The sequence below is a fragment of the Mus caroli genome, unplaced genomic scaffold, assembly GCF_978045245.1.
Source record: "Mus caroli unplaced genomic scaffold, Mus_caroli_1 scaffold_15, whole genome shotgun sequence".
NCBI lineage: Eukaryota > Metazoa > Chordata > Mammalia > Rodentia > Muridae > Mus > Mus caroli.
In genome coordinates this window covers 68,319,553-68,391,326 of record NW_028227270.1, presented here as the reverse complement: position 1 = coordinate 68,391,326, position 71,774 = coordinate 68,319,553, and the positions used below count along the sequence as shown (strand labels likewise).

The window sequence follows — 71,774 nt, the reverse complement described above, 5'->3', positions numbered from 1 at the left end:
CTTCCCAGGGAATCCTGGGACTAAGTATACTACTGACCTACTTTGCTCTGATCTCTACTTCCCACGTGTGCATTCCTACCCAGTAGCTGTGGTTATATGTTCTTCTCATTTGCCTATGATGGTTTCTAAACCACCACGATCCCATGACAAATGCATAGATAGGTGTATACTGACAGATCTATGCAAGTATGCACCCCTGTCATGACATATGTTGACCAACTCCCTCTCGATCACACCTGCACATCCACACACACGAAGTCATACACCTGCACAGCCCAGACACACTAACAGCCACAAGCCTTCCCATTTGCATATGCACGTACAACCCACAACACTCTTGTATATACTTATCCAATCACATACCCAATATATTCATACATTCTCACTTAATAATATACACTGGTTAGCGCGTACTTCTAAACAGCCACACATCTATGTGCCCACCCTCATCAGCATGTTTCCATATATGACTACATACACTTCTATAGACATGAAGAGACACCTATTCAGCCAAGTACTTATATAAGTATGCTCCCTTATTGAGTGACACAGATTCTCAAGCACTCATTCACACATCTGTGCTCACACATGTGCTATACACACGCACACACACACACTCCTACTCCCAGCTTGACCCTTCTGCAACCCTCATTTTGCCCAACCCCAGCCAAATGCACCCTCCTCAGCACACAGTTCCGAACAAGAAACCATCAGCTCCAATGACACAGTGGCCTCCGGAATGAGTCATAATCCAAGAGATGTTCTGATTGCTTCCAGGGATCAAGAAAGAGACTTCATATCAGAGGCAGATTCCTTTCACCTCCTTGGTCTCCAGCAGACAAGAGGAGTCCTATGAGTGACTTATGTGAGCCTTCCTTGGAGGACAAAGAACAGCACAGCAGTCTACACCCAATGACCTGGTCTATCAAGTCAACCAAAGTGACATATGCTTTTTTCCCAAAGGGCACTACTTTCTTGGATACTCTTCCCATGTGGGGAGGGGGAAGGAAATCACATCTCACTAAAGCAGTGAACAGATTCTACTAAACAGTCATGATGCCTTGCTCTGCTCCCTTCCCAGAGACTTTCTGCTTCACAACATTCCATGACCCACGTGGCTAGTTAACCTTGTGGTGGCGTGACCATTCTTTCTTGCCTCCATTTGGGTCAGTGGCCTCACACTGTCAGCAATTGAAATCAGCAATCCTGGGCACGTGCAGTGATGAAGTCAACAACTGTGGCCATTGGCTCTTCAGCGAGCTGCCAAGCTCGGTTGTCACAGCCGGAGAACATGCAACTGAGCAGATCACACGTTCAGGTCTCTCAGGCAGAGCCTGTACAGTATAAGCCTTAATCAGTCGCTGTCAGGGTTTGAGAAAGAATGGCTTCCCATCTGCACATAGGTTTAAATATTTGGTCCCCAAACTGGTGGAAATGTTTGAGAAGGATTAGGAGGTGTGGCCTTGTTGGAGTGGCAGGCTTGGAGGTTTCAAAAGACTTGTGGGGCAATCTGAGTTAGTTTCTCTCTGCCTCCTGATTAGAGATTAAGATGTGAGCTCTCAGCTGCTGCTCTAGGCACCTACCACCATCCATTCACTGTGCCATCATGGACTATCTAATCATCTGGAACCATAAACCCCAAAATGAATTTTATGAATTGCTTCTGCACTCAAATCTGTTATGGACGGGGCTTGACCTACCCCTAACTTTCAGACTGTGAATTAGGGACCCATTGGGCAAAAGGACTTCTGTTGGTCCCAGCCCTTCTCCTCACATATTCCCTTAATCCTCTCTGCACTCTTTATACAATCTGACAAGGTAACTATGCACTGTCTGAGGACTCACACTCAAGGTGACTAATGTCCCCTCCCCTTTCCTCCATGGCCCATTAACACTTGCTACCTTTACAATATTCTCACCAAGGAAATCTGTGTCTCTGTCCAAGAGGAGTCCAGCATAAGATGCAGAAAGAATGGGGCAACCTGGGCTTGGAATTATCACAGTATTGCCATATCACAAAGAATGCCCCAGAAGATACTCTTCCTTGATGCTGGATTATTATGTAGCTCATGTACCTCAAACTCTGATGAGTGTAGTCCTAACCTTCCAGCCTTTACCTTCCAGTGCTAGGATTTCAGGCATGCCCCATCATGCTTAGTATATGTGGTGCTAGGGAGCAAACCCAGGGCTTCGTGCATGCTGAGCGAGCACCCTACCAATCAAGCCACACTCTCAGCCCTAATGGTATTCTTTTAGGTCAAGGTGAGAGGCAGTTGTGCAGACTCCTGAGGGTGACGCTCGGGCAAACCACCATAGTCAGAGACTTGTAGAAAGGAACACATAGTAATGTTGTTGGTGCTGGTATTCTGTCTGGACTCCACCCCCACAGTTACCTGGCCACAGCCAGGTAGGCCTGGCCCACTATAAAAGGAACTACTTGGCCCCTCCTTTCTCTTTTGCCTCTCTTACTCTCATAGTCTCTTGCCCCTTGCTCCCCCTCTCTCCCCATTCCCCCCCCACACACACATCCACGTGTTCATGGCTGGCCTCTACTTCTCTACTCTCTCCTTCTCTCTGCCTTTCTCTGCCTCTACTACCCTCTTAACTCCCCTCCCCACATCCTAAATAAACTCTATTCCATGCTATACAGTCATGTGGCTGGTCTCTCAAGGGAAAGGGATACCTTGGCATGGGCCTGCTAAGGCATCCCTTCTCCCACACTCCCATACAATATATTCTTATATTTCTCTTATCTTTTTATGATCACAACAGTTGGGAAGGGAAAACAGCCCTCATGACAGTTCCAGGAACTTCATCAGTAGCTGATCCTGCCTCTGTCACCTGTGAGTGGTCAGGGGTCAAGCATACTTCACCTTCAGGGACCAGGGCTTCTCCCTCAGCACTGCCCTCTCACTGGGAGTACACATTTGAGCTGTTGTAGGGTTCCATCCATTACACTTTATTTAGTAAAGACACTTAGTAGTTCAGGATGGGATGTGAGAGGATGACATGGCTGCCTGGGGACCTCCTGAGGCTTTCTCACTGAGTAGCCACACATGGTGGTGGCACTTTGAGAACATAAGGCCTTAGGGCATTTTCCTGGAACAAGTAAATGATGTTTTGTGTGCTAGCCTTGGTCCCTGCTCACCAGGTGGGAGAGGGAGCAGATGAACGAGTTCTGCACATGGGAACGCCCGAAGTCGGCTCCAAGTTCAACAACAGCTGCAGCCTGGAGACCATCATTAAAACCTGCGATCCCAAAGAGACCTGAACTCCACAACCTGCTCCTAGAACAGGCGAGGTGCAGAGGGTGAGCCTGTCAGGACGTGATCTCTCGGAGTTCATACACACCAAGAGCCCCCAGGCTCAGTCTTTTATTATCTCCACGGCAACAACAAAGGCAGCTTTGTGGGCTCCTCTTCTCCAAGCACCTTGCACATTAAGTGGTTCGTGGTAACACGACAAACCTCTTACCACTCACGTTAACACAGACGACCTTACACGTTGCAGACGGGAAAACAGAGGTGGAGTTCCTGACTAGAAAACTGCTACTCTCATTACAACGGCTCGAAATTTGGTCAGGCTGGGTGGCATATACTTACGATCCCAGCACTCCTAAGTCTAAGGCAGGAAGATTGTGAGTTTTGGGTCAGCCTGGGCTCAATTGTGAATTAATAATTAATAATTGTGGATCTAGTTGATCTTAACCTGTGGGTTGTGATTCCTTGCAAGGCTCATTAATGCTAACACGACTAGTCTCTCGACACCCATGCTAACGCAGATGGCCTTACATGTTGCAGATGGGGATTAATTAATTTATTAATAATTAATTCTAGTTAGTTCTGGCCCTGTCTCAGAAACAAAACAATAAAGTCTTTAAGGAGTGGAATATCTTTCTCGGTCGGAACTTAAAAGCTAGTATCTGCAAGAACTGAGATGAAGAGATGGCTAGAGGAGCCAAGTGCTTGCTATGCAAACATGAGAGAAGCTGGGCGTGGAGCCCCTCACCTGTGACCGCTGCCCTGGGGAGGCAGAGACAGTCACATTCACCGGCCAGCCAGCCTAGCAAATGTGTGAGCTCCAGGTTGAATGATAGACCATGTCTTAGAAACAAAGGTAGAGAGTGACTGAGGAAGACCTGACATCCATCTCTGGCCTCTCTATGCACCTATAAATGTGTGCTTACACACATACATACATGCATACACACAGGGACATTGGGAGCACTGATGCACAGTCAACACCCTCCAGATCTGGACATCAGACTGTAAGAACTCAGACTTCTGTTTTGGCGACACACATTAGTTACTGCTCTTTTTTTTTTTTTTTTAATCTAACAGGGACACAGTGGCTTCTACGCTGACTTTAACTGTCTGATGTGGAAGGCAAGCCATTCCTGAGCTTTCTTTCAGACCAATACCACAGATGCTGGAAAGCCTGTCTTAAATCCCCCTTGATGTTCTTCTTCCTCCTTTCCTCTGTCTGGCTTAGCTCTCAGTTCTCCAAGCTGCTAACTTCTGTAGGAGCAGGGCAGGTCTCGTTGGACATTGGAGTGTCAGTCAGTGATATTCTCAAAGAGAGTTGATGATAAGGAGAAGATATATTAACAAGGTTTTAATTTTAAAAACAAATAGGATAACTTATTAACAAGCACTTGCTTCGGAAAGCCTAGGTTTAACCTCTCAGAATCTCAACTGGAGGGATGATTCATGCGAACACCGGGTGCCTCGTGTACATTCTTGCCTTCCTATCCATGCAGGCCAGAGATTCTCAGCCTTCCCAGTGCTGCCATCCTTTCACACAGTTCTTCATGGTGTGGTGACCCCCAGCCATAAAATTATTCCACTGCTACTTCATAACTGCAATTTTGCTACTGTTATTAATTGTAAATAATTATAAAATTGCAAATAACTAATATGTGGGGTATCTGATATGGGAGCCTTATAGGGGGGGATCACAACCAACAGGTTGAGAACTTCTAGGCCTTTGTAGACCTGTGGACATGTGGAGCCATCCCATGCATGCACATGGTGGAAGGGCAGAGCCAGGTACTCTGACCAAGGATGAAGGTCCTCTCTTCTGTGCCCATCTGCCCTTAGACCATAGGTTGACAGGGTGGGCAGAAGTACAGGGTGTAGAGCAGAAGGATGTCTGGGGCCTTGGCAAGGGGAAGCACTCCTACATCAGGAGAGGTAGAGAAAGGGGCTGGATCCCAAAGAACCCTGAGTGGGTAGAGTAATGTGTGGACAAAGATCTCTGTGCCCATGTGAAGCCTGGGCACTCCGTTTGGCTCCGTTCCTCTGAGTAGGTATCTTTCCTACCATCATCGGCCCAAAGAAAGAAGTTTGGACCATAGAGTTCCCCCTAGGGTCCATGTGACAAAAGAGAGCAGAAGTCACCGTGGACAGGACACCCAGCAATTCCTCTGAAGGGAAACATTCCAAAAAGGAGCGTGGAGGGTCATGAGACCCAATGAGTAAATAAACTCCACATGTCTGGGAAAGCAGAAAGGTGTAAGATTCTCACGCCCCCCCTCCCCAGCTTTATAGTAACAGTAAGCAGCTGCTGGGGGGCGGGGAGCCTGGCCAGCTGAGCTGCAAAGAGCTTCTCAAACACATGGAGCTGCCTGCAAACTGTGCAGAGGCATCCAGGGATGTAAGGTGTGTAAGATGCCATGAATGTAAGTTGTCATTATGCCAGACTGGGAATTCCAGTGACCCAGATGCCTTCGAGTCTCCCATGCTTCTTTAAGTGACCCCTTACTTAGACTTCTGTGTTACAGCTCCCCAGGAAAAGTCTCACCCAACAGGGCTTTTAGGAGGTGGAACTTTCCAAGAGATCTTGAGTCACTGAGAGCTTGGCCCTGCGTAGACTGGGGAACCCCCACCCTTCCAGTCTTTCTCTTCTTGCTCTTGGCTTCAGGGCTCTGCCTTGTGCTGTGGACTGGGCCCTCCCAAAATGTGAGCTCAGCCTAACCTTTTCTCCTTACAGCAATGGAGAGGCACTGTGTGTCTCCACACAGCACAAGATCCAGAATCCATCCTCACTCAGCAGCTCCACACATAGATGCGATTGGCTTTCTTCCTATTTTGATGAGACTTAAAACGTATCGTTGGTTGGTACAGCGCCAAGAGTGTGGCATTTCTTGTATCTGAGCACAGTGGCAGGAATCAGTTATGATAACATTCACCCACTTAAAACAGAAGTGTGGAGGTGGCAGGTTAAAGAAGGTAGGGAATATTTTTTATCTCACATAAACAAGTCCTAAGAAAGCAGTCCTGGCTTGCTCCTGATGCTCCGTTCCAGCATCCTTTGTGAACAGGTTCCAATAAGGCAATCTTATGGTTCAGGATGACTGTTGGTGCCCAGAGATCACAGAAAATGAGTGATGTGTCTCTCACCCAAGGTGCATTTGAAACTGTTATTTCTGCTGCTTACATGTCTATGGCCAGCTCTAAGCTCTAACCAGAACTAGTTGCAACAGAGGCCAAGAAATGTGGACTCAGTGGTAGAGTGCCCACCTAGCATGCTTAATGCTTGGAGACCTGAGTTCAGTCGAGAGAGAGAGAGAGAGAGAGAGAGAGAGAGAGAGAGAGAGAGAGAATTGATTTTATGTGCCTGAGGTTTTTTGTTGTTGTTGTTGTTGTTATTATTATTATTATTATAATTATTATTATATTTGCAATAATATAAGACTTTTGTGTCTCAGGAAGGAGGGAAGACATCAGATATTGGCTGGGCAAATACAATCTCTGCCTTATAGCATGGAATCAAATGTTGGCAATGGAGTCCACTTGCAGATGTCTGCACACAGTTTCAGAAACTCCAGTCTGTTTAGACTAGAAGAAAAAATCTTGGCCTCACAATAGACAGCCCTTCACTGTCTACTTCAAAACTTTATTTCAAAACTGCTTGTCTTAGTTAGGATTTTACTGCTGTGAGCAGACATCATGACCAAGGCAACTCTTATAAGGTCAACGTTTAATTGGGACTGGCTTACAGGTTCAGAGATTCAGTCCATTATCATCAAGACTGGAACATGGTGGCATCCAGGCAGACATGGTTCAGGAGGAGCTGAGAGTTCTACATCTTCATCTGAAGGCTGTTAGCAGAATACTAGCTTCCAGGCAGCTAGGATGAGGGTCTTATAGCCCATACTCACAGTAACCTACTCCAACAGGGCCACTCCTAATAGTGCACTCCTTGGTCAAGCATACACAAACCATCACATTCCACTTCCTGGTCCACATAGGCCTGTTGAAACATAAGTCTGTGGGGGCCATACCTAAACATAGCATAATGCAAAATACATTTAGTCCAACTTCTAAAGTCCTCATAGTCTAAAGCAGTCTCAATAATGTTAAAAGTCTAAAGTTCAAAGTCTCTTCTGAGATTCATCCAATCACTTAACTGTAATCCCCAAAGCAAGACAGGAAACCAGCTGGGCAAACTCCAAATGCTGCATCACCATGGCTGACTTCAAAGTGGTCTTCAGATCTCCAACTCCTTTTTCATCTTTGTTGACTGCAACAAAGTTCTTTCTTCTAGGCTGGTTCCACTCCCTGTTAGCAGCTTTCCTCAGCAGATAGCCCACAGCTCTGGAATCTTGAACATCTTGGAGTCTCCAAGACAACGTCAGTGTTACAGCTTCTTGTTTCAACATCCATACATGATCTCCTGGGCTATTCCAAAGGACTGGCATCACTTCTCCAGCTCTGCCCTTTGTAGCACTCTAAGCTCAGGTTGATCCACTCCACTGCTGCTGCTGTTCTTGGTGATCATCCCATGATACTGGCACCTCCAATATACTGGAGTCTTCTGGTGCAACTAGGCTTCATCAATAGCCTTTCATGGGCTTTCTTCATGGTGCTAAGCCTCAACTCCTTTGCATGTCCCTTTCAGTCCTGGGACATCAACTGCAACTGAGGCAGCACTTTCACCAATGGCCTTCCATGGCCTCTCACAGTGTCAAGCCTCAACTGCTCTTCATGATGTCTTCATGCCTTCAAAACCAGTACCACCTGGGTGGCTCTTTCATATTACCAAGTACAGCTGCAGCACAAGATACAGCCTTAGCTATCTCTGGAGCACAGCTTCTTTATGCTCTCAGAAAACTCTTCCCAGAAGATTTCACCTCAGTGATGCTGGTTTCTTCTTAATCACCACTAATTTCTTAATCACCACTAATTTCTCCAGCTAGCCAGCATCAACTGTCCCAGTAATCCCTTCTATTCTGGACTCTAAAGCCAGAGACACACTGTCAAAGCTGCCAAGTTCTGCTGCTTGCTGGGGCTGTAACATGGCTCCCTTGTCCTATTACATAATCACCAGCTTTCTGTTTTTCAACTCCTTCACTGCCTAAGACTGGCTGACCTGGAACTTGCTCTGTAGACTGACTTTGAACGCAGAGATCAGCATGCCTGTTTCCTAAGGACTGGGATTAAAGGTGTGGTCTACCATGCCTGGATTTAAATTATTCACTTAGAACTTGCTCCAGGCTGGCCTTGAACTCAGAGATCTGCTTGTCTTTGCCTCCTAGGTTTAAAGGCTTATACTAAAGCCGGGCGTGGTAGCGCACGCCTTTAATCCCAGCACTCAGGAGGCAGAGGCAGGCGGATTTCTGAGTTCGAGGCCAGCCTGGTCTACAAAGTGAGTTCCAGGACAGCCAAGGCTACACAGAGAAACCCTGCCTCGAAAAACCAAAAAAAAAAAAAAAAGGCTTATACTACCATGCCTGTACCTATACTTGGCTGGGTAGGATCTAGCCCCAAAGTCACTACTCCCTTAATTCAATTTAATATCCTCTTTTGTTGTTGTTGTTATTATTGTTTTTGGTTTTTCGAGACAGGGTTTTTCTGTGTAGCCCTGGCTGTCCTGGAACTCACTCTGTAGACCAGGCTGACCTCAAACTTAGAAATCCGCCTGCCTCTGCCTCCCAAGTGCTGGGATTAAAGACGTGTGCCACCACTGCCCGGCAATTTAATATCCTTGAACACAGGATTCAGCTCCATTTCATTTCCTGGTACCCCTTTAATACTCAAACAAGATATAAAATATTTTCCATTCTTAGCTTGCTACGCTTGTTTAAAATGCTCTTCATGAGAGTTAACCAGAGAACAAAGTCTATGATGGGTGTTTCTCAGACTTCCTTTGTCAGCGCAATTAATCTGAGTCTCTTCACCTTAGCCTCAGGCAGTCTCTTCAGACAAGGGCAAAAAGTAGCCACATTCTTCACCAAAGTATCACAAAATTATTTTCTAGGCCTCATACTGAAATTCTTTACTGACACCTCTTGGGTCAGGTCAGCACAATTCAAATCACTCTCAGTAACAAAGTCTTCCATATTCCCACTAGGATGGCCCATTAAGCCCCATTTAAAGCATTCCACTGCTTTCTAGATCCAAAGTCCCAAAATCCACATTCCTCCAAACAAAAGCATGGTCAGGCCTCTCACAGCGATATGTCCCTGTCCCTGGTACCAACTTCTGTGTTAGTTAGGGTTTTACTGCTGTGAAGAGACACCATGACCAAGGCAACTCTTAAAAGGACAACATTTAATTGGGGCTGGCTTACAGGTTAAGAGGTTCAGTCCAGTGTCATCAAGGCAGGAGCATGGCAGCATCCAGGCAGCCATGGAGTGGGAGGAGCTGAAAGTTCTACATCTCCATCTGAAGGCTGCTAGTGGAAGTCTGACTTCCAGGGAGCTAGGGTGAAGGTTTTATAGCCCACAACCACAGTGACACACCTACTCCAACAGGGCCACACCCTCTAGTAGTGCCACTTTCTGGGCTGAGCATATACAAATCATCACACTGCTTAAGTAAAGGTGTGCTTATTTAAAATGACAACCACGTGCTCTGAACTGCTGCCTGGTGGAAATGGTTTCACTAACTCCTTAGGATCTCCAAGACTCTATGGTCCTCAAGTGGATGGAGTTACCATGGACCCAGCTCAGAGCCAGGGAAGCAAGGGCCAGGCACACTGAACAGCCACTACTTAAGAGGAGACAGTCTTCTTCAATGGCCACAGCAGTGGTTTGATCCACAGAGTACTGGGGTGGTGTTTTAAAGTGGAAAACGACAGAAGAAAAGTACAGAGATTGATATTTATGCTGAATAAAGTTAACTGAGCCATGAATGACATGTCCCAAATCACTTCAGGACGCTGGCACAGGCAAAGCTTTTCTTAGAGAACTCCAGGGGGCTGGAGAGATGCTCTGTGATGGAGAACACTTGCTGTTCCCTCAGAGGACCCAGCTTCAGTTCCCAGCACCATGCTAGACAGCTCACAACCGCCTGTAATTCCAGCTATGGGAGACCTGGTGCCTTCTTCTGGTCTCTATAGGTGCCTGCACTCATGTACACATTACATAAACACACACACACACACACACAGCAAATAACATAAATCTTTAAATAATAAAAGGACTCTAATAGCTCCAGAAATAATCCTAAGAACTGACAAATAAAATTGTATGAAAATAAAAACCTCTACACACAAAAGAATTAATCATCAGAGTGAAGGAGCAGCTACAGAATGGTGGAGGATACATGTCAACTACACATCAGTAGAGGAGTGTGTATGTCTGTGTGTGTGTGTGTGTGTGTGTGTGTGTTATGTGTCTGTCTGTCTCTCTGTATGTTTGTGTGTGTATGTGTGAATATGTGTGAGCATGTGTGAGTGTGTGTGTATGTATCTATGTGTCTGTGTGTGCCACTCTGTATATGCCTTTGTGTATGTGTGAGTGTGTATGTGTATTTCTCTGTCTGTCTGTCTGTCTGAGTGCATGTGTGTGTGTCTGGGTGTCTCTGTGTCTGTCTGTCTGTGTCTGTGTATGTATGTATGAGTATGTGTGTTATGTGTCTGTCTGTCTCTGTGTATGTTTGTATGTGTAAATATGTGGGTATCTGTATGTATCTTTGTGTGTGTGTAAGTGGGAGTATGTTTGTATTTATTTGTCTGTATGTGTGTCTGAGTGTCTGTGTGTGTGTGTCTGTGTGTGTATGAATACATATGTGTATGCATCTTTCTGTTTATATCTGTGTGTATGTGTGTATATAAGAGGGATCTAGATTATATACAGAATTTCTTTTAAAAATTGAACACTCTCCACTTTACAGTCATTGCCAATATGAAAAATAAAATTACATTGAGACTGCACGTCACCCACTTAGAGTGGGTGTCACCAAGAACAAATGACACCCGATGCTGGTGAGGCTATTGAGAGAGAGGAACCCTTATCCACAGCTAGGAGAATATAGACTAATTCCATCATGATGGACATTCATGTGGAGGCACCTCAGAAAGTTAACAGTATCCTCTGACATCACCAGGCTGGACCACTCCTGGGAATAGACTCACAGGACTGCATCTCCTGCTACAGGCATGCCTCCACGCTCAGCTTGATTGCTGATCAATTCACAATAGCCAGGAAATGGAGCCAGCCTAGATGCCCGTCAACTGATTACGGATTGATGACTAATAAGCAAAGAGGATGTTCTCACAGTCCTCAAGGTTGATTGTCTCATCCAAAATTGTCCTTGACCTTCCCTGTCACACAGGTGCTCGAAGTAATGATGTCATTTATGTAAATCAACATCTAGACTCGTGCTGGTAAGTTCAGAGTGCGTCTTTTCACTTGTGTGTATTCTTACTGCTTTTGTTCTCTCTCTCTCTCTCTCTCTCTCTCTCTCTCTCTCTCTCTCTCTCTCTCTGTGTGTGTGTGTGTGTGTGTGTGTGTGTATGTGTGTGTCCGTCTCTCTATCTCTGTCTCTCCGCCTTTCGCACACACACACATATACGCATACACACGCACAGCTTTTGTATATTGTGCATATGTGTTTGTGTGTGTGCCTGTGCATGCAGAGGCCAGAAGACCACCTCAGGTGTCAGTCCTCAGTACTTGGCCATTTTATCTCTTGAGACAGTGTCTCTCACTGGGAACTGAGGACCCCCTTTTGGCCTAGGCCATTGTCCAGGGAGCTGCTGGAATCTACACATCTGTACCTCCCCAGCAGAAATGTACCTACACAGCCTTTAGGTGTGTGCTGGGGATCCAGTCCAGGTCTTCACAGCTGCATGGAAGGCAGCTTGCCTGCTCTGCTCGACTAGGCTGTCTCCCCAGCCTCGGTTCTCATATTTAACATATCTACCTAGCTCTTCACCTTACTCACGGCTCATTTGGTTTTTAAACTTAAAAATAAATGTAGGGCTGAAAAGATCAGTGTTTAAAAGTGCTTGCTTCTCTCATCGAAACGGAACTCAAAAACTCAACTCTGGGACTTCAAAGCATGATCAAGCTTTTTTTTTAAAAAAAAAAAAGTCATATCTTAACTAGTCTCTTCAGGTGCTCACTACACGCACAAGAGGAACTCTGAGTTCTTAATCTTTCTCAAAACCCTGAGCATCTGTCTCCAGGGTGTGTCGAGCCCGAGGCATCAGAAGATGGAAGATGAGTGAGTTTTGGTTTCAAGGCAGAAAACAGATGCAGACAGATGCCTGCTGGGAATGCTCCCAAGGATTAGGGGCATCTGAGCTTGTATTGTCAGGAAATCCTAGGCATTGAGGGAGGGTGATTCAGAAGCAGAGAAAGCCACTGTGGGGAGGGTGTGCCTTTGATTTCTGGGAGATATTCTGGAAAGTGTCAGCTGTCTCTGCTTTGGGGAGTGGCAGACTACCTCAAAAAGATCAGCTGCTGCGGTGGATGTGTGTCAGGAAAGAACATGATTGGTTGATGGAAGGGGGTACTCTTCAGAAGTACAGCTGTAAAATGACAGGAAAATGAAGTCACTAAGAGAGCCCGTGCTGAGCACAAGCTGGTTTCAGTGGCTGATGGTAGAGGATTTGTTTTACAGCTTCAAATGTAACAGGGAAACTTACCTCTCATTAAGGTATTTTCTTTCTCTCTTCTGAGACAGGGTCTCTTGCTATGTAGCCTTGGATAATCTTGAACCTGTAACCCTGCCTCAGGCCTCCCATTGCTGGGATGACTGGTGTGCACCAGGGTGCTATAAGCTATTCAGATATCTTCACCTCCCTCACTATAAAGATCGTGGTCTTGGGGCCAGTGCCTTCTCTCGTGTTTACTTCACTCATTAGATTTGTCTTATGAAAATGCTGGGGCAGAATGTCATCTCTGTAACCTTGTACTCTTCCTGGGACCTGCCTGAGCACCCATCCAAGTCTGGTTTGATGACTCAGTAAGTTTAATTGGGATTGCTTACAAGAACACGGGGGAGGGGTTACTTCCAGAACCTTGATAGCTTACAAGTGGCTGCACCACTGAAGAAAAGATTTCTCGCAGTAGCGATTATATTTTCTGATATTCACAGAGAGGAGTGGGGCCTCGTGAACCCCTCTGCGCTGGTGAAACACTGATGGGCCCAGCTCACTTCAAAGGCAGACCATGTCTTGCTCAGAGGACAGCATTCCACAGCATTCTTGTTCACATGGAGTAACTTTTATTGCTCTGGGCACCAGACCAGAAAGGTCTGAGCCTTTCAGAGTACTGCCTACTGGAGAAGTGTGGCCCATCAAACAAAACCACTTAATCGTGTGGAGTGATGCTTTGTAGTGAAAGGCTACCCGAGGGCCCAAGCTGAGTGAGATCTTACAGAAGGCCATAATGAGGGAGGACCAGGACTTGACAGTGGTGGAAGTCCTGAGAGGGGGTGAAGGGAACACTGGCTGTGTCACCAGGCTCAGGGAGCACAGATGTGCCCCAATAAGCCATATTTGGCCCATCTCCCTTAATAAGCCAATTAAAGGAGCCAAATTAATATAGCAAAGTAGATAGAGGAGATGTATTCAGTATGGCAACACCAGGAAGAGGGGCAAAGAGATTCAAGCCCCACAAGTCAGTCTTTGATGTCCTGAAACTGGAGAAAGGTAGAAACAGGCAGAAAAAGATGTGGATCAGTGAACAGACCCAGGAAGGTGATCTGCTGCCCACTGCTGTCTGAGTTCTAAGTCTCTCCAGCAAGTCATCCCGTATGGTGGAAACAAGGTCCTGAGCTCAGGACTTCAGCCATTTCTTTTTCCAGCAGGGGGCTCCTGGAGAAATACCAACCTGGGGGTGAGGGGTGGGGCATCCATCTTTTCAGTAGTCTGATAGCCAAAGAGGGAGCCCAGGTGTCTGGTTATATTTCTGCAGTTTCCATCTCTTCCTCCTTCTCTGTTTTCATCAACAGTGGATGAAGTAATGGTGCAAACCATGGAAGCGGTAGAAGACCATCTAATACAGAGTCCCCATGCCGAGCAGATTCTGAGGGTCCGGTGGAGCTGGCCACTGCTTACACCTGCAGGCGTAAGGAACCACATGTAGTATGAGATGAACTAAGCTCCATGGACCATGTACACGTTTGTGTAAGCTAGACCCTCCAAACGCAAGGCTGCTGAGAACATCACACACTAATGAGAACAAAAGGGGAAGCATCGTCTTCAGCTCTTATTTCCCTTCTGCCTCCATGTAACTCATCTCCCACCCACTGGTTTACTCCCAACATCTGCGTCAAGTGCAACCCTGTTTGCCGGATCTAGCTGCACTGCCAGATTCAGCGCCCTTTATTTCATGCTGGGACCTCTTCAGGAATCACCTTCACAGCCTTCCTGCTTCTCTCCTGTCCTTCCTAGTGCCTCCTCCAAAATACTTTTAGACATAATGACTGTCTTGCCACACCCTGACTTAAAGCCTCCCAAAATTGCCTTCTCAACTCCCAAGTCACTCCCCCCTCCTTCCAGCTCCTGATGCTCAGGCCACATTGGCTTCCTCTTCTATTCCAGGGGACTATCTCTAATGAGAAGCCCCTCCCCATTCTAAACACATTCACAGATCTGCCTCCCGCCTTAGCAGACCCTGACATTCACTCAATGTCACTGTCTGTGACCCCCTCCCTATACACCTGTCACTGGTCTGGCCTTTCCTCTAGTTGCCTGTCTGAACCTCACACTCCTTTGTTACTTGGCTGAACCATTCAAGGACATACCACAAATGAAAGGCTCACATCGTGTCACCTCCTCCAACCTTCAGGCATTTCCAGGCACACAGTAGAGGGATGCACACAGGATAGGCCACCCACTTCCATGTCACCCTCTCTGGCTGCAGTAATGTTGCACATGTAGGCCTGAGTGGATACACAACATGAAGGCACTTTATGTCTAAGAGATGAGTGGACTTAGCCAAAGTTGTGTCCAAAAACCCATTTAAACATCCCAAGTGAAGAACCCAAAGGTGGAACCAGCTCCCTCACCCTGTGTTCAGACAGAAAAATAGTCCCTCAGGACCACAAAACACTGCTCTTTAAAAAGCAAAAAGATGCTGGCACACAATCCCATTGGATCTCAGGCCAATTCTGAAACAAGCTGGCAACAAACCCACCAGTCCTAAAGGGTCCAACTTATATAAGGGTCCTGGTGTACAAAGAGGCAGCCAGGGGCACCAGAGAGAAAAGGCATGCTAAATGAGCTCAGTTTCTGTTTGTTGCATCTTAAGAAAGTTCTAGAGGGTCTGGAGAGATGGCTTACACAGTTAAAAGCACTGACTACTCTTCCAAAAATCCTGAGTTCAATTCCCAGCAACCACATGGTGGCTCACAACATCTATAATGGGATCCAATGTCCTCTTTTGGTGTGCCTGAAGACAGCGACAGTATATTCGTATCAATAAATTGAATAAATCTTTTTTTTAAAAAAGAGAAAGTTCTAGAGGTGGATGCATGGAATGAGACTGTCCTCGACACTACCAGGTCACACAAGATAGTAAATGTCAAGTCAGATGGAATTTATCACAGTGAAAACTAAGAGGTCACTTCCTGAGCGACACAGGAAGATGCTCTGCGTATATCATGAAGGTCTGTCCCATGAGCTGCAGAAGGAAGATCAGAGGCGGGTCTTGACTTTTGTCTCAATTTCTGTTTGTTTTTGTTTTTTTTGTTTTTGTTTTTGTTTTTTGCTTTTGTTTTTGAGACAGGGTTTCTCTGTATAGCCCTGGCTGTCCTGGAACTCACTCTTTAGACCAGGCTGGCCTCGAACTCAGAAATCTGCCTGCCTCTGCCTCCTGATGTTGGTTAGCTGACTACAAATTTCAATGGTTTTCTTTTATGGAAGGGTCACTCATAGAGCCACAGACCTTACAGGTCAATCCTGGAGATGAAGGGAGTCAGGATGGCAGAGTACAAACTCTTTTCCTTCCCCTGCCTCAGAACAGAAGTTGGTCCAACAGAGCATCCACAGCATGGCTAAGGTTTCCGAGCCTCAAGATGCCTCTGTGGTCACATATACTATGTTGTCTTTGAGCAACAACTTAGGGTCTATTGCCCTTGTAGAGAGAAACTAGTGCTCAGAGCTTGTTAGGTCTAGAACTGAAGGAAGAAGACAAGGAAAAGAAGCTCGTGCAAGGTATGATGGGTGAATGTGAGGGTGCCGGAAACTACCAGAAAAGGGAGAGGCCACAAGCAAAGGGTGGACTCGAGCCTGTCCTTCTCCAGTAGGAGTGTTGGGGAAACTTTATGATGTCAAATAAGGATTCCTAAGCATCAGATGAGCAGGAAACATGATGTGGGACCTGGTCTTACAGTGTTAGTGGAGTGGGATTGGTAACACCTTTTCCATCCTGAAAAACCAAAAGAGAATGATATGCATGGTTTAAGAAGCAAAGCAGGGCACTTGGACCCTCCATCATCTTTAGAGAGCGTCCATGTGATGGTTTGTGTATGCTTGACCCAGGGAGTGGCACTGTTAGATGTGGCCTTGTTGGAGTAGGTGTGTCACTGTGGGTGTGGGCTTCAAGACCCTCATCCTAGCTGCCTGGAAGTGAGTATCCTGCTAGCAGCCTTCAGATGCAGATGTAGAACTCTCAGCTCCTCTTGCACTATGCCTGCCTGGATGCTGCCATGTTCCTGCCTTGATGATAACAGACTGAACCTCTGAACCTGTAAGCCAGCCCCAATTAAATGTCCTTTATAAGAGTTGCCTTGGTCTTAGGAAGGAAACGTGAAAAGACAGCTTGGGCTGTAGTTAGAAACTGAGCAACTGATTTCTTGAGATATCGATAAGGCTGCCAACATTCAAGTATGATTAAATTAAAGCTCCTGAGTGAGAGTAGATAACTTTAGATAATTTGGATAGGTCTCAAATACAATACAGGTGTTTATAATAAAAGGGAGGTGGAGACCAAAAAGGAAAGCCATCAGGATGTGAAACTTCAGCAACAAGCTGTGAAAATGCCACATTGTGGATTTTGAAGACAGAGGAAGCAGCCATGAGCCAAAGAATGAAGATGTTTGCTGGGAGCCAAATAAGTCTGGGAATGAAGTTCAGCAGTCTATAAAAGGCAGAGAAGTGGGTTGTGCCCTAAAGCCGTCCTCAGGCTACAGCCTTGTCCTGCTGATGACTTGGCATCAGCACAGTGAGAAGGCTTTAGAATGCCAGCCTTAAGAACTGTATGAGATTAAATCTGTGCTAGGTTAAGGCATCCATGTATGACTTATTACAATGGCATCAGGAAACCAATTCAGAAGAGAGGACTAAAGCTCTTTTTATATTTATATATAAATGCCTATAAGCGAATAAGGCATGACGACTGTATAATATGATCTTGGGGATTTTCAGCAAAGATAAGTAAGAGCTGATTGCTTGAAGGAAATCAGGTTTAAAAATAAATTTGTGAGTGTGTAAAAAAACAAAAAAGAGTTGCCTTGGTCATGGTGTCTGTTCACAGCAGTAAAGCCCTAAGTCCATCAACTGTGACTGGAGCTACGGGGTCTGTCATGCATCATTCTTCAGGCAGCACTAAGAATTTATAGAATGCTTGTCTTAGAGGGTGGCTGTATCCAAGGCCTCTGCCCAAGTTTATATGTCTGTCACTTGTAATATCTGGGCTCATTCTAGAGTAGTGCCTCTGGCCAGAGGGCAAGGGCTCAGCCCTTTCCTTCCTAGGCTCCAGTTCCCTCCCTCACCAGCTTAACCATTTGGTCCTATCCCTGAGGTGACACAGGGCCAGGCTTTCCAGAATCAGCTAGAGTTCTGGGAAGCTAGGACACCACTGAGGTAACATGTCACTCACATCCATGTGAGTCTCCAACCAGAGAAAGATGACACCCACAGAGCTCTTCCTGCCCTGTCTGGACACCAGCTTCTGGATACCAGAGTGGCTCCCTGGCATCCCTGCTTGAGACTTCAACAGAGCTTCTTCACATCGGGGGTAACTCTTACTTGGTCTCTTTTGAAAGACAACAAGAGAAGGAGAAGTTGAGAACCAGAAGGAAAGGGGCAGAGAGGCAGTTGTGTGAGAGTAATGGAGGAAGGGATTGTTGAAAGCTGAAGCCAAATCTCAGATGAGTGTAGGGAAAAGCATTGTAATAGAACGGGGACAGAGAACTTAATTTTCCCTCCCTCCCTCCCTCCCTCTCTAAATAGGTTTATAGTTGACACAGCATGAAACTCATCCTTTTAAAGATCACGGTCCAGTGGTTTTTAGTGTGTTTACAAAGCTGTGTGACTCTGGCTTCACTCTAATTATAGAACCTTTCCACCACCCTCCTGCCCTACTCCACAAGGAAATTTGCCCCTGAATGGTCCCATCTGCCCACCCCCAAGGTCAAGCAATTGTCAGTCATCATCTCTGAATTTACCTACTCAGGATGTTCCTGGAAAAGGATCCTGCGTCTGTGGCCCTGTGATACACCAGAGTCGTTCCCATTGGCCATGATGAATAATGCTTTATTGATCTTCCCTCACAGGCCCTTGTGTGCACAGCTGTTTGGTTCCCCACATGAAGCACTTCTGGTAGGGTTGCTGAGTTGGAGGCTGACTCTGTTTGAGGTTCTGAGGAAGTCCCATCTGTTCTCCAAAGTGATCCTTGTGGAAAGAAGTGTCTGAGGCAGGTCTGGGATCCTGGTGAGATGCGACTGGTACTCTCCATCTTAGAAAGCACTGAGGTGAGCAGAGTCATCATATTCAGAGGCTAGGACACATCCTGTAGGTCCCTTGAGAAATAGAAATAACTTCCACAAGGAAATTTGCACACATAAGTTCCCAGTAGCTTTGATCATGATAAACGAAAAGAAGAAGCAACCTAAATGTCTATGAGCCAAACAACAGATAAGTGCCCAGTGATGATATGTCTGCCCAGTGATATGTCTGCCCAGTGATGATATGTCTGCCCAGTGATATGTCTGCCCAGTGATGATATGTCTGCCCAGTGATATGTCTGCCCAGTGATATGTCTGCCCAGTGATATGTCTGCATGAAGAATAGTTGTCTAGCCATTGAAAGAAGTGAAGCACCATTACTTAATGTAATGCAAATAATTGAAAAATGGCATAAAGCAAAGAGGACCGTCACCAAAACCCACAAGCTATCCAACTCTACCATGAGATGGTTCTGGAACAGCAAATGTGTGGAAAAAGAGGTGGAGCCATGATCACTCAAGACTGAGGGATGGAGATGATGTAACATGGAAAATAATGGTGACTTAACAGTTATACTCACCAGCAGAGGGGGTGGGGGACAGAAAGGGTACAGCATTTGCCCCCTGTGGTAGTTTGAATACGATAGCTCCCATAGGCTCATTTGTTTGAATACATGATCTTCAGTTAGCAGAAGTGTTTGGGAAGGATTAGGAGGTGTGGCCTTCTTGGAGGAGGTGTGTCTCAGTTACATGTTCTATTGCTGTAAAGAAACCCTATGATCAGTGCAACTTATAAGAGAAATCATTTAACTAGAGGCTTGCTTATAGTTCCAGAGGTTTAATCCACTGTCATCATAGCCAGAGGTCCAGATGCACAGCGGCATGCAGGTCGTCACTGGAGCAGTAGTTGAGAGCTACATCCTGATCCATGAGCAGAGAAAGAGACTCTGGGATTGGCATGGGCTTTTGAAACCTCAAAACTCACCCTCCACTGATATACTTCCTAATCCTTTTAATACTTTCAAATCAAGCACTGCTCCCTGGTGACTAAGCTTTCAAATTTCAGTTGATCATGGCCATTCTTATTTAAACCAGGACAAGGTAAATCACTGGGGCCTGGCTTTGAGGTTTCAAAAGCCTGTGCCAGGCAGGGTCTCTCTCTCTCTCTCTCTCTCTCTCTCTCTCTCTCTCTCTCTCTCTCTCTCTCTCTCTTTCTCTGTCTGTCTGTCTGTCTCTCTCTCTGTCTCTGTCTCTCTCTGTCTCTCTCTCTATCTCTCTCTGAAACATTCAGATCAGATGTCAACTCTCAGCTACATCATGCTTGCCTGTGTGCTACCATGCTCCCTGTGTGATGTTCATGCACTACCCCTATGAAACTGCAAACAAGGCCTCAATTAAATGCTTCCTTTTAAGCTGCCTTCGTCATAGTGTTACATTACAGCAAAAGAACAGAATCTGAGACAGAGGTTAGAACCAGGAGTTGAGTGTTGTTGCTATGATAGAAGTCTGACTATGCTGTTGTAAAAATAAGGGAACACTTTGGGACTTTGAACTAGAAAAAAAAGACTGAATGCCTTAATCTGGACTTAATAAGACATCCAAGCAGGAGCTTATAAAACAATAGTGCTAAGTGCAAGGTGGTCTTTGGAGGCCCAGTTTTAAAAGTTCCAGAACAGATAAATATTGGCAACTGGCCTAGAAAGCATTCTTGTAATATTTTGGCAAAGAATGTGTCTGCTTCCTGCCCTTGTACAAATAATCTACCGGAGACTAAATTGAAAAGTGTTGGATTAATGTCATTGGCAGAGGAGATTTCAAGAAAGCCTGGCATTGACTGGTCACATGGTTACTGGTGCTCACTCTTATGGACATGTGCAATGAATAGGAGCAAGCAGGGCAAAGAGAAACATAAAATGTACAGTCTGAGGGAGAGGAGAGCACAGGGATGCAATGTTGAAACCAGAAATTCTCAAGGAATTGAGAAGTTTAAGGGAACTCCTGAAGGGAATAAAAGGTGCAATGACAAGGTGTAGAAACAGCCCAAGGGAGAGAACTGTGCCATAGTCCCCAAAGCAAGAGGAGTGGGAGATATTAGCCCCATATGCTCACATGCTTGAATGCTTGTCCCAGTTAGTGGAGCTGTTTGGGGAGGATTAGGAGGTGTGGCCTTGTTGGAAGAGGTGTGTTATTGGGGACTGGGCATAATTGCTTCACTACAGCAATAGAACAGGACCAAGATAGACTCTTAGCTATTTCTAAATGTGCAGTTTGGTAGCACTGGTTATATTCAGTTGAGAAACTATCTATACTGTCTGCTTACAAAATGTTTTCATCATCCAAGATGGAAGCTCTGCTCCATGTGGGCTGCTGTGAATGGTACTGATGTAAATTCCATTATACAGAACCTGTCCAACCCCCACTTTCAAGTTCTTTGGGGAACATTTCTGGAAGAATTGCTGAGGGGCTGGGGAAAAGGTTCACTTGGTGTTTAAGAATGTCTTCTGCTCTTACATAGAACCTGAGTTCTGTTCCCAACAACCACATATGTTAGGTGGCTCACAGTGACCTAACCACAGCTCTGTAGGACCAGCCAATGCTTTCTTCTGGATCCTGAGAGTACCTGAACGCATATATACATAAATAAAAATAAAACAAATCTTTTTTAAAAAGAAATTTCTCAATCTTACAGACTTAACTTACTAGGTATATTTCACAGACCATTCCACATTCCTAACCTTCATCGACTCATTTTATTTTACCTTAGTCACAGTTGGTTTGAGTGAGCTGGAGTAACTTCCAGTCACAGCTTTGGTGTGCAATTTTGTAATGGCTAACATAGTGTTGAACATGTTCAACACTGGCTGCTTCATCTTTTTTGGAAAGTGTCTATTCTAATCTGTGATCACTTTTAAATGTCCTCTCTGCCTGGTTATTACTACGTGGTAGTGTTTTAGCATACTCTGGATAGTAGCCTTTATTAGGCATATGACAGCAGCTTCTAAATATTTTTTCTCTCATTCTCTGGGATGCTCTTCACTGTCTTGATGATATACTTTGCTACACAGAAGTTTTCTGTTACTTGTGCATTTGTACGTGTGTACATTAGTGAGTATATGTGTGTGCATGTGCTGCATATATATGTGGAGGCCATAGATCGCCTCAGATATCATTTCTCAGGCACCTTGCACCCTGTTTTATTTTTGAGACAAGGTCTCTCACTGGCTTGGAACTTGCCAAGAAGGCTATTGTGGCTGGCCTGTCTCTGCCACAGTGCGTGGATTACAATTGTGCAGCACCACAGCAGGCTTTCTGATGTGGATTCTGAGGCTAGAATTCAGTTCTTTGTGTTTTACTGACCCTGAGTCTCTTCAGCCCCATCACTGCACTTTTAATGTCACATCCCCAAGTCCCACGCTCCATCTAAGGTCATACAGACCTACCCTTACCTTGTGTTGTTTTTGTAAAGTATGGTTGTAAGGTCCCCTCCAATATTTATGGTTTCACTAGCCCTCCAGAGTTGGATAGGTTCCCAGTGCTGCTGATTCAGAGAGCTGCCCCTGATCTGGAAGATTACTTGCTATGAGTGGCATAGCTGGCTAAATCCTTCACCAGGCATCACAGGGCAGATGAGGCATGCAGAAGACCACTGTTCATGGAGGGACTTGCTTTGGTTTGGGCTTACTCTTTGGTTGTTGTTCTGGGGATTGAACTATAAAGTCTTGCTCAGGCCTAGCAAGCTTTTTATCTGTGAGTTACATCCCTCATTCCCAAGGTTCCGCATTGAGTCAAGAATGCCTGAGCATTCCTCTGGAGACTTTCTTGTGGGTTTCAAAGCATGTTTAGCAGTGGCCTCAGCCTTCAAAGGGGTGAGGAGAAAGACTGAGATCTCCGCCCACTTTCCCACATGAAGCTTTCTGATTCCAAGGCTGAGGAGGGCTAGCTACATTCACACTGTCTGGGACCCACCAGCCCACCTCCTGCTCTGCATCAATCCAGCAAGTAGCAGAGCTTGGAGGAGCCCCTTGGCATCATGCAATTTAGAGCTCCCCTCTGTGACCTCGATTTACACTTAGCTCAGACTTTAGGCCCTTGGCCTTGCCAAAGTCCTAACTTTTTTCCTGCCTCTGGACCCCTGGCTGCTTCCCTCACTTGGTCAGCAACTAGTGCAGGTCCTTGGTTTTCACTGTCTCTCCACTTTAAAGGAGAGCAATCCTCCTCAGCGGGAGCCTTTCCTGTGCTGCTTTAGCTTTCTGGCTTCAGTCCTTTCTGTGTGTGCAGCCTGCTTTCTCCAGAGCAGAATGTCCTCTTGTTCTGTCTCCTTTGCTTTCCAAAGTCACAGCCTCTGAGCTGTCCAGAACCTGAGCTTTCTGAGAAGGCTTGGATTACCAAGGGCTCAGGCAACCATAACAGTATTTCTAGTGTGTCTGGTCTCTTTTGCACCTTCTGTGTCTATTGCCACATTCACCTCCCAAACAGCCTGCAATAAATACAGCAGCTTGCAGGTGTTTATGAAGAGATCGTGGTTTCCAGCCATGCTGAGAATGTGATCAGAGGCTGCTGAACCATGGGGAGCACAGGCTGTCAATGCAAACTGCTGAAGTTGTGCGCAGTTCGTTTCCCAGTAAGTGGATTCACGAAGCTTTTCTTTTCATCTGGGGATGCCTGTTCTGAAACCTCCAGCTGTTCACCTAGTGTTGCAGGTCAAAGCTCCCATTTGCCAGCCCCTTATCATGTCTTGAATTCAGCCCTGCAGAGGGACTGCTCAGAGTGTCTACACCAGGGTTCGCTTTCCAGCATTGAGGAGCCCCGCAAGCCTCCATATGTCCTCAAGCCTCAAGCCCTAGTAACAAGGTCTCTCCCTCCCAGTCTGGTCTTTTTGTCTTTGACCTAAGTATATCATAGATTAAGCTACCCTTCCTTGAGAGGCAACTTTGTTTGAGCAGCTTAGAAGAGTTAGCTTCATCTTTCCTTTCTGCAGTGTATTTTTGTTTGTTTGTTTGTTTGTTTGTTTCTGTTCCTTGGATGAAGCCATGAAGCTGCACATAGAAACCTTGCCTTTCGATCTTTCTCTCTAGCCTCCTGGGCTTTCTTATAGCCGAGACACCAAAGCTCCCAGGTTTTATTTACTGAGAACCATGTTTAGCTTAGCTTTGCTTATGATTTGTAAATGAGGAACTTGGAGGTACTGGGGGGCAAAGGGAGGGAGTCTAGTTTAGGCCTTTGCATGGAGCCATGACCAGATGTTACCCACCACACCACCCCTGCCATGTGTGTGTGTGTGTGTGTGTGTGTGTGTGTCTGTGTGTCTGTGTGTGTGTCTGTGTGTGTGTCTGTGTGTGTGTGTTTGTGTGTGTGTGTGTGTCTGTGTGTGTGTGTCTCTGTGTGTGTGTGTCTGTGTGTGTGTCTCTGTGTGTGTGTGACTGTGTGTGTGTCTGTGTGTGTGTCTGTGTGTGTGTCTGTGTGTGTGTGTCTGTGTGTGTGTGTGTCTCTGTGTGTGTGTGTGTGTGTGAGTTGAAATCTGGTTGAGGGTTATCCTAAGGCCACCGTGGAAATAAGGATAACAGGGCGCGCAGGAGAAGACTGTGCTCGAGCCTTCCTAAGATAACAAACCTCCAGCACCAGGTCCTTGGTCATCACTCTACAAGTAATACTGAATGGTCATCAGTAGCACATCTCCAGCCCTCGATCCTCTGAGAAAAATGGATGCTAATCAAGCCCAATAGCTCGAGTTGAAGCTGTGAGAGGCTCTCTCTTTTTGGCTCCGGATCCATAATCAGAAACCTATGGTGGTGGTTAACAGCGAAAGATTTTTCTGCTCATTTCAGGCTTATCAATTAGAATCTCCTACTATTTTTAAATAGGCCCCAGGCTGGGACAGTTTTGGTATACAGGCCTGGACAGCACTCCGTGACGGGTTGGACTCATGGTCAAACTTCTGGAACTTAAGTCATAGGAAAAGGCAAGCATTTTGTATCTCAGGGTTTCTGTGGACAAGGAGCAGGCTGGCTATGGCTATTGGCCTCTGACTTGGGGGTTTTCCCCCAGGCGTCATGGCCAGTGTGTCAGTTCTTTCAAGACTTGCCTTGGGGATGATTTACTGCGTTGATCACTGTGGCTTCTGCAAGTTCTCCAGTCTCCATCTCAGGACCAAAGACACAAGAACTCAATTCGATACAGGCAGCTTGGGATGAGGGGACGGGCCTACTCTGAGCACTGGAAAGGAAGAAAACCACCCAGAGATGGGGACCGCACAGCAGAGCTGACGGACCAATACAGCATGGTGTGAGGAAGCTCCACACCGAGCCATGGACCTGGGCCCTTGCTCCTCCATCTACACACGCGGAGCAGGGAGGAAACAGTGAGGAGTTATGGGCAAAGACACTGATGTCATAGCATGGACACTGACCACATGGCAGATAACTGAACTCTCAGCTGGGACACTGTGTGTTCCGTGGCAAGGCCAATGACCACACTGCAAAGATACTAACCACACCAATCCCACTCGTTTGCAAGAATGATACACCTTAGTTCTGGGGGGATGGCTCAGTCAGTAAAGTCCTTGTTTTATAAACAGGGGGATCTGATTTAGATTCCCAGCACCAAGGGAAAATCCAGGCAGATCATCAGGTGCCTGTAATTCCAACTGTCAGGGAAGCAGAAACGAGAGAATGTCTTAGGCTTCTAGGCTAGCTACTCTTGCTAAATCACTGTGCCCAGGTTCCGTGAGATAGACCCTGAGTCAGAGAGAGCCTGAGGAGCCATCCAGCACTGACTCCTGGACTCCTCATGTTCTATGCTTGCACATACAACATGCATACCCATACGTCACAGATAACCCAACCAAAAAGAACTCAGGGAAGAGAGGATTGACTTGGCTTACAATTCCAGGTTATAGTTTACTAATGTGAGGAAATCAGGACAGGAACTCAAACCAAGAGTAAAGAGCAGAGAGAAAGTAAAACCAGGGCTCCTTGCTTGCTTGCTTTCAGCTAGTTTACTCCTCTCTTATATTGTTCAAGACCCCATTCCTAGGGAATGGTGCTGCCCATAACAGGCTAGGTCTTCCTTCATTCACTAGCAAGACAACCCCTAAAAGACATACTCAGAAGCCAGCTTAATTTAGATGATTCTTCATTAAGACTCGTTCAAGATTATTTTAGGTTGTATCTACTTGATAGTTAAAACTAACCAGTACACACACACACACACACACACACACACACACCTACTACTCCACCTATGTCAGACCAAAATAGTAAGTACCCCTATATTTAACTTGGTAAGCCAATGAGATTTTATTGGGGTTACTAACAGAAGTATGGGTGAGAGGTTTCTGACACGGAGCAGGGAACAACTTGGAAAACAAACAAAAATCCTGATCTTCATTACTGGAAAGCCTACCTCAGCCTGGGTGATGGCCCAGGACAGCAGCAGCCCTGGAGCTCTGTGCATGGCTTGCAGGGAGCTCCACAGTTGGAATATCTATTTTTTTCTCACAGTATGATAGAGGCCCTTCTCCCATCAATTGCTTAGTTCTTCTTGTATTTCTGTTGGAGGCCTTCAAGAAGAGTTCAAGTTTCTATTTTCTCTGTCACCTGATCATTTATTTACCTCCTGAGGCTCTGGGCCTTCCCTGCCTACCCCATGGGCATGTTTCAATTTAGAGAGGATGTTGTATTTAGGAAGAAAGCGCTACCACCTGTCCATCCCCTCCTCTGCACTTCAGTTTTTCCCAAGCCCCTCTTTCACAAAGCTCCCTGAGTCTGGTCCCTAAGTCAAGTGTTATAGATGCTCATATATGGCTAAAAACTGGGACCCTAAGCCACAACAAGTACCTTGTTCGCTACAGCTTCACCAGAGGTTATGAGTGTTCTATTCCATCCTTGGGGGGGGGGGCAGGGTAGGTGGGTACTGGTTTTGTGACAATTTGAAGCTGACAGCAAGTGACATGTTTGCTGTTCTTACTCCCACAATCTATGTGCCAGGCATCTACAGGGATGGGTGGTGTCCCTTCTAACCTTTAATATGGCTTAACTGTTGGTTCAATTATTGGAAGAGGCTCAGTGGCTTGAAAGTCCTCAGTACAGCCTACATGGCAATGGCAGCAGGGCTCACACACCCTACAGCACGTTGCCATAAATCTGTGTACAACCTTTGTAAGATTTGATTCTGTGCCACCCCTGAGAGGCTTGGCTAGAAGGTTTTCAGTCTAACCCATGATTGCATAAGCTCTTTTTCTGCGACTGGGATGGGAGCCAGTGATGATGAGTTCTTCCAGATGTAATGCTTTATCTACAGGTAGTCACTGCTGTTCTAGTACTCTATACCAAGCTTCTGCCCCTTCCCATACCTGAGACCAACATCCTGTTGGAACTGTTTCCTCAGGTTGTTTCTGCTCTAGTCCTTCTGCGCTTCTGGTGACTTCTAAGATGCAGGGACAGAAGGGGTGATGGCTGTCTGCTCAACAGCCTCTTGAGCTTTTGAGCTCCCAACTCCATTTGGACTTTATCAAGCTATACAGATGAGCAGCTAAGCAAGGTAGGGTGTGAAAATCCTCCCCAAACCCTGGAGCCCCAAGAACACCTGCAGCTCCTTCGCATTTACAGACTTTGGCTGCTGTAGAGTTCTTATCAGTGACTTTGTCAGCCACCTCCAAGTGTGTCTCTCTGGTGTGTCTATAACTCTCCCAAGTTATACAGCTGTGCCTAGCCTTGCATCGTGTGGTGGATTCATCTCCTGTCTTTGTTCCCCCAGGTGCACCACGTGTCCTTTAGCTGCTGTGCTCAGTCTGTAAAACACTCAAGAGGACAGCATTACATCATCTACATAATGAATGCTTTTGACAGAGGGATGCTGGATAACAGAGCGAGAGGTCTAGGGCCATCATCCCATGACAAACAGTGGATGCTGTAAAGGAGACCTTGGGGATGTACTATGAAGGTCTACTGATGACCATTCCATGTGAATACCGATGAGCATCGAGACTCAGCAGCTAAAGGAATAAAAAAAAAAAAAAGCCTAGCAGAGCATAGAAAGACATAAAGACATCAGCACTTGTATCAGCTGTTTAGTCAACTATTTTGCAGAGAGGCAGTGTGGTCTGAATATGCTTTGCCTAGGGCGTGGCACTATTAGATCCTCTCTAACTCCTCTCAAGTCCTTGTTAAGTGTCATGTGATGGACCTTTCCCCAAGGAGACACAACACAAAAACATTTGTTCACCCCAGAAAGGCAGTCTGTGAGAGACCAAGGTAATGAATACATGATTATACACACGTTTTCTTTGGTGAGGCAATGAAGTTTTATTGGGGTCACTGCCAGGAATATTGACGTGGTGTTACATACAAGGTACAGCAATGACTTTAAGGGGAAAAAAAAGGCATGTTTCCCACCAGAAGACCCACCCAAACTTGGGTGACAGTCCATGAAAGCTGAAAACCTGGGCCTGGGCCTGGTTACAGGCAGTTTAGCAGTCCAATCATCTCTGCATTTCTACTACTTGAAGTCTCCTCCTCTGGCTATTTGGAGAAATAGGCCACATAATGCCTTCCTCCAAGGAGACAAGTATGCCAGTCACCCATCTAAAAATGTACAAATTCAGAGGTTTTCAGTTTGTGACCACAGAAGAGTAATTTTGCCCCCAATGTTTGGCGGTTTCTGTCTGTGAAGCAATCTCTAACCTGTCTAATCCCGAGGTGACCTGCACAGCACACCTATCGGCACAGGTCTACCTGATGACCCGCTCATGTGCACTTCCAAAGGTACAACAAAGATTTATGTGCTCTGCGGGTGAATCTGTAGCCATTCCTCATTAGGCTATGGGGGAAGACAACATGGGAGGACACTGTGAGAAGGGCCACTCTGAGCTGTGTGCATGCAGCAGCAGTTGAGTGTAACCGGGTGGCCCCACAGAGGACCTGAACCCTTTATTTTGTCTTTATTCCCTAGCACAAAGAGTGTTTTAACCCTGGGAAAGTTTTATTCAGCAAATGGTGAGGGTTTGGCTCTTAAAAGGCTTCCAAGGGAAAAAGCTTGAAGCCTGACAGAACAAATGCCAACAAGCACAGGGCCTGGGCGTCCTGTAACAGCAGAAAAAAGCCTGGAGGAGGGGTGGGGGCAGTTAGTGCCACCTGGACACCTCTGTGCTCTGCAAGTGGGGAGGCAGATCCTTGCAGAACTCGGCGAAGCAGTACATGGAAACAGCCATGCACTCTCGTGCATCAGCAGCGTCACTGATGCATCTCTGAAGACGCAGGCTCTATCAGGAGGGAGCCTTGGAGCTGCGAGCTGGGCACCACCTCTGACGTCACCTCTTCTTGGGGGGTGAGATTTGTTCAGGGTAACCGCAGCCATCACACACAAGGAGTTTCCAGAACTGTCTTTATCCCTGCCAGAACAATAGAAAGAAATGAGGAGACAGAGTCTGAAGGTAGAAGGGACAGACACAAACTGAAATTCTGGATACTCTTTCACCATACTCTTTTTGACATATCTTAGCAACATTTTGCTCCTGGCTTCAGTGAGTCATGTGGACAAAGCTCACCAGTGGTTTTGACTCCCTGTGAGTCTTGTGCCCACAGGCAGCTGCATAACACCAAGTACCAACAGTGGTGCTGTTGGCCACGAAGCAAGGTGGGCACTTTTGTGGGAGACTCTCAACATCACTTAAATCGAAGCGTGTGTTCCATTACCTTAAACTGTGCATGGCCATGAAGGTGATGCCCTCCTTTGCCAAGCATGCTTATGAATGGCTACTCATCCAGGACTATAAGCTCCCCGAGTAAAGTTCCCATGCTCTCCTCAGAGGGGGATAGTGGCTTAATTGATTCCTAACCTGCTGAGGGTATTAAATCTTTCTCATCTCTGTATGTATCATCATCTGCGTGGTGTGTCTTTACATTCATAGACTTGAGAGCCCTTGGAGTTCGATTACAGTGTCTTCTAAGCCATCCAGGTAGCCACTAAACATCATGCGACAGCTACAGAACGGGGTTTCTATGTTCGGTTAGAACTTGTGATCTCAAGAGCAGCCTCCCTGAGCTGTGGCTCTTTCAGGGCAACGCAGCCCTTTAAGGCCAAAGAGAGATTGTTCACGTGGATGCTCCCAAGTTCCTCTCCTTCACATCAGCAGTGACCTGGGACGAGATGGAGAAACACTGCCCTTCCCCGAGTGACTCCATCCAGGGCCAGTTCTACATTGACCTTGCAGGGATCCGCTGGGGACACATTCTTAAACCCTTTCAAGGTTTTCTGGAGAAGCTGTATGGAAAAAAAAGAGACATTGGTTAACCTTTCTGCTCTTGGAGAATGCAAAAGAGCCAAAGGGGAGAGGTTTCAACAGCAAGCTGCCAGGCTATGCTGCCCAAGGGGATCCTCTTTCTCCCAGATCTTATCGAGGAGGGGAGAGGCCATAGTAACTGGAATTCGGGATGAAAATGGTCTGGTTCCCCTCCACAACACATCCTGTCCTCGTAGGCCCCTGCCAGACTGGGTCATGTTCCAGAGCCCCCAGGAAACCCATTGTCCAGTCTCCATAGTGGGTGAACTTGGATGGCCCTATGAAACTAGCACTGAGCAGCAATGCAGGCTGCCAGCTCAAGGCAGACCTAACTACAGGTAGCAAGGTTTGGCCAAGCAGCTGTTAAAAAAAAATGCATTCCAAGCAAATGAATAGCTTGACACAAAGTCCTATGTTCCCCAGGAACCAAGACTGTAGCCTCTGTAGAGAACAGTGTGTTCATTTCCACGGGTGTGGTCAGAGACTAAAGAGAGGCAAGTACAGAGCCTGTCTCCTTCCTTTGTGACCTCCGCTGGGTAGAGACACCAAGCAGCGCCTCTCACTCCAGGCTTGGGCGCGACCCCACTGGCCCTGCAGTTTTCCTAGCAGCGGGCTCTGGAAGCAGATGGTCAGAAATGGTCTCCCACCGCTTTCCTCTGCCTCTCACTCTCAATCTCCCTTACACATGTCCAGCTGAGGCAGAGTGAGTGAAGAGAGTTTCAATGCCAGACATATCAGAGCCAGCAGAGCTGAGAACAAAACAAAACAAAACGAGACCATGGTGGAACTCTGGAGTTAAAATGTGAACTCCAAACCCAGCCTGGAATCACAAACGACTGCATGGCTGGGGCTACATGCCTGGCTGACCAAACTTGTTCTTTTCCCGGGACAAGGGATCCAGTGAGGCCCATGATGTCGCCCCAATCCTGAGGTGGGAAGATGATTTGGCCACTCCCTTTGGTATGACTCAGTGCTCCACAATGGTCTGGAGAGTGAAATTCATAGTGAAGACCTGCTGCCTAGCACAGAGGACCACACTTGTAGACCACACACACACAGAGGACTACACTGGAACAAAGAGTGTGGGCAGCCCGATCGATACCCAGCAGCTGCTGGTGACCACATTGGCATCCAGTGGCAAGGCGAGGAAATCTAAGTGTGCAGGGCTTGGGGAGCCACCCCTCGCCGAAGTCTCTGCTCCCAGGGAGCAAGCCAAGGGGCTGCACGGAGAACGTGTGTAAAGTTTATGGCCCCTGGACACTGCCATCCTCTGCACACGGGGAGGGAGGATGGTCCTTGCAGAGAACAGGAGAAACAAATAAAGTCAGCCATCTGCCTTTACCCTTGAGAACTGCATTTGGCCCACACCTAAAGAAGGTGGCTCCATCCTGAACCTTGTGGCCATGGGCTTGGGTACCAACCACTGAACAAGGGATCTTCTTGAAGATTAGAACCAAGCCACTGAACATAGAGCCATTAACATGCAGCCACTGAAATAGACCCACCAGTGTCAATTGAAATCCTCTGAGGATGCTATGGAGGGAGGATGTGCTCAGCTACCTGGTACCCCTTTCTCTTCACTTGGGCAGATGCTGCGAAGATGAGACTTCAGAAACACATCCTCTACCGGGAGCAGACCTAGCATGGAAGTAACATCACTTTCAGTGGCGCTATCAGCACAGATTAAGTGCCCTGCTGACTCGGCTGGCACATCCCTACCTTGGGGTGCCCAGAAGTACACTGGGGACACTCTTACCCAGCAGGGGTTCATGCAGCTGATATCTGCAGCCACATGGTGATCAAGACATCCTTCTAAGGTGGGCACTGAGCACAAAGTAGTCCCGTGGCTACTGGCCTTGTTAAAAGCAATGCTGAGTCCCAGGCCTGAGAACCTGAGAATATCTACTTACCTTGCGTCAGTATAGCAAAAAAAAAAAAACTTCAAAAGGGTAGTCAAAATGAAAGTCAAAACATCCCTCCATGGGGCGGGGGAAAAAATTCCACCAGTTTCTGGAATCCTGGGACAGGGGGCCAGCACCTTTGGTGCCTGCAGGAAGGAGGCCTGTAAAAACAGACACGAGCGTTACCAGATCGAACCAAGGCTGGGTGTAGCAGAGGCACCAGTGGAGTGTGGGGCTTCTGTTCTTGACAGCCTCACCCTGCCTCAGCACCTCTGGACAGGAGCAGGTTTGCAAGGCAGTAAGCATCCTACTGGCACAAGCTGGAACCCACCAAGAAGAAACCCTCTTTTTCTCATAGGTACCTGTAGAGGGTAACCATAACACTTGCAGGGATGCCCACAGGGACCTATGCCTCCTACCCCCAACTCTCCTCATCAGGGAAAATTTGTTCCCGCTTGTCCATGGCCCCAGTCCCCACCCAAAATGTTCATTCCTTTCTTCTCAGGTGCCCGACTGGAGTTTCCTCTGAACAGACTCCCCCTTTTCCTCATGCCCTTTCCCCTCCTGTCTTTCTTTTCTTTCTGCCTTCCCTGTGTCCCATTTGCCCTTCCCCCCTCCTCCCTTTATAGCCAGTTGCCACCCTGCTAGACTTACACAGTCTCTGCACTGGTCAGCGATAATGTTGGTGAGGAGGAGGGGGCAAATTGATGAAGACCCTGAGCCCAGTGAGACACTCAGTTCTCTCACTGTGGGCGTTCCATCCCACATGTCCTGCAGAGGCTGGAGGGATGTAGCGTCATAAGGTGGAAGCCATGTGGACCACATCCTTCTCCAGAGGACGAGACTGGCCTCATGTTGAGCTAAAGGAAGGAGGAGCCGTTAGCTCAGACCCAGCAGCTAGAGGAGGGGTAGGGGAGCTGGTGCCTGCCTCCCAGGGTTGTCTGAATAGCAACAAGTTGTGTGAGCAGACAAGCTCCAGGAGTCCTGGCCAGGCTCCTCCCTGTAGCTCTCAGTCCATACCAGGCTGAGCCCAGCCCTGTGGTTTGATGATCACAGAGCTGGGCTTGTTTTCACCCCTTGAAAAAGGACACAAGAAAAGGATTCTATTAGTGACTTTGACACAGTCAGGTCTTTAGCACTAAGCTAGCCCTGCTGGACCACAGCTCTCTGCCTGATTCTTCACACCTGAGCCTATGTTCCCCTTTCCCCAAGCCCACATCCCTCCTCCCTCTTTCTTTCCCACTCTTGCCTCATTCCTTAGCCCCTGCTCACACCCTCTGCTCTCTGCTCCTGGCTCAACTTCCCCAGAGTTCCCATTAGGGGGATGCAGAGGAAAAGCTCCCTCTGGGGTCACAGACAGCATAGGGTCCATGCCCTCTATACATGGGCCCATCCCGTCGGCAAGTGGTCATGCCTGTGCTGTGCTTCCCATGAGACCACAGTTCCCTCCCCTTGTTGTCTCTCACCTGGGAAATGTGCTGTTTTCCTCTGAGATAGAGAGGCAACAACATAGAGTGTGAAGCAAGTGAACAATCTGCACCCTGCCTTCTTCCAGCTCCTTCGTCTATTTGGTGTGGGAAGCTGTGGGGGCCGCCTGGCTGCGGTCAGTGCTCACTGATGATAGAACCCAGTGACCAGTGATGGCTCTTCAGAGGACCTCCTCCTGTCACTCTCCTCTTTTGTTCTCCTGTCCTGGGGAGGGTTCATGGAGATGATGTCATCAGGTGATGTTTCATTGGATCCCAAGTCAAAGTGAATCTCCTCCACAACGCTGCAGCTGCTCACAGCATCCCCGGCTGCACAGTGTGGGGTTGGATTGGAAGGACGGGCAGCACGGTAGGTCAGGTAAGCTGGGCCTTGAGCAGCCCTCGCTCCTTCCTTTCTCATCCACCTCCTGCAGTTGGTCCTTCCCAGACGAGATGAAAGTGGGAAAGAGGCAGATGGTAGGAGGACCTGTAGGGCTCATGTTTGAATGGCGCTTCACAAACTTCCCTGTTGGATGAAAAATGTGTCCATGGCTTAATCAGTATCTCAGTACAGTATATGTTCCCGTGACCTCATCAGGCTTTCTGTTTCCTACAGACTCCATGACTTCTTGGACTTTGTAGCTCACGGTGCCTATGGCTTCCACAATCTTGGCAATTGGAATTATTGGGGTGATCAATTGGGAAAGCTGGTGGCAAAGCTTCATCACAGAGACTTAGCCATGGGTACCCCATGGGGATATCCTTTCCTCAGGACCTACAACAGACAATAGGATAGAAGGGTTCCCCAGTTCTGACAGGCTTGGTGGTCTCAGGGGCCTGCGATTAACTGGTGCAGATCTGAAAGGCTCAGTGTCTTGAATAGTGTAAACCCAGCAGCCATAGTGTAAATCAGGATGCCGGGACTCCACATGTCCATGGGGAGTCTATGACAGCCTGAGCCCTCCAATAGCTCTGGTGCTAAGCGAGAATGTGTGTGGCAGACTTCTTCTGAGATCTGGCCAGCAGTGACTTTTATGGCCATCCCCAAGTCTCAAAGTTCCATCATTTGAACACTGACTCCATCCCCCACCTATGGGCTCTAGCAACGAGCTCACCTTTCTGGGAGATCTGCTGTGAGCTCCAAGTATCTCAACCATTCTCGTCAGTGTTTGAGGCTAGGATGTCTCTAGCCCCAGGAAGTCACTTTATGAACCTTCCTCCCCAGCAGACAAGCATGTCAGTTGGCCTACCCTCACTCACAAAGGCCCAAATGCAGCTTCTTGGCAAAGAAGGTTCAGTTGGGCTCACAATTTTGGAAGCTTCCGTTCACACTCCCCTCTTTCCATTGTTTGAGGCCTGAAGTGACACATTATGGCCAGAGTATACAGTAGAACAAAACTCACTTCGCAACCAGGCAGCCAAAGGAAGAGGGTGCGGTGGGGGAGAGAGAATCTGGCAGGTGTGAAACATTGGGATTCTACAGCTCTCTCCCAGAGAATCTCTTCAGTGACTCAAAACGCTCTCACTGAACCCAGCTCAAAAGGCTCCCCCATCTCAAGTGACAGACACAACTTTCCATGCTTTGGCTGGCTGGGCTGTTCTACAATCAAGCAAGAACAGTGCCTTCTGGGAGGATGGCTGAGGTGCCCACCCTTACTTTTTCCCTCCTGCCCTGAGCTGTTATAATACACTTGGAAGGCAGCCTGACAGCAGAGGTGACAGGGTTGTAGGAGAGCTGCCAAGGGCACAGCTCTCACTGGCACTATATCTGAGATGCAGGTAGGCTCTTGGCCTGTTCCTCTCATAATTCTTTACCCACGGAATTCCACACAGCAGCTTTTGTAAAAGCCGGAACACATCCCTCCAGGTCTTTTGCCTTTTGTGTGTCAAACTGTTTTGTTTCCATTTCTTCTTCCCTTCAGAGTGCGTGACTTCCCCCAAATATGGAACCGGAGGTCAACTCTGCTTTAGACCAACGAAAAATCAGTTCCATGTGTACGCTGCCCATGATTGAAGGAGCCACTACCAAAGAGTAGAGACTAAAACATCCATGAGCTGTGAAGCCGGTCAGCTGAGGATTCTCCTGGCTCACACGCAGTGCTAATTTCTACTTGATACGGCTTTCCCCTGGGAAGCAGGAGCTGTTGAGTCAGGGGATAGTAGTCTGTGTGTGGCTCCCCATGCCTGGGTGTGGAGAAAAATGCCTGTTTCTTAAACTCTCTATTCCCAGGACACACATTGCTTCAGGCCCCACTGAGTTCGATAGGACAGCTGGCGCCATAGCATTGGGCCACTCCACTGGGCCAGGAAGCATGAATTAAGGAAACAGCACACTTCCATTGGCCTAGGAGCAATCCCAGGGACCCAGCCCAGTTTGATTTCATCCCCTGCATGGACTGGAGATACTTTACAGCACCCTCAGCTCCTCTAAAGACAAGCCTAAGGAAGAGACAGGCAGGGAGTCAAAACACATTGCACAACGGTGTTGAAATATCCACATATACAAGTAGCTGGGTTTAATTACATTCATGATAAAGAGAGCTGATTGGGTGTTAAGAAGTGACCTGGTATGGAATACCAGTTCAAAGCTAACCCAGCAAGTGGGCTGCAGAAGAGCTGTCCCCCCTCCCAACCTCCATCTAGTCTAGCCTGGTTCCTCTGACCCCAGGCTAGCCAAGGGCAGCCTCCTAGCTCCCAGTCTTCCCAGTATTTGGTCTTCCTGGCCTTGCAGCCCCCCTACCGAGATTATCAACTCCCCTGAAGTGAGCCCTCTGCTCCTCAAGGCTTTGACACTTGAGTTCTAAGTCGTCCATCATTCCCCAGTGACAGAGACCACAAGTGGTGCTCACCAGACACCCTCACAGAGCACTCCAAGTGGTTACATCTTGTCTCCAGTGTCCTTGACCTTCTATAGAAAGGACAAGACAGGAAGTGGAGACCCCATCCTCGCAGTTTCAGGGATGGAACCTGCTCCTTCACACTAGGAGGTGACCTGCACCGTGGGGACCTCTGCTTCTTCACACTAGGAGGTGACCTGCACCATGGGGACCTCTGCTTCTTCACACTAGGAGGTGACCTGCACTGTGGGACCACTCCTTGGCTGGGCTTCCCACTGGTGTGTGCATCACCCAAAATCCCTTGACTCCTGTCCCTTGTCTCTAATTGTTTGCTATCTTGAGCAGCTGCCAACCCCCAGAAAGCATGGCTTTTCACCAGGCAGGATCCCACGGGAACCAAATTTATGTCAGTAAGTGTTGGCGACGTTGTTGAGCTGCCCCACCTGGTTTCCAAGCAGCGTAAAGAGCACTACGGGAGACTGAAGGCCGCCGTGCTGTCCAGTAGGATAGTGTGTTCAGGAGAGCAGCCGAGACCACAGTGAGAAGAGGCTCTGGACTCCCTGAGCAGAAGCGCCTCTGTCACGGGGAAGACATATTTAGCCAGGGTTCAGATTCATAGGCAACAGAAAGGTGCCCATAAATGGTGTGCTGATGTAACTTTGGAGTTTGGAGAACTGCATTGCTAAGATCCCTCGCTCAGTCACCCTGTGTGGGCACAAGCACGGGACATTTCTTCCTGATGTGACAAATCCCTGAGGCAAGAAGGCTTATTCTGGCTCGCAGTCTGAAGGGACACAGGGCCTTTGTTGTGGGGAAGTCACTGCAGAAGGCATGGAAGGTATGGGGAATAGGGACAGGAAGCCAGCCGGTCGCAACTGGCTGAGCCTGAACAGGAAGTGGGGCTGGGTTATAAACCTCAAGAGCCCGCCTCTGGTGACTCATTTTCTCTAGCCAGGATCTACTTCCTAAAGGTTCCACAACATTCCCAAATAACCTCCTCTCACGAGGAACAAATGTTCCAAACACGTGAGCCTGAGGGACAGTTCACATCCAATCACAATAGCATCTCTCTCCCCAGCTCTGCTCCTCCATTTTATATACAGCATGTTTCTCTCCACTCAGGGGTTCAAGGCTCCCCTACAACACAGTTGGGCTGTGAGAGCAGAAAACCAAAGAGTAGATTACAAGTTAGAGCAGTCCATGGTAGCGCACTGTTGGTAACATTTGCCAAGGAGAACTGAGGAGCCTCCAGGGAGGGAACACCCTTACCCCAGTGCCTCTTGCTGGAACCAAGTTCTGCAGAGAACGCTCTGTGCAGGGTTCCGCCTGCAGGCAAGTCACATCTTCCTAGATTCTCACGTTTCCACCCAGGAGCCTTTCCCTGAGAATGATTCATCCTTCGTGATCATATGCCAGAAAGATTTTGCTGAAGGAACCCTGTTATAGCTGTCTCGTATGAGGCTATGCCAGTGCCTGACAAATACAGAAGTGGATGCTCACAGTCATCTATAGGATGGAACACAGGGCCCCCAATGGAGAAGCTAGAGAAAGCATCCAAGGAGCTGAAGGGGTCTGCAACCTTATAGGTGGAACAACAATATGAACTAACCAGTACCCCCAGAGCTCATGTCTCTAGCTGCACATGTAGCAGAAGATGGCCTAGTCGGCCATCACTGGGAAGAGAGGCCCCTTGGTATCGCAAACTTTATATGCCCCAGTACAGGGGAAGAAGAGCAAGAATGACATCAGAAAGATTCAGGAGACATGAAGGATTTGGGAGGATTTGCCAGGGCCAAGAAGCGGGAGTGGGTGGGTAGGGGAGCAGGGCAAGGGGAGGGGGATGGTATAGGGAACTTTCTGGATAGCATTTGAAATGTATATAAAGAAAATATCCAATAAAAGAATTTGGTTTGTAACTACAAAAAAAATGATTCATCCTGTACTTCATCCAAAGGGCGCTGGGGGGAGGGACAGACATAAGAGCACGGAAGGGGCTCTGTGGACCCACTGTTACAAAGTGGGGCCCACCCGGACCTTCACCTGCACACTGGGGCAGGCTGCATCCTAGGAACCTATGCTATGCAGCAGAAATAGGATTCTCTTCCTAGTTTTACAGGACCAGCAGAAAAGACAGTTCCCACTCGGGAGCCGGCACTGCAAGCTTGCCTCCTACCTGCTGCTGTTTATCTGCAGCCAGCAAGCAAGCTGCCAGCTCAGATGAGCAGGCTGCATGAGGACCAGGCAATTTCTCTTCCAGGCAATTTCTCTTCTGGCACTAAAGGCAGAAAGGGAGGGGAGGAGCAGCCTAAGTGCTTTTGAGGCTGCACAAGCATGCCGCATGTGGTCAACAGCCCATGCTGTTAGCGACGGGAGAGACGTTTTGTACCAGCCTGTGCTCAGAATGGCTCGGCCCACTCCTGATCTGAGGACAATCTGGTCAGAGCACAAACCCTTGGTCTCTGTCAGTACCACTTCACTGGGAGTGGGCCCATCTTCCTCACAAATGGGGTTACTGCGCTCTTCAGAGCCTGAGAGGAAAAGGAATGTTCTAGCTTGGGCTCCAGCTTCCTCTCCTCTCCCCAAAGCCCTGTAACTCCCCCTCCTCTCTGTGCATGCATGTGTATACATACTTGTGTATGTGCATGTATGTATGTATGTGAGTGTGTGCCTGTGTACATGAGTTAATGATTACATGAATGTGTGCCCTTGCGTGTGCATGCACGGTCATGTGTGCGAGTGCAGGTGTGCAAGTGCCACGAGGCATATGGATGCCAGAGGCCAACCTCCACTGTTAGCCCTCATCTTTCCCCTTGCCTGAGGCAGGGTCTCTTGGTTTTTAGCACCATGGTAGCTGGCCTGAGAGAGAGAGCTTCAGGGATTCTCCTGCCTCTCCTAGCTCATCTGAGATGTGCTGCTCTTATAAATGCCAGCTACCACTACAAGGTTTTACATGGATTCTAAGGATCCAAACTTAGGTCCTTACACTCTAGCTGTGTCCCCAGATCAAAGTCCTAATGGTACCTGTTTGCAAGAACGCATGTGAGTATACACACACACACACACATACACACACAGCCTTGACCTGACCTAGGGCCCTTCCCCCTTGTGACCTTAGCAACTTCCTCTTTCACCACAGCACCCGAGGGCTGCACCCAAGGCACCCTGTGCCTGCCTCTGCTCTCCTATTTCCTCTGTTGCTCCCTTGCCTCTTACCCCACATCTGGATGGGAGGCTGGACGCTTCCCAAAGATGCTCTGGGGCTCTTCCAGGTGGGCAGTCTCCCAAATCCTTCATGTCCCCTGAATCTTTCTGATGTCATTCTTGCTCTTCGATGTCCTCTGTCTGAGAGCAGGGTCTCTCTCCTCCCATCGCCTTGGCTCCCTGCCTAAGTGAGGAGTCATCAGTCGCCTAAGTCCCTGAAAACTATAGTATCAACCTCAGAGTCTGTCTCCTGCATGCAGGGTAAACTTGGTGTGTGTCTTTTTCTAACAATCATTTTCTCTCCATGCAGTGGCTTGCTGCCACAAGAGCACCTTGGGGTTCCTCAGACTGTTCTGTGATCCACCTGTTCATACATACCCTCTATTCCACCTCCATCTTACTACATCCCTCACATCTGCATGTTGATGTAGCCAAAGTAGCTTTGCATAGATGTGGGACCACTTAGCTTGCATTATGGGGAAAAGACTAAGTGTGTGTGCGTGTGTGTGTGTGTGTGTGTGTGTGTGTGTGCGCGCGCGTGCGCGCGTGCGCGCGTGCGCACGGGCACTCACACACATATGCTCAGACGCACATGTGCACATCCTCACACAGCATACATATATGTGTAAACACACATGAATAAGTATATGGGAAAAGACACATAGAAACAGGGAAATAGAGATGGGAAACAGAACTTGGTGAGGTCACTTCCTGTCCTCTAGTCCTGCCTTTCCCAAGATAAGCAAGCAAGCTTTTATCCTTCCTCCAAGATTCTAAATTCAGACTGATATAAAACCCAAAAATGTTCTGAACAGCCTTAGGCATAGAAGAAAGTCCCAGCACTGAACAAACACATCCCCACGGGCACGCTCGGAAGAAAAGCAAGCAGCACGCAGCAGAACTGGATTTGGCCTTGTGATGGCCTTGGATATTCACTCTCAGTCTACCTGCAATGCATGCTGGGAGGAAGAAAAGAGAGGCATGAGGGAACTTGTCATAAAAGCAAGTATGACCTCAAAGGTGCTTATTTAGCCACCCCCACCTTCCATCCCTCCCCTGGATAGCTGTCCCGAGTCATAAGAGGTTCTTGGCTAGGGGTGAAGCAAGGAAGAGAAGAGTCAGGTCCACAATGGTGAAAAGACCATTCTCTATTTGACTTATTCCCTGAGAGTATATCATGTCCCCCCAGAAGAGAGTCCCCACAGAGCATCCTCTTGATGACCCTGGCACCCTACAGACTTGATTCCACTATGCTAGACACAGACTCTTTATCCATCTAGGACGCTGCTCAGCAGGATGCTAAGAATATAGGTTTTCTTTTTCCATGCGCTCAGAATGCTTGGTGCCCAGGGAAAACCCAGCAAGACAGTCATTATCCAAGGTGATAACTGCACAAATAAATCAGTCTTCAGGACAGAGCTTCAACAGTGTTGGGGAGAGGTTCCGTGGGTAACTCTGAGGGGGCTGGGGAGATGCGTGGGGGTAAGGTCTTTACAGTGCACATATGACCATCTGAGCTTGGATCCCCCACACCCACATAAAGAGCCACTTCTGGTTGGTGCATGCCTGGAACCCCAGTACTGGGTAGGGGCTCAGAGAAAAGTGATCCTTGGCGGCTCACTGCTCAGTCCAGTCTACCAGAAATCAGCATGTGAAGTGCAGCAAGAGATCCTGTCTCAATAAATAATGTGAGTGGTTACTGAGGAATGACACTCAACATTTACCTCTGGCCTCCACATATGCGCCTACCTCAACGTGTAGCATGTATAGCTCATAAAGACACAGACTTAGACATGAACAATAAAATTTTATAAACAGGGAGCTTTTAAAAGTGAACCGTGCCCCTGTAGAACTTTCTAGATTTCTCCTCCAGGAGAAACAATTGGAAAGACACCGCCGAGTGGGCCCCTCCCTGAGACCTACAGATGGCTGCATTCTAGGCCACGAAGCGGAGGGCTGCTCCATCCTTCTTGGAACACTTCAGATAACACAGAACTCAGCTAGAGGTCTGAGCCTCAGCTGCAGGAAAACAAGTTCATTGTTTCCTCAAGGACTGGTGCACTTCGCTTTCTGATGGGGTTGTGTCCCCATAACTAGAGAACATCATCGCAGCAGGCACAGAGCAGTAGAGCATCCGTTCCCCCCCTCCCAGGGGGAGGGGGCAGGGCTATTGGAACCAACAAGAAGCTAAAGCCTACTGCCTCTGACCAGCATCTTACATTAAAAAAAAATGGTCATATAGGATATCACTATCCCTGAAAATACAAAAATTTAAAACCCGAGGCATGGTTTCCTCTGATTGCCTATAGTTTCTTTAAACGATCATGAAATCAAATGAAAAAAAGAGATAACTTTCTAAAACCACCGTATGCCAGGAACCACGTGCATTAACTGGTCCCTTGGCAGTAGCGGGCTGTAGAGTATGGAACTAGGCAAGGGCAAAGAGCCAATACTCTGTAGGCAAAAAGACAGCACTAAGAACATGTGCGAGATCAGACAGTACAAACACTGCAGGAGAGGCCACGAGGACAGAGGCTTAGCTAGAAAAGTATTTATTAGCATTGACCAAAAGGCTGAGGCGAAATAAGATACAAGGAGGGCTCCTCGATTCCTGTGTGCGGAACTAGACACACAAGACACTCTCCACTGCAGGAGAGTCTATGGAGAAATGGGAGGCCAAAGGACAGACAGATCATCTCTTGGTTTCTAGAACTGAGAGGGGGCCCTCAAGATAACTACGATATGACTCTAAGCCAGCCAGCCATGAGCTATACAAATTTTAAGCTCTGAAGATTATGTCAATATGATGACATATATACACACAGACACACACACATACGCAAATCAGTGGTGTGTGGAGCTGAAAGAATATAATCCCATAACTAAAACTTCAACCTAAATTGAGGTCAACATTGAAAGGATTCGCTAGCTCACAGAACAAGAAGCATGGCCTTAGAGCCACTAAAGGGTGACTCATCCCACCATGACACAGACAACCCATGCTTCTTGGTAATCACCCCAACATTTGTAGGATTTGACTAAATTTGTAGGATGCTAAAGTCGTGGTGGTCCTACAGTCGTCCGGGAGCCCGGGTAAATAAAGGTCTGATGTCCCTACGGTCTCCCTATGGCCTCAGTGTCTCCTATCGAGAATAAGGAGCGGGGCTCAGAAAAGCAACTCAACAGAGGGAGTTGGATCCTATGCAGGGACGCTCCCATCCGACTGGCACGTACCTACTGGGCCTGGATCCCAAGTCACGTGAGAGGATGGACCAACCTGGAACCTTGACAAGAAATAAGGAAGTGGCTGTAGGAGGAAATTGAGGCGTTCCAGGTGAAAATGCAGAGGTTTTAAAAAAAAAAAAAAAAAAAAAGGAGAAGGAAGGGCCCAGTTTAATGGCGGTTTGACAGGGTGAACCTGTCAGGAGACTGAGGTGCAGCCAAAGAGGAGGAGGAAACCCAGGACGGAGGGCAAATAGGCTTCACCTGCTGTTCTCATTTGTCCAGAACTCCGCAGAGCATGCATGCAGCACGCAGAGGCTGTTAGTCACCCGAACCCCGGGTGTTTTGGTGGCACAGTGCCAGCAGAAGCTAGATTAGAGCGATGACAAAGTGACGGGGAAGAGAAAACTGGAGACAGTTGTAGGCAGCCCCTGCGGGAAACCCCACCCCCGCAGAGTGTAGGGCAGGCTTGATGTTTCTGCTGGGCTTTAATTGATGGAAGAGGCTTACTGTAGAGAGAAAGAGAGGACTAAGCAGGGAGGAAAAGAGATGGTGGATGGGAAGATAAGAAACAAGACCGCAATGTTTTGGAGAGAGTGGCAGGGACGGGCCTTAGGTAGGAGGAAGCAGCTCTTCCTACCAGGCTGGACAGGCAGGCCCTGCAAGGCTGTGATGGTTAATACTGTCGACCTGACAGGAGGGATCCAGAGTCTCCTAGGAGACAAGCCTCTGGGCATGCCTACCAGGGAGCTTCAAGACCGAGAGGGAAAGTTTGCCCCAAATGAGGTTAGCGCCATTCAATGGCTGGGGTTCACAGACTGCATGAAAGGGACCAGAATTCATTATTCATTCATTCATTCACTCACTCACTCATTCATTCATTCTCTCCCTCCCCCGCCCCACTTCATCCTCCCCCTCCTGCCTCCCCCTTCCCCTCTCGCTCTTGTCGCCATGCTCCCTCACTATAATGGACTACGTCCTCAGACTGGCAGCAATAATCCTTTCCTTCCTCAAACTGCTTTTTTTGGGGGGGGGGGATTTGCCACAGTGAGAGAAGAGTAATTCCGACAACAGATGTGTGGAAGGGACTGGTCTTAAGGGATGAGTGATGCCCATGTGGTGGCTCCTGTTTTCAGCACAAAGGCTGTTGTGCACTCTGTCCACATCTCCGTGAGCCCAGGGCAAGAGCAATCAGCTGAAACTTAAAACTCCCAGGTTACTCTCAGGAGTTCTCAACAGCTATCAACCACCCTGCATCCCTACGTCCTGAGCCACCTGAGGAAGAAGAATTCAGACTCGCCATTGGGGAGGAAGCAGAAAGATTATATTTATTACTGACTTGGGTTAGAGAATATGCTGTACCTCTGCAGGGAGGACTCACTGGCATCCATCCGAGTATGACCGGGCCAGAGGCAGCACAGTTCTGACCCCACAAAGCCCAGCAGGAGAGACAATGGGTTAAAGAAACGTTTAGCCCCCCAGGATGGGCAGAACTTCATCAAGAAATGACAGAAGCAGGGAAATCACACCTGGAAGGCTGAGGCTAAAAATGTAGCCAGACCTAACCAATGGGGAGAGGAAAATGCATTGCACTGAATGTTGACATCATCAAAGCTAAGCGTGCTTACCTCAAAAATATAGAAAAAGAAGCAGATGTAAATAGCAACACTTCCTCCAGCAGAGGCAGGAAGTGACACCCCACCCCAATCTATTAAATGATCCCAGATAGACCAATTAAATTAATTCCAAGACCACTCACTCTGTGACCAAGATGGAGCCTGCCCTCTTTATACCATGCCAACCTTTGTCCTTCAGTTCCACACTCCAGGTCCCCACTAAGTCCATAAGGAGAAGACACATTTCTGTGCCTTGTGCAAAACACCGGGGGGCGGGGGTTGGGGGTGGGGGGTGAGGCTCAAAGGACATGGTCTGCAGCTGATGAGTCCCCAGACAAAGACGCTGCATCTCCTGGCAGCTTCCAATTTCTAAAGCTTATGCAGACACCTGAGAGGGTTTGAAGACCCTTTGAAGGACACAAATTCCCTTAAGAGAGAAGTGGATACCACAAGTGACCCCTCACCTGGAATATTGATTTGTATTCCATTATTCAATAGTTCCCTGGATAACAAGTGAAAACACTAATAATAAGAACCGCCCAGCTCAGGTACTTCTACCAGTAAACTCCAAGAAACATCTAAAGAAGACATGATACTGATTTTTCATATTCTCTTCCAGAAAACAAGAGGGCAGATCTGTGGTTAGGTCATGAAGTCGGAACTCTCATGACTGGGATTAGTAGATCTCAGAGCCTTAGGCCTGGCGGTGCAGGATTGTAATCCCAGCTTTAGGGAAGCTGACATAGGAAGATCAGAAGTTCAAAAAAAAAAAGCCCAGGCTATACAACCAGACTATCTAAAAAGTGCGAGAGCCTTCCTACCCTCGTAGCACGAGAGCTACTAAACCCACCGTGGCCTTGGTCTTTGACTTTCAGCTTCCTGGACTATGAGAAACATGGGCTGGGGGACAAGTCACTTAGGAAACACCGATCATGCAAGCATGAGGGCCTGCACGCTCTCCAGAACCCACATCAAAAGTCAGGCAGGGTGGCACCGACTTGTATCCCCATGCTGAGGAAGTAGAATCAGAAGGGAGCTGGTGCTGGCCAGCCATGTTAGCCTACTCAGTAAACTCCAAGTTTAGTGAGTGACCTGATTCAAGAAACAAAGCTGCAAAGAAAAACAAAGGTGAGTGGCTTCCAAGAAAGATGCCTGAGGTTTCCCTTGGCTTCCACATATATGTTTGTACATCTGTGTGCATAGGACATCAGCAATGCATGCTTATACACACACTCATGATAGATAGATAGATAGATAGATAGATAGATAGATAGATAGATAGATAGATAGATAGATAGATGATAGAATAGAAACAATTTTGTTGTCTAAAAGCTAGCATGTGCTAGTTTGTCACAGCAGTATAAGTGAATTAAGACAGTGTCCTGGCACAAGCTGGTATGGGAACAAGTCTGTGAGAGAGCCACAGAGTCTGAGCTCTCTGCCGAGTCACGGCAGACTACCCCACCCTGCCTGGAACCTAGGGTTCCTACAGGCGTATTCCCTAGAGTCTTAGCCCTCCCATCCTCCCCCAAGCAGACCGAGAGTTACTGTTCCTAAGCAGCTCTAATCAGTAGCTGATTAGACTGGAGACATTAAGCTACAGGAAAATGCTTGGTTTCTGGTTACTTCTGAGTGCTCGGTCTCAGAAAGTGCAGCCGAGGAGCACTTCACCATTGAGCTGTTCCCCAGAGGTGTCCCGTAAGTAATGGGTGTGGGAGCTGTGGTGCTAAGGCGAGCCAGACCACAAACATCAATTATTCAGGCAACCAGCTGTGAGAGAGAGACAACACCCTGGATTCTCTGAGGCCCTTGTCTCCCGTGAATATATAACAAGGAGGGTCATTGACCTTATCTGGTGTCACTGACAATTATATGAAGCTAATCGAGGAAGCAGGCAGTGTGTACCCACGGTCTCTGACAGCACAGAGCCTCAAGGATGCCCCTTCTTCCACACTCTCTCTCCTCCACGCCCACATGTATGCCTCCTATGGCTCTGAGCTACTTGGACCTACAATCACACAGAGATGCTCAGAACTTTCCCCCCTGGAGATCTCAGCCATCACAAGGCAATCTCAACAAGGGCTGGTATACTGAAAGTCTCTCTGTAGGCTACCTGGTGGCCACTCTTCCCAATGATGAGAGAGGTAGGTGGCACATGTTTGATCCTTTGTGCATGTTCAGGAAGGACACAATGAATGATATTTGTAACTTAGGGAGGTAAGGATGAGAGGGATTAATGTAAAGATGGTGGGTATCAAAGCAGAGCCAAAGCAGGGGGCATGGAAGACACACACGTGTGTCTGATGCTAAGAACTGTCACAAAAGTCTCTGCCAGAGCCAATAACCTGTCCTAAAAGTCACCACAGCCTACACAGAAACCATGTCTACGAGGATATCTGTCTACCAGCTGTCTATCCAAACCTGAGTCTGCCACGTGTGTTACTGAGTCTTAGGGTGAAGACTATTGTTTCAGAAGCATTCCCTCATGCTGCCTTTGAACACTTGCTCTTGTCTCAAACTCCCTAACTGGACAGTCAGTGGCTTCCCATGAACTCCTTGTGGGTCTTTCTCACAATTCCTTTCAATAGGTGGCCCTTTTCTATGAGCATATGGTTTGAGGAATATCCTAGTTCCCTTTCTGTTGCTATAATAAAACATCCCATCTCAAAACAACTTAAGGAAGGAAAGGTTCATTGGAGTTGTACTTCCTCCTTACAATGTATCACTGAGGGCATCTAAGGCAGGCACTCCAGCAGCCAGCAACATCACTTCTCCAGTCAAGAGCAGAAAGTAATGAACGGGCGTCTGTACTGGCTGGTTTTGTGTTGTCAACTTGACACAAGCTGGAGTTATCACAGAGAAAGGAGCCTCCCTTGAGGACATGCCTCCACGAGATCCAACTGTAAGGCATTTCTCAACTAGTGATCAAGGGTGGGAGGGCCCATTGTGGGTGGTGCCATCCCTGGGCTGGTGGTCTTGGGTTCTATGAGAAAGCAAGCTGAGCAAGTCAGGAGAAGCAAACCAGTAAGAAACATCCCTCCATGGCCTCTGCATCAGCTCCTGCTTCCTGGTCTACTTGAGTTCCAGTCCTGACTTCCTTTGGTGATGAACAGCAACGTGGAAGTGTAAGCTGAGTAAACCCTTTCCTCCCCAACATGTCTCTTGGACATGATGTTGTGTAGGAATACAAATCCTGACTAAAACTGCATCCTTGCTTTACAGCTAGTTACCTCCATTCACATACAATTCAGGGCCCCTGCCTAGGGAATGGTGCTGCCTATACTGGGCTAGGTCCTCCTACATCAGCTAATAATCAAAGCATTGCCCCCACAGATGTGTCTGCAGGCTGACTGGATCTAGATGATTCCTCAATTAAGACTCTTGTCCCGGGCGGATCTGAGTTAAGAACACAAGAGCATACTTGCCCTCCTCCTTTCAGAGAAATTCATCTTTGCAGAATGTCTCTTTACTATTTAGGTGTAGAGCACCAAGCAGGGTTAGTGTGATGAGAAAGGAAGGCTTCTGAGATCTGCCATTTGAGAGAACCTTCCAGAAAGCTGGTGGAGGACTATTCTTCCTCGAGGCTACTGTAGAGGCTCCAGGGTACCATGAATACACGCCTAAAGAGGAAGGGGGCAAAGAAAGGTTCTAAACATGACTGGGCAGAGTAGATGGCAATGGGGGAACAAGCCAGCACCCTGGGGAGGTAGAAATGCTGCTGTATCCTGCCTGCTACCTCTGGGGGTAGGAATGGGCAGCCTGAGATCCTCAGGGGAGGTGGTGGGGAAGAGACATGCCTCACGATGGACACCTTGAGCTCTCTGGAGGAGCCAGTGAGGGCTGTCTCCCTGAGGCAAAGTCCTGGCTTCCACAAGCTTTGACAGCTGAGAATTCGGTCTCATGCAAATGCAGCTATGGGTGTGGGGTATCCCCGTCTCAGTAAAATGCAAGTGTTCTCAGTGGATCCAGACTCACTCATGGCCTCAGCCATGTGGGCAGGGAAGGTCACCAGAGTGGCTGAAAACTCACAACTCCACAGTCCCCCAGCTGCCCCAGGCTGGCCACTTGTTTTCCACTAAAACCTGGTGCCTGAACTGTCATTAAATGGAGTCAGGAATGTTTCTGCTAGAGGTTGTCTGAGCGCTCCACTCTCAACCTCACTGGGTTTGCTGAGAGAAAAGGAGGAAGAATGTGTCCAGAGCCTGTGGCTTCTGGGCCCTGAGTCAACAAAGTCTGCCCTTGCAAGCATCCTGGAGATTGGAGAGGGGGGGGGGGAGGCTCAACAGCTAGCCACCCCTTCTGGAGTATCCAGCCCATGGCCTCTCTCAGCTCTGATATGTACAGAGGTACAAGAGATAGGCCAGCTTTCTCTCTCAAGACTGTTCTTCAGGCTGTGAACATAAAAGTAGTAAGCGTGGTATCCTAGGATAACTACTGTAGGCTAGATAAGAGACAGACAGACAGATGATTGATAGATAGATAGATAGATAGATAGATAGATAGATAGATAGATCGATAGATAGATCGATAGATACTAGAGTGTGGAGATAGCTTAGCCAGTACAGCGCTTGCTGAACAAGCACAAGGACCTGAGTCAGACTATAAGTAACCACTTAAACTCTGAGCGTGGCATCTCACATCTGAAATTCCAAGGTGAGGGCAAATGGAGACGAGAGAGTTCCTGGGATCACAAACCAGATGATCTAGACATTCCATGAACTTCAACTTTGGTAAGAGACCTTCTCTAAGAAGATGGATGGATGGATGAATGAATGAATGAATGAATGATGATGATGATGATGATGATGAAAGGTAATACAGATAGCTGAGGAAGTTACTGGGCATCGATCTCTGGCCTCTATAGGCATTCACACACACACACACACGCACGCGCACTCGCGCTGCATGAAATAAAAAATAACTACGGGATGGGGTGAAGATGTGGCTCAGTTGGTAGAGTACCTGCTCAGCATGCATGAGGCCCTGGGTTAGAGCCCCAGTACCACATAAACCAGGCATGGCGGTGCATATCGGTAATCTCAGCACTTGGGAAGCAAAGGCAGGAGGATCAGAGGCTTAAGGTTGTACTGGGATACATAGCAAGTTCAAGGTTAGCCCAGCCTGTATTATAAGAAGATTTTTCAGGAGGGAGGGAAAAGAAGGAAGGAAGGGAGGAAGGAAGGAAGGAAGGAAGGAAGGAAGGAAGGAAGGAAGGAAGGAAGGAAGGAAGGAAGGAAGAAAGGAAGGAAGGAAGGGGAAGCGAAGGGAGGGAAGGAGGGAGGGAGGAAGGGAGGGAGGGAGGGAGGGAGGGAGGGAGGGAGGGAGGGAGGGAGGGAGGGAGGGAGGGAGGGGAAAGAAAACTGCTTGTTGAATTACCTTTCTGCTTGAGGTGTCACACCCCACAGATCCTGGACTAGGTTTCTGTAGTCAATTGCTTTTTTCTGGTATACATTAGACATGCAAGAAACAGTACTGAGTGAGTGAGTGAGTGAGTGAGTGAGTGAGTGAGTGAGTGAGCAATCACCAACCCATAAAATCAGTCAGGTGCAGCCCCATGTCTGGCTCCCTGGAGCCTGCCTGTCCAGGCTTCACCCCATGGGCTCACTGCCTGAAGAAAGGCACACCTAATAACAGCAGCAGCAGCAGTAGTCACCTCAGCCTCTCTTGTTACCTGAGGGAAGGAAGGATGCTGGTCTCTTCCAGGCAGAGGAAGCACCTGGCTGCAGGGACAGGTGACATGAAATACTGCTGAGACTTCCAAAGAGCAGGCACTGCCGCTGGCCACCCCTACTCTTTCCTGTACCACACTGAAGCAATCAGAAGTGGGGAAGCACACCCACCATGGTCCTGTGCCACCAGTGGGGGCATCCTCAGAAGTCCCCAGAGAAAGAAGGGGAACAGACAGATGGCATGGTATATAGTTGTAACCACTCCTATGCCTCTGAGCTAACCTCCTGCGGTCCCTTAGGTTCTCTGTTCCAGAAAGCAGGGCTTGTGGTCTCAGGTGGCTGGACTCAGGAATATGTCCCATCTAGCCATGACATAAAAGCAGTTACTGTGTCACCCAGCCAATTGACATCATCATGAGCGGTGCAGGGATTGCCAGCACACACTTAAATTCAGAGCATGCTAGCTTTGCAGCACTGGACAGAGGAAAGGCTAAGGTGGAGGTGGCCCAGCCTTTCCTTCGCTACCTCACTCTGCGTCATCTTTGTGGCACTGGACACCTGGTGGTGATAAATCAACGCTTCTTTTAGGCCCCAACCTGGGAGCCTTTGCTTATGATTAAAGCAGGAGCAAGATGGTTGACCTCACACATATAACAAATGAGCTGACAGCCCCAAAGGCCAGAGGGGAGAGCAAATCCTGCCCCTCGATCTCAGGACAGTCTTTAAGCAAGAGCAAGGCCACAGTCCCGCCCGCCCCTGCAAGCAAGACACACGGAGGCAGACCTGTCCCCATGAGTCAGTGAGGTGCTGGATGTTCTGGATGGTTGAGCCCCTGGACGGTCGGTCCTGTGTAGCCCAGGCTGATCTTGAACTTCCTGTAATAGCTAAGAATGACCTTGAACTCTTGACTTTCTTGCCTTTACTTTCCAAGTGCTGGGATTTTACTAGCACGAGCATTCTCCAGCAAACATACCTATCACCCCAGCCCAGATCCGTATTTTGAGGATCACTGCTGGTCCCTCTGGTGTGCTGGCCACTTCTTCTACCTTGACCTCTCCAGACACGCCTGCATTATCCAGACGGTCTTCCAGCTTGGAATCTCTATGAGAAGAGAAAGTTTCCTCGCCCAGAAGTACCATAAAGGAGTAACTGGGATCATAGGCTTCGCCACATAGCAGTCAGTGTCCTAGCTGCATGGGGCTTGCCCAGTTCTCTCTAACCCTGACTCTCCAACATACCAGTGCAACCAAACAGCAGAGCCATCCATTCCCTGGTCGTGTTTCCCCTCCCCAAACCACCTTTGTTTCATGTCACTGGTCAGTATCAGTCCTACTTCCCAAAGAGTGCTCAGTGGGCAAGTTGGCTATCCTGCAACCCAACACTCCCACAGAAAGCCTCCATTGTCTCTGCCCTTGGTCAGAATACGTCATGATAGAGCACACCATCACAGGGATATAGAGAACCAGTCCAGGAAGACTGGTAGAGACAAGAGGATTGAACAGAAGTGGGCTGAGCAAAGAAGTTGTGACATTCTCCTAGAAGTGGCCAGGCTGCCAACTATCCCAAGACCTCGAGTTACAAGGGCTGCTCTCGAGTAAGTGTCTGTGTGGGGAGTGGCAGAAAGAAGCTGGAGTCTCTCACCCATATGCCCCTGCAAGGGACAGCAGAGCTGTTCCAGCAGCTGGAACAAGGAGGATGAGGTGTTAATGTGGGAAGCATTGTATCACAAAAGCTCTTTCAAAGGGACAAGTGATGGATGGAGTGGCCTGGCTCCAGGAGCCAGAGAATTCTTTGCAGCATTAACAGCAATGCACAGAAAACCTCCAAGGCAGGCTCGCCACACGAAAGTCAACACACTCCCCTGCCAGGAAGCCCAGTGCTGTATGTATGCATTCCCCGGCTCGCGCTTCTGCTATGAAATTACGCTTCTAATTTTAGCCTAAGTACAACCACACAGTGAAATCAAAGATCTTTAAGTAGCTTATGTTAAAACACATGGGCCCGATGCCCAACCCTTCCCTACATCATAGAGGAAGTCATTGTCTGCTTTGAAACCTTTCTTTCTGGTACTTATTTCTGTACGTCTACATAATCTACTACTCTAACACTTCCTGACTAGGGGCATTTTAGTGTAGTTTCTGCTATGGTAGGCAAGTTCTTCCTCTCACATCTCCCGAGCTCCCTGTCTCCTCTTCCCACAGAGTCCAAATTGGTACCATGAGGCTCAGACTGCTCATGCTGAGTCCCAGGCCCTGCTACCAGCATGCCCCCTTTCTCACACAACTTCCACGTTCATCTGTTTTTCCAGGAGTTTAGCATTGCCTTATGTTTTTATCTGTTCAAGTTTTCCATGCACTCCCTACAAACATTTCAACAAGTTAAGATGGCGGCTTCCTGCCTCAAAGATGTTTCCAAGTATTCAAATATCTTTATTTTTTTCTATTGGACTTCTGTGATCCTTCCCTGTCTCACTTGAGACTCTGTTTTAAGAATTTCATTTTGTTTAGTTTCCTTTCTTATTTACAGTACATTACACATTCATTTAAAAGGAAAAGTTCAGGGCAAAAGAGAAGAAATAGGAACATAGTCTGGTTGATAGACAAATGATAAATAGATGGTAGGTAAATTAGTATTGATAGATGACTTATAGAGTGTAGATAGATAATAGATTATAGAAGAGAGAGAATCAATAGCTAAGTAGATGGTAGATGATTGATAAATAGATGGTAGTTAGTTGGTAAATAATAGGTATGGCTTTCGTGCTTAAAAATGTACATTCCCCTTCCCTCTTGACAAATATCTGGCACCTCTCCTTCACCCTCATACTGTTCTTTCCCTGTGTGTACACTGCCATCTGACTTCTAAAACCATGTTCTCTAGGTGTCTGGCCCCTATTCAGTTCTCTTCTACAACATACCTGCTTTGCTTTCTGATTCTGTCCTTCTGAGGCTTAGCCTTCCAAAAGATGCTCCATAGCCTCTAGTGGTCCTCAACTCTTCATCCCTGGTTCAAAGAGAGGCATTAAATAGTTTGGAACCTGAGAGGGTAGAAGTCAGGGCAGGGTTTTCTAGGCTATAGAGAGAGACCCATCTTATGGCTGCCCTTGGTAGCTCCGTCCCTGGGGACCATTATCTCTCCAGTATAGTCCCAGGTGAAGGCAGGGTGGAAGTCAGCCCCTTTTGCTTGGTCTTCACAGGCTGTCATCCCTAAGGCTTTCTCTGTTCTCTGTGAGATCCACTGTCCCCAACCTAAGGGGAATACAATGTCCCACCAGCAGGTGAATGTCCCACCTACATAGAGGTTGGATTGTGCCCTCCACCCCAAATTTCAAATGTTAAAGTTGTAACCAACATGTCAGAAGGGGTCATGACTATAGTCAGAGACGGGGTCATTGCCAATGTAGTCAGTGAAGAAAGGGTTACCTGGCTGAGCCCAAATTCAATGTCCTTACAGAAGTGGAAGCTTGAACATGTGCACACCCAAGAGAGGAGGACACTGTAGAGAGATCAAAGACACACTACCGCAAGCACAGTAGGTGATGTCCCCTAGTCCTTCGGGAGTTCCTCTTGATCTTGGACTTCTGGCTTCTGCAAGTGGCTGATCCTGAATCCCTACAGTTCTGGTCACCCAGTATAGTACTTTGTGCCAGGCCATCTCAGGTTGACATGTTGCAGGAGCAAGAACTGCAGACCACAGGTATAAGCCCCTGGTGATGGATGGCCACCTCCTAAGGAGACAGCAGGACCTCCATTAGTGTGTGCATAGGCACCTCACACAATGTGTTAAGATGTTCTCCCTGTAGTGTCTGAAGACCTTCCCACTGTCCTGTCACGTTAGTGGGACTCTTTTGGATTCTAGAGGTTTTATCCATAGTCACTTGGTCCTGGGGCTTGGGGTGTCCAGTGGCACAGGGCATCATGGGGGTGTTCTTACCTCATGGTGTCTCATAAGCCAAAATAAAAAGGGAGAGGCCAGAGTCCCACTATGCCCTCAAAAGCACATGGCGAGGTGACAAACTTCCTTCCAATAAGACCTATCCTATCACCCAAAGGTACCAACACCCCCCAGTAAAGCAATGGGCTGGGACCAACCCCTTTTAAATACACTGGCCTTAAGGGCCATACAAACTAAAAGGAACTTGGAGAGAGAGGGGCTGCATCTGACTATAGTTTATCTGTCTCTCCCTAACTGGGAGTCCCCTTGGGTCTGGGCAACCCAAAACCTCCCATTTTTTTTTTTGGTTAGAAGCCTCCTCTGAGACTATAGCTATTACCCAGACTGTCAAAGTTATTGGCATTCAAAATGGCCACCTTCCTACAGATAGAAAAGGCAGCTAGGATAAATTTTACAATAGCCAAACACGCGATATGAGAAACATTTCTTAATGATACGGATGGATGGCACAGCATACCACCACCAGAGCTCCTCAGTTCCCCACCCAGGAATGTGTCTCCACCCTTCAGGGTAGGCAGGAATTACTGCTCCCTTCTGACCAATCTGTGGAACAGGAAAAATTCTCACCTGCCAACAGAGACAGTGGAGTAAGAGATGGAGGCAAAGCCAATCAGAACCTCAGTTGGGTGTTCCACGTGCTCTGGGCGTGAAATAGGGGGAGGGCTCGTGTCTGCGTTCCTCTCCTCAAACCTGACACCGCAACTCAGTCTGAGAAATTGCCAAGCATGCTCAGCTGGCAGCTGGGATGGAATCCCATGGGAACCCCCCCCCCCACCCACCCACCCGGGCCTGGAACTTCCTCTAAAGTGTTCAGGGTACGGAAGGGAAAATAGGACCTGGGAGGATCTACTGCAGACTGGAGGAAACCATCGAACTGCAGTGATCTACCACGGTATGGAAGCCTGAAAGGAGAGAAGAGAGAAACTTAGCAAAGCCTACAATTCCATCCACAGGACTTCCCAACGAGAAGACACTCAGAATTTTGTCGTGTTTTGTTTTAGGGGTGTAGGGGTGTAGGGTGTGTGTGTGTGTGTGTGTGTGTTGGGGGAGGGGTACACGTGTGTGAAAGGCAGAGGACAACGTTGGGTAACTTCCACAGAAATGCTAGCCATCTCCTTTGAGATGGGATCTCTCACTGGCTTGAAGCTCACCAATGAGGTCAGACAGGCTGGCCAGTGTGTTCCAGGGTCCTCCTTCTTAGCATTGGAGTGACTCTGCACATGGCTTTTCTTGTGTGGCACAAGAGACCTAAAATCACACCCTCCTCCCTTCCAGGCAAACACTTAACTAAGTCGCTCCTGAAGCCTCTTTTCTGATGTTTATCTTAGCATGTATTAACTATGTGTACTAACATACTTCATCATATTTACCCCATTAACTCCATTTCCCCTCTCTCACTGATCCCCTTTTCCCAGAGCGCGCCCTTTCTACTTCCATGGATATTTGTTTTTGGTGAACCAAAGGGTTTCGTTAGGGGTACTTACAGGAACACTGGGGAGGGATCATGCACAGGAGCAAGGTCAGTTAACTCAGGGACTACAGCACTGAAGAAAATGTCTCTCTCCCTCCCAATGTACAGTAACTGCCGTTAGATCGTTAGGGAGGGGTTAGGCCTTGGGTGCCCTCCCCCCCCCCCAGGATGGAATGTCAGAGGGCCCAATCTTGTGCAGGTGTTGTACAAGGCACAGCTCCTGAGAAAACTAATCACCTAGTTTCTTGACTGTGGCTGTGAGGTAGGTGGCTTGAGGCTGAGGAAAGCTGGGTGAGGTCTCCATGTAAGTACACACACACACACACACACACACACACACACACACTCACACACACACACACTCTCTCTCTCTCACACACACACACTCACACACACACACACACACTCACACACACGTACACACACATACGCACCTGTAAGGTCAATCCTTCAACATCTCCACACATTAGAAAATATTTCATCATTTAATGGGAGAAATGACCCCAAGACTCTGGCCCTCCCTCATAACCCAGCCATATCTTCCTCCTTCACACTCCACCTACCTCAGGGCTTCCTGCCCCTGTTATGAGCTGTATGGGCACATGTCTGCTTGTGGGTACAGAGTTTCTGGTGCCCCCACCCCAATTCCTTTTATGACCATCTTCACAGGGGAAGATACACATGATAGACAAGACCTTCAGGGTCTCCCACCTGCCTCCTCCAGCCTGGGGGCTGGCTCCACTCTGCATCCTGGCCTCTGCCTCTCTCCCGGAAGCCTCTCTGGCCATCAGCTCTCAGCTTCACTCTTCCTGGGCTGTTTCCTGCCTGTCAACTGCATGGCATTGACTGCCATGCCCAAACCCCTAAGCTTCATGAGATCGGGGGTATCCCCCTCTGCCCTCACGGAACCCCCTCACTCCAATGGATGCTGGGAGACATGTTGGGTGAAAAGGTGGCTAGTGCTAGAGGGGGACCCTGTCACCCCTCAGCTGTCTCTGGACACAGCTCAGTCTGGATTTTCTCAGGAACCCCTCCCGTGCTCAAGTCTGTAGGAAACAATGACAAAGCAGAGGGATTTGAATGCAAACTGCATGACATAGGGTGATGCTCACATGTGTGAGTGCGGCCTGTGATGTGTATGAGGAGTGCTGGGTGTGTGTGGAAATGGTCTGTGCTGCGTGTGTTTTGCACATTTCATCTGTAGTGTGTGAAAGTGCGCAGTATGTGAAAACCGATGTATTTATGATGCTGTGTGTTGTTTGAGCTGTCTTGGGCTGCTAATTGTGTGTCATACATGTGGCATATGTGGGGATGTATTGATGAGTACAGCATTCGGGTGTTGTAGTATGCAGATGGGGTATCTTTGTGGCGTGTAATTTGTGTGGTAAGGATGCACATACATGTGCCTCTGGTCTTTGGTATATGTGGCTGCAACTCTGTGGACACACTTAAGTACATACAACACACACACACACAGCTTTTTGCCCTGGACTTAGTCAAGAAGAGTTAAAGAATGGAATTCCAGGTGGTGGTAGCTGCTGTCTTCCTGGAAGCCTCTGTAGAAAAGGTCTAGTGGGCTCCAGGAGAGCAGACAGGACAAGCTTCAAGGAAATGAACAGTCCTGTCCTCATTTCCAACTACAGTTGAGACCATGCACCCATTATGAAACTCTCAAGACATAGCCTGAAACTTGGAGCCCGAGAGGCCAGATGGGCCAGCGAGCTGCGTGATGCTTTGCACAGGCTCAAGCCCACACTGTCGGGGTGGGAAGAGGTTAAAAGCTGCAGACCTGATGGCTCCTCTCAGGCATGCTCACACACCGCTCACACACTGCTCTCTTGGCCTGTTCACACACTGCTGCTGCCTGGTGGAATGTTCCAGACAGCTGCTCCCAGAGGTTAGAAAATGACACCGCTAGCAAATGTGCTGACTGTGTTCCCAAATGGCTAGTAAAACAGACTGATACTTAGATCCAGCCACGGCTGCATGCTAGTTCATCCTCTTATCACTCAGAAGTATCTTGTACTTTGTACCATCAAAGATGCACTTTGATTATTGCATAGACAGCGGCCAGCAACAGGTGCCGGACACACCGTGGCTGGTTGCTTCAACATTATATGCTCTGAAAAGTATGGCATTTCAAGGCCACCAAAGACAGGGACACTTAGACCCGCAAATAAGAAGACAAAACTGGACATTGCCCTAGATATACAAAAAGCCCAAGACTGTGGAAAATGTGTGTTTGTCATTATAAAAAAAATAAAACATCTAAAATGTAGAGAGATAATTGTATTTCCACTAAAAACCCCTTGTATCCAATTGAATATAAGTTTTCCCAGAATTTTCCATTCTTCTTCCTTCTTCCTTCTTTCCTTCCTTCCTCCTTTCTTCCTTCCTTTTTCCTTCTTTCCTTCCTTCTTTCTTCTTCCTTTTTTCTGTAGTTCCAGGGATTAAATCAGGTCTCAATGCTAGGCAAGTGCTCAAACACTGCGCTACATCTTTAGCCCTCTTTTTAATTAAAAAAAAAAAAAAAGTAATCTGTGTGCGTGAGACTGCACTTATTTACATGTGTATATTTGTATGTTTACATGTGCATTTTCATGTGTGTGTCTGTGTGAGCATATGTGTGTGCACAGCACAAATGTACCTTTTCAATAGCCTCAGTTGAAATAAGATCTCTCTGTTGGTCTTCTCCCGGGTACACTGGGCTAAGAGTTTCTGGGGCACCTCCTGTCTCTACATCCTCTGTCACCATAGCAGGACACTGGGACTACAGACTCTCACACTACCTGTCTGCTTTTGCATGGGTTCCAGGGATTTGAACTGCAGTCCTCACACTTGTATGACAGCCTCACACTTGTATGACACAACTTCTCACTTGTATGAAAGCACTTTTTCTCACTGATGTGTAGCCTCAGCTGTAGGCATAAATTTTTCTCAACCTGCTTTAATAAGGGGTCCACCTCCCCTCTAGCCCACCACCCACCAGAGGTAGTAGAAAAGAAAGGTGATTAGGATACGGGGGAAGTGGAACTGTTGAGAAATAGTTCTTTGGGGTGATTCCAATCTTTGTTGTTGTTCTCAGTCCGGTTCCCTAGCAAACACCAAACATGAACCACATGAATTAGCAACTGCTGTTCAATCCAGAAGAAACCACAAGGCTCACCACCCAGCCTGGATCCTCAGAAGCAGCAAGAAACCGCAGGAGCCTCCGGAGAGGTTCTTTGGCCAGTTTCTCTCTATGATCTCACCACAATCAAAGCTCAGCAACACAGTGTAAGGCACACCAATACATGCCTGCTGTCAGTGAAGAACAGTGAGGTGGAGCAAAGCAAACCAAAGCTCCAGCTCCCACTCTCTGTGAGGTCACATTGATATTCTTTTTAAACATTGCATGTCCTTTCATGTGTCTGCTTTAGCAATATATCCTTTTACCTGTGTGTCCCGGCAAAACATCATTTGACATAACGAACTCTCCAAAGAAGCCGCAAGTTTCCACTTCACCCAGCATTGGTTTTTACTTTGGTGACTTGATACCATTGCCAAGGCTGGTCATGAATTTGGGGATCTTTCTGCCTCGGCCTCCAGAGGTTACAAGCCTACGCTGGTTTTTATTCCAAGGAAAAGGAACAGGAAAGAGAAAAGAAACTCCAACAGTCTCCCTGAGAAGCCACGAGCTGCTGTCTCCACCATGTCCACTCTCCTGCCTGCCCCATAGTCCTGATGATCCCTGGGCTATGTGCAATTAGGCTTGAGTTTTTAAGAAAAAAAAATTTTGAATGGTTTTTTATCAAGAAAGCCTGAACTCAGCTATGATGTCAGAGGAAGAATTCAGACATGTCATTGCCACACCACATGGCCCCTCACACCATGCTGCCTTATGAAATGTCATCCTCACGCAGCACACATGAGTGTTGACCAGAGTCACAGGCCCACTGCGGAGGCCACACTGCCCCGTGGTTTCTGCTTGGCTCTGAATTTCTGAAGTTCTAGCCCCAGGATCATCACAGTTATCCTGAAAAGTAGGGCAGCACTCAGCTGGGAAGACTGTTTCTGGGGCATTGTCCCTAGGGTGTCTGTGAACGTGGCTGCCATGTGCAGATAGCTGCGGCTGCCAGCAGGGACAGCAGCAGTGGACACAGCCTTGGTGTCAAAGGCGGCGACGTGTTCTATTCATGCCGCCTGCTGTCCCCATTCACAATGGTGTTTCATGAATGAATACTGGAATCACGGAGCTTAGAATACAAGGTTTGGTGCCCTGTGGCCCCCAGACTTTGTCCCCACTCAAAGAATGAGGCTGTTTGTCACCCTTAACTACAGCTGAATATCCCATAGGCTAGAGCCTAAGTAGCAAACATTTGCTTTCTCTCTGTTCTGGAGACTGTAATCCAGGGACAAGGAACTGGCATGGCTATGGCCAGGTGAGGACACACTTTCTGAGTGGCAGATGGTGGCTTCTGGTTGTTCCTTTGTGTGACGGGCTGGGAGACAGAGGGAGACAGACACCAAGGAAGCGCCCTCTGGTATCTTCTTTGTCACAAAGGCTTTGGGGCTGGTGAGATGGTTCAGTGGGAAAAGGTACTTGCCACGCCAACCTGGTGACCTAAATTTGATCCTGGAATCTATGTGAATGTGGAAAAAAGTACTGAGGTCTCAAAGTTGTCCTGAGGACTTCACAACTGCACTGTGACATCCCGTCGTCCCTAATCACTCACACATACACACACACACACACACACACACACACACATGCAGAGAGAGAGAGAGAAGAGAAAGAGTAACAATAGATAAACTTCATTAACATGAATTAATGCTATAATCTCTATAACAGTCGGTTTCATTGTGACATCTCATAATGTGATTTGATCACATTCAACCCCTCCACTACATGGGGTCTCCACCTCCCTACTTATACTAATCAGAACATGCATTTATTTTCAAACAGAAAAAAATATAAATTCTCATTATAAAAGAAGAAGCCAAGAGGGAGAGGAAGGAGATGGTAGATTGTCTGGCACACCTTGCCTGCGACAAAGTTGCTTATCAGAAAGGGGAACAGGTGGACAGGAGTAAGATGGAGAGCCCAAAAGGAGGGCAGGGTCTTGCTCTTTTTTTTTTTTTTTTGGTTTTTTTGAGACAGGGTTTCTCTGTGTAGCCCTGGCTTGTCCTGGAACTCACTTTGTAGACCAGGCTGGCCTCGAACTCAGAAATCCGCCTGCCTCTGCCTCCCAAGTGCTGGGATTAAAGGCGTGCGCCACCACGCCCGGCGGCCTTGTTCTTAAAAAATCTTTTTAAAGGGCTGGCGAGACCGCTCGGCAGGCCAAGACCCTTCCTGCTCAGCCTGATGACCTGAGTTTCATCCTCAGAACACAAGAGGAAGGAGGAGAAAACAGAGAATGTGCGCTGTGCATATGTGCACACGCTAATAATAAGTAAATAAACCTTTAAAGGGACAGAAAACATAGCTCTGGAGGCCAAACACGGTCTGGATGTGAGACACCCAAGCCTTTCCTCCCTCTACCACCACACAACTGAATGTATAGGACTTGCTATGTGCTAGGGATGTTCTGCCTGGCGTTCTACACAGGCACTGCTAGCTTAGCCCTGAAATCCTGCGTGACTCTGCTTCTCCCCATGCATTTATCCCTAAGGCTTATGCTGCCCACCACCCCTGGGATGTGGAGTGGGAAAAGGCAACATGATATAGACCCTTGATTCAGGCTGTGCAGAGTGCCTTGCTGGGTGTCGGGCTTCAGGAAAGGGATCGCTGAAGCAGCCATGTGAGACGTGACACCTTAGAAAGAGATAGGACAAGACATCAATGGCACCCTAGGAAGGCATGCAGCAGGCATCTTACACTCGAGGGGATGGTCTCATGGACGTTACTGCTGACATCCGCAAAGAAGCCAGAGGCAGGAGCAATAGAAAGGCCAGCAGGGTTTTACAGGATGGTGTCATTCTCCACGTGACAGGACAACATCAAGAGGCATAAACAATGGGGGAGCAGGTGTGAAATAAGTTGGTGGGTGGGCTAGTTGGTGGTCCAGACAGAACGCAGTTCCGCAGTTCCGTTACCAAACTAGGGGTCACAGCCTGTCACCCTGCCTCGTGTCCATCCCCGAGGTTCTGAAATGAGATTCAGTTTTAAATAAAGGACCAAGACTATGTACACCTGAGCAGTTCTGGTTAAGGCATGGTCCTGCCCATCATTAACTGACCCTTGTCTGGACTTCAGGCTCATCCTGTAAGGCAGTTGATAAGACAGTATGGAACTGCCAAGATGAAAGCTACCTACTAGTTGGCACTCTTTCCCTCTGAGGGAAATTCCCATCTCTTTGGGATACACTGTTTCAACAGTGTGATAATCAGACTGAAAGATACAAGTGTCTTTCTACAGAGCTTCCTGGTTTTCCACACAGTTTACAGTAACTGATGAAGCTTGGATGGCGATGCTGAAGGAAGGAAGACATGGCAGACAGGGCTAGAAAACAGTGTGGCATTAAAGCAACAGAATCAAGGAGGATGAGGAGGCAGAGGATGCCGTGCGCAACAAGTCGTGACTAGTGTCAAGAAGGTTAATGGAATCATTGGAGCTCTGGGTTTTAATGACAGGTTCCCTGAGCCCACAACACAGCATGCCTGTCACAGAAATGACCAGTTTTCACAGAAGAGACAGATCATCTCCTCATAAGACCAACATGGTTTCAAATGCTGAGGTCGGGGTTATTATGGGATAAAGATATAGAGGCCTGAGGTAAGGGTGAGGAGAATCACTGTGGATCAGTGGTCAGCACACTCCAAGTCAAGGCTTATGACTTTTCACTGGGTTTGGGCAGCATCTATGGCTTGGAGGGTGTAGTTTTGGGGCACCCCAATGTTGAAAGGTTACCTATTAGACATTTGCATGAGCCTACAGACTTTGCACGATGGTCAGAGTCTTGAGAGCCCTGAGTCCCTGAAGAACAATTAGGTAACCCTAACTGCCACGTCCCGATTGCCTAGAGCAGTTACCTATGGCAAAGCTAACAGAAGGCTATCTCGTAACAGTGTGACCTCTAGAAGTCAATGTTAGGGACCACTGAAGCCACATGTTTACGTCCCTGGGTTTTCTGGGTGATTTTAGAGCCAGGGCAGCATGATGAGGCTGAACCTCACTGGGAAAATGCCAGCTCCACCCTCTATGACCGTACAATCACCCAGTGTGACCACAGACACAGTGTGACCACAGATGATCTTACAATGAAGTGACTGGAAAGAACAAGGTTGGGGGCAGAAAGAGGCTCCAAAGGCATCATGAGGTACACATGAAAGCCACCAATGCTAAGAGAGACTGGAAACCCTTACAGCCATGGGCTACACCCAGAGCAGAGAATGCTCGCAAGAGGCCCTGTGACCTCCGGATACCACACGGGCTGTGCACGATGCAAACCATCCACATAGGAAAAGCAGGCACTATACAAATGGCCTGCAAAGGACCAGGACTCTCTGAACCCGGGCCTTTGAGCTTCTCGTCTTTGCCAGCCCTCTGGCTCACTTCCATTCTCAAGAGTGCATTCTTCTCTCTTAATAAACTCTCTATTTTTATCACTCTCCATGGATCTCAGGTCTGACTGTTTGTTCTCGGACACAATCACCTGGAAATGGCAGCAGGTATCTTGTAAACACGATATCTTGATGTTTTAAATCCAAAAAAGAAAAAGAAGAAAATCCTCCAAACCCCAAATGGGAGAGGAGATGGTAGGTTAGGTTTTCAGATTTGGAACATAACCTTATGAACAATGGCGAAATCCTTGACTTCCTTGACAACCACTTCTGCATACAGGAGCATGGCTAATAGCATAGCCTCAGGGATTCAGTCCTAGCACTATGGGAGCCAGGACACAGAGAGACCCCACGACATTCAATCCTATCATTTTTCAGCAGGGCATAGAAGTGCTTAGAGGCCATGTGACCTTGTTTAGCAGGTGACAGACTCAGAGAGGTTTAGTCCTGAGTTCATACCATTGGCAAGGGCATGCTAGTACCAAATTAAAAAAAAAATTGGAAAGAATTCTTTTCACGGATTGTATGAGATCTTCCCTGGATTAATCATTCTCAATTTTATTTCCTTATTTAGAAAAAAAAAGTAGAATATTTTTTCAAAAAAAAAATCCATGTATTTTCCAAACAGCCCTAGTTTAGGAACTTCCTTCACGAATTACTATTATTGTTTTTTTTTTTAATGCAAAGCCTGGAAAAACTCCACAGAGGAAAAGAGCAACCACACCCAGGGCTCCGTGGAAGGTCTGAGGTCATACTCTGAGAGATGCTGCAGAGGAGGGGGAGGGGAAGACAGAGGGAGAATGGAGCAGGAGGGAACACTAATCTACCTCCTCCACCAGGAGTCCTAGATCAAGTGCAGAAGCTCAGAGATGCTGCTGAGGTGCAAGGGAGCCTGGCCTCTATCTGCAGTGGACAGTCTATAGGTGGCTCAGCTGGAATTCTAAAATCCCAAGAGGCTGGGGAGATGGCTCAGTCATCACTGCTCCCAGATCCAGACCTGAGGACCTGGATTTAATGCACAGGACTTGAGAAGGGGTGCATGCCTGACATCCCAGCGCTGCTGATGCAGAGACTGGAGGGTCCCGGGCTCGTTCCGGCAACCAGTCTAGCTAGATTGGTGACCTCCAAAGATAAGGTGGAGAGGGTCTGAGGAAGACACTTGACATCAATCTCTGACGTCCACGTATGCATACATGCAAACGCTCACAAATGCTCACACGAAGCCCCAGGCTTCGTCAAAGAACGCACCGTGGGCTGGGTGATGTCATCGGAAGCAAGTGTGCACCCTCCTGGTCCCTGGTTCCTAGCACACAGCTCTTGAAACCCTTGGAGTCTCCCGAGTGTCTTGCGTGTTAGTGGGGTGTTGGTAGCCTCAGAACTGGGGCTGGTCTCAGGAAAGCACAAGGAGGTTCTAGAAGCCTCCATGTCCTGCCTCCAGGGAGAGAAAAGACATTGAAGGCTATGTTCATCGCCAGCGCCCACCTCACTCGTGTGCTGGAGCTTCCTTGGAATCACAGAGGGATATGCACCAAATACCTACCAGCCAGAGAAGCCACAGGAGTCTCTAACATTGTCCTGTTCATCTCTTTATCTATCATTTATATTATATATATATTATATACTTATATATAATATATTCAATAAACACACTAATATATTTATTAATACATTAATATTAAGAAAACATCAATATATGTATTAAATACATTGTGTTTATTGTTGATATGTTGGTATTAATATAGTAATATTAATTAATAGAGTAACAACATACTTATTAAATACATGATGTATTTATTATTGATATGTTGGTATCGATTAATATTAATTAATACAATATTAATATATTTATTATATATATTTATGCCTATTTGCCTGACTTCTCAGAGATGATGTAACAAGTATGTGGCCCCAATATATCACGAGAGCTCAGGCTGGTCAGAAGCTGAAGTCAAAGGACATGAGGGTGTGGTGGGCACAGGAAGGGTCAGTGCTGGAGAGCGAGCCTCAGCCTTTGGGATGAGACTATCTCTACTAGATAATGTCAAAACAAGATCCAGTTAGAAGAAACCCAGTTGGTGTCGTAGCTGCTGAACTGATGGTGTGGTGTGAGGGAGGGCCACTTAGCTGGTGTCTGTGAGTGAGTGGTGAGTGGCAACTCAGAATAGAGGAAAACAGTCCATGACTTGTCATCTGAGCGCTGGAGAGGAAAGTGCAGGAGGGTCATGAGTTCAAAGCCAGCCTGGACTACACTGAGAGAAAGGAAGGAAATGAAGGGAGGAGAGGGGGCGGGGGGTGGGGGGGAGAGGGGAAAGGAGGAAGGAAGAGAGGGAGGAAGAAAAGAAGTAAAGGGAAGGAGGAGGGGAAGAGGAGGGGAGGGGAAGTGGAGAGGAGTGGGGGGGGAGGGGAGAGGAGGGGAGTGGAGGGAAGGAGAGAAAGTGTGTGCTAGTGAAGCATGATGGGTGGCTGCAGCCCCTCAGAAAGAGCCCGACCCCAATGAAGGGATGTGGTCACCCTTTCTTCAGTTGACTTGTGCCAAGCATGCAGGATGGATAACTAATTCCCACAGATCTGTGCCCCGCTCCTAGACTCAGCCCCTTCTGTGGCCCTTACACTCTGTGTGCATGCATGTGATAGCCATGCCTCCGAGGGTCATACATCTTCCTACCCAACATCTTCCTGCCCTGGCCGATTGTATGTCCTCAAAGGCGGGGGTTAAAGACGGCAGCCACAACTTCACTTGAGCGGTACAATATAAAACATCAGGGACATCTGGAGCAAGTGGCAGTGAGCCCTTCTTTCTGTCTTGTTTTGTTGTGGACACGGGGGTTTCTCATGTCATCCAGGCTGGCCTCAAACTTGCCATCCTCCTGCCTCCACCTCTCAGGTATTGGGAGGGCAAGTGTGAGACCTTGGCTGACAGTTTGATTGACAGCCAGCCTCTCGAAGTTTCCCCAGATGGCATGGTCTTTCTCACACGCAGCATCTTATTGTAACTGTTGGCACCATTTGCTTGACTCAGACACCGACTGCCTTCCTCACCTGCAGGTCCCATAGACACAGACTTGCGAGCTGAACAACCCTAGAGGCAGAAAGTTGTGTCTAGTGCGGTGGTCCACACTTCTAATCTGAATACTCAGAGGGCTGAGGCAGGCAGATCTCTGGGAGTTTTAGTTAGCCTGGTTTATATAGCCCATTTCTCACCAGCCAGGGCTTCGCAGAGAGACTTTGTCTCGGGAAGAGAGAGAGGGAAGAGGAGAAAGGCACGCACAGAGAAAGAGAGAGTCTGTTGTACACACAATTTCCTTGCTGTTGCTCCACTAAATGGTATAACACAAGCATCCACATAGTCTTTACTTCGTATTAAATCCCAGAAGCAGCCCAGGAGTGGTCTGAAGCACACAAGAGGATGTGCAATATCTGAGGATTCTGGGATCCACATGGGTCCTGGGGAATCTTACACAAGTACTAAAGGCTGACCTCGTCCTTCCACCTAATCCATTCTGGCCTTGCAGGTGAGGGTGGCAGAAAAAAACTCGGAGTGTTTATAGAAGCAACTGGGACCCTTCAGGAGAGGAGGCTGTCGGTCATTTCAGGTAAGGTGCGGTCAGTCTCCAAGGCAGGGACAAGCACATTGATGCCAGCCAAGTGGTTCAAAGTCTGCAGAGGAGAAGGATGGGGCATGTGGAACAGGATGAAACAAGCCCAGGAAATAATACAGACAGGGGAGGAAAACGCAGGGCAGTGAGACAGGGGGAAACAAAAAACACTTTGAACAGTAAGAAAGTAGATGTCTCCACACAAGAGATGAGGAAACAGGCTGGGCAATCCATCTGCCTCTGCTGATCCACCCTGCACTGCAGTCATTTGGAAATGATGGATTAGGGGAGGGTGGCCCTGTCTTCCCTCTCAACAAAATCCTCTGGCTCCCAGTGGGACTCTTTTTATCTCCACAATACACACACACACGCACACACACACACACACACTTCTGGGCAGAATGTAAAAGGATAGCCAGCCAGCTGAGCGAAGCCCTTACTCTAGATGTGATAAGCAAAGATAAAATGTACAAGCGGGAACTAATTAAAGTGCTTTAACAGGAAGAGATACGGGGCACACAGGAAAGGGAAGTGCCAGTGACATATGACCAGGCCTTAAATTGCAGGAGGAGGACATGACTCTGTCTCCTCAGTGAGATCTGCTCAAGGGTGCCCCACTCACCAGGTGTCAGAGTGACTTCCTGATGCAGTTCAAAGCACATAGATGTGGGAAATTCTCCTGACTCCACCTGGAAGCCTTCTCCCCCAAGCAAAATCTGTCTGTTCTCATGAGCTCACAGTAGCAACCACCCAGCAGCTGTCAGATGGAGGGCTAGACTGTTGGCAGCAGCCCATGAAAGAGACTGAAGAAGCTAAAGCTTGTTAGCATAAACGTAAGCCCTCTAGGACCTAAAGACTGGGTCCTCCTCCCAGGTGTCATCCAGCCAAGCTCCCCTGACACAAGTACAAAGAAAGGCTTTCTCACACTGAGCTACCATGGCCTCCAAGGCTCCTACATTGGCTGGAGAAATGGGGGGCGACTTTGGGGAGATACAGAGAGGGTGTTTCCCTGGAACCTCTTTGCTGATGACTGGGCAGAGATAGTGACATGGACTCCAGTGTGGCCCAGACCTCCCCTCCACATCTTCACAGGGACACACACACATACACACACACACTCACACGCACACGCACATGCACATGTCTACACACACACACACACACACACGTGCACATACACCCAGGCACAGAGTATGGTGCCAGCACCTAGCAAGCTCTACTTTGGGAAATGATGGATAAGCCACCATCCTGCTATAGTTTAGGCGTAGAATGTCCTAGAAAGGCTCACAGTGAAACGTATGGTGTTAGTCTGTGGAACAACTGGAAGATGGTCAAAGTTTTAGGAGGGAGGGTGGAATGGAAGGAAGTTAGGATCACTGGGATGCATCCTTGAAAGAGATAAAAAGGATAGAGGGACTTTGGTTTGTCTCTGTCTTTTGTCTTGTCTCTCTCTGACTCTGTCTCTCCTGTCTCTCTCTTCCTCCCTTCCTCCATCATAGGGTAAGAGAGAGGCTTGGGTCTTCCACACGCTCCCCTTTAGTTCATTCATCCTCAGCCCAGGTCCTAAAGCAAGAGATCCCAGCAGCCACTGAAGGTTCTGAAATAAAGGGGCAAGCCAAAGATAACCCTTCCTCCTTAAACAGAGCAAACCGCAGTCTTTGTCACAGTGGACAATACCACATCTTACAACCTCTTGGGTCTGTTTTTTTTCTCAAGGGTCCCAGAATTCCCCCTGCTAGGTGTTAGCTTGCCCTGCCCTGAACTTTGTATGCACATAGCAGTCAGCCAGCCAACTGGAACAGGGGAAACACAGAACGTAGGTTCTTCCCCATCACCCCTTGCATAATGTTTTGAAGTTCCAACTGAAGTCTTTCAGACTGTTATCCACCCACGCCCGGTTCCCCTCACAATCATTCAAGTCCCCATTTCTTTTACTCCTTATTCCTCTGAGGGGCAGGTCTATTTTCCTGCTCAGAAAACTTAACAAAGATCACATACTATTAATCATAAAATGCATCCCATTCATGGCTGAAGCACCGTCTGCCTTCCCCCTCCGGTGTTCATAATGTGTGTGACAAAGAACTACCTCATTTACAAAGGCTGCAGAAAAGCCCATTTCCTTTGGAATGGAAACATGGTGATTTCCATCAAGGGGCGCTCATCCACGCACCCCACAGACAGAAGGACCACAGAGAGGGGATGAGTCAGTCCAGAGCCCTTCATCCTTCCTGCCCCACAGTTCTCCCACAGCCTCTCAGGGCCTCCTCTTCTCTCACCAACACCCTAGACAAGACAAGTGCTCTCACCCACAGGTGGGCAGGAAGCCCCTGCTGGTTCCACCCTGGCCCCAGGTGCTGATGGGACAGTCTGTTCTTTGTAACTAAGCAACAGCTTGCTCTTCTTCCCGTTTATATTGAAGACTAAACAACGTTTGTCAGGAAATGAAGCGAGAGGACCAGAGGGGATGAGCCGCAACAAGCCTGCAGTGCCTAGGAGCTGACAACAGAGCAGCCATGCATCTCAGGTCTGATGTCATAGCCAAGGACAACGTGGCCTACCTAGAAAGATCAGCCCAAAGCATGTAAGGAGTTGGGGAGCATGAAGCAGCCCCGGGAGTGAGATCCTATTCTGATTCATGTTTCTCACATTTAGGAGAATAAGGACACCAATCAGGAGGGTTTTTCAGTGGAAACACAAGTCACACATGATGTTTGAGTTGTGTGTGTCTGTGTGTGTGTGTGTGTATGTACAACTTTTGGAAACTAGTTCTCCCTCTCACCGCAGGTCCCAGGGTTCGACCTCAAGTCACCAGGTTTGTTCTGCAAGGACTTTTACCCACGGAGCCATCTCTTGAGCCCCACATTTTAAAACATGCTGTGGAAAGTGTTGTACTGTAAAAATTCTCAATGCAGCTCAGGATAAATACGTAAGTATGGATGTAAATACAAATGTACCTATATATGCATAGGTCGTTGCGCATCGTCACTCTTCTGGAGTATTCAAGATTTTGAGTTATTCTGTTTTCTGTTTTGGAAGCTTTAACTGTTGCACTATGCAAATGGATCGAATCTGTGCCTGGAAAATTAACAGAGATGTTGAACGTGGTAAAAATGAGACTTCGCCCTATGCATGGACTTGGTGTCACAGCAGTGTATAATTCATGGGGGGGGGTGGAGCCATAAGACATACTCCAACTCAGTGCATCCAAACTTAACCTCCATCCTCCCTCCCGAGCCCACCGCTTCCTCATTCTTTCCAACCCAGAGACTAACATCCCAATGACCTCTCTTGCCCTAGCCAATCGGACTCTGTCCGGCTTGACACACTAGAGCATCTTCTATTCCATCTTTTCCTCTTTTTAACCCCATCTATCACCATTCTAGCAAACAATAAATAAAAAAATAAAAAAACAAAGACCAACACCACATCTGTAATGTTTTTCATTATATGTTGTATGTTAAAGTCTTGGTCACCAGATAATGGCATCTATTAGGGGGTTGTGGAGCTTCTAAGAAATGGGGCATAACTGGGGCCTGTGGGTCAGAGAGTCACGTCTTCAAATTGTGAGGTTGGAGCCCCTTGATTTTTCTTCTCTCTGCCCATAGTTATGAAGTAAGTCATAAGCCACTTTGTCTCACCTCACACTTCTACCATGATGAACAACTTCCTGTCTCCTCTCTCCTCTCTCCCTCTCCGTCTCCCTCTCCCTCTCCCTCTCCCTCTGTATACATCCCAATATCCATCCTCCCACCTTCCTCTCTTCCCCTTTTTTTTTAATTTTTAGAAGTTTTCTGTGTAATGAGAAGGTAGTGTACACCGTGTGGAATTACTAGGAAGATGGTGCTTCCAACACTGGACAGAACAGTACAGGACCCTGTAAGAGTCCATCATTCTATTCAGAAGAACATGGAATTTAAGACATGAACCCTTCATTTCTGATTTTTTTTTTTTGAGACAAGGTTTCCCTGTGTATCCCTGGCTGTCCTGGAACTCACTCTGTAGACCAGGCTGGCCTCGAACTCAGAAATCAGAAATCTGCCTGCCTCTGCCTCCCAAGTGCTGGGATTAAAGGTGTGTGCCACCACTGCCCGGCTGAAGTTTTTTTTTTTTTTTAGGTTTTTATTTTATTTTTAACCATGTCTCCGTGCATATGCCACACGTGTGCAGGTCTACTGGATCCAGAAGAGGCCATTGGCTCCCCTAGAACTGGAAGAATTGTAAGTGGTTGGTTGTAAGCCACCTGAGCTGGGTGCTGGCCACTGAATTCAGGTTCACTGCAAGAAGAGTAAATGCCCTTAACCACTGAGACAGTTCTCTAGGCCCCAATTCTAGAAATTACCATGTAATCGTTTCAACCCTCAGTGGACCTGGAGTAACTGAAATCACAAAGGAGAGCCACTGTCCTTAGAAAGGAAGAGAAGGAAAGAGCACGAAGCATACGTGACCTGTTACTGTGTGTAATGAGACGAGTGAACACTGCAGGGGCCTTACACACTCAAGGTATAGACAGCAGATGGTGTGTTGCATGAGAGCAAGATTGAAATATGAGAGGGGAACTTGAAAGAGATGGAGAGGGGCGTGTGCCACAATTTGATGAAAAGAATATCTTATTTGCACACGGGTTTTCTGGGGATCAAACTTGGGTCCTTGTGTTTGCACTGCAAACACTTTAACCAACTGGGCTATCTCACTCCAGCCCAAGAACGAGCATCTTCAAATACAAAGAAAGAGAAGTTGACCCATGACTGTTATGAAGAGGTAAGGTCATGGGTGGCCAGCAGAGCAGGCCTTCTGAGACATTGTCTCTGGGTGGGCCTGGGGACAGGAGATGGCAGGGAGAGTGACCCTTCTGTGTTCAGTCCTTACTTTCCTTCTGCACGCTTCAAGTCTGTGCATCTAGTAACTTCACTGAGATAGGAAAGAAAGACAGGATAATGGCTTTGAAACCTGGTATCCTGAGAGTGGGTTGCTGTTGTGGGCCTAGACCAGCCCCAGGTCCTTCAGGGCTACCCAGATCCCTTGCCCAGAGGGTCACTGTAGAAGCAGAACCATGAGCAAGCTCCCAAGAACCAGAGGGACCCAGGCTGGAAAACTGGTTCTCATTTCCTTGGTGT

At 47.8% G+C, this 71,774-nt stretch overlaps 3 long non-coding RNA genes across 4 annotated transcripts; all 3 read right to left on the bottom strand.

Moving 5' to 3' along the window:
• Positions 1–28,212: 28,212 nt before the first annotated feature.
• LOC110308140 (uncharacterized) lies at positions 28,213–31,822 on the bottom strand. Its single transcript, XR_002379524.2, has 3 exons — positions 31,691–31,822; positions 29,742–30,166; positions 28,213–29,294 (listed from the first exon to the last, which is right to left on the bottom strand). It is a non-coding gene; the product is annotated as an uncharacterized LOC110308140 (long non-coding RNA).
• A 283-nt stretch (positions 31,823–32,105) lies between these two features.
• Positions 32,106–53,815, bottom strand: LOC110308139 (uncharacterized). Of its 2 annotated transcripts, XR_002379523.2 has the most exons (6): positions 53,520–53,815; positions 53,015–53,100; positions 36,833–36,965; positions 33,553–34,078; positions 32,741–33,162; positions 32,106–32,247 (listed from the first exon to the last, which is right to left on the bottom strand). It is a non-coding gene; the product is annotated as an uncharacterized LOC110308139 (long non-coding RNA). The 2 variants fall into 2 exon arrangements; XR_003834672.2 differs by lacking the exon at positions 36,833–36,965.
• Positions 53,816–54,651: 836 nt separating this feature from the next.
• On the bottom strand, positions 54,652–55,611 carry LOC110308141 (uncharacterized). The gene is made up of 3 exons (XR_002379525.2): positions 55,536–55,611; positions 54,888–54,953; positions 54,652–54,759 (listed from the first exon to the last, which is right to left on the bottom strand). It is a non-coding gene; the product is annotated as an uncharacterized LOC110308141 (long non-coding RNA).
• Between the last annotated feature and the right edge of the window lie 16,163 nt (positions 55,612–71,774).